The sequence below is a fragment of the Cetorhinus maximus genome, unplaced genomic scaffold (genome assembly GCF_964194155.1).
Source record: "Cetorhinus maximus unplaced genomic scaffold, sCetMax3.hap1.1 HAP1_SCAFFOLD_44, whole genome shotgun sequence".
Lineage (NCBI taxonomy): Eukaryota > Metazoa > Chordata > Chondrichthyes > Lamniformes > Cetorhinidae > Cetorhinus > Cetorhinus maximus.
Genome location: NW_027596099.1, coordinates 3,472,647 through 3,544,735, shown reverse-complemented (window position 1 = coordinate 3,544,735; position 72,089 = coordinate 3,472,647).

Sequence of the window (72,089 nt, the reverse complement as noted above, 5' to 3'; positions counted from 1 at the left end):
AAAATGAATGTGGAGTTAACAGGCCTAACCTTTTGAACAGAAATGCAATGGTCACAGAGCAATACCGCCGAATACTAAAAAGTGTGGAAATTCATAGCAGGGGAACTAACAGCTACAGAGCCATCCTGAAGTGGACAAAAAATGGATGTGGCACAGAGAGCCTTAAATGCTCAACGGCATTTAAAATAATTAAATCAGGAAATGAAAAAGAAATGGCCATGGATAGGAAATTGCATCAGAGCCCCATTTTTGCTTCTGCAAGGGCTGAAGGGATATTTTTGTTTATTTAAATTATTGGATGAATCAGGTCTAAGAACAATATCTGGAGACGTCCAGGCCAGCACCACCTTTACGCTCATTTGCTGAACTTCGACGCCGAGTAATCCCAATGTAGTTCATTGATAAGTTCTCCACCTCCTTGAAATGAAACATTAAATGCCGTTCACAAATTTTTGAAACATCAAGTTGAGTACTCTGTAGAGCTTTACAAGATGCTGTAAACACCCTTAGCAGATTAACAAACGGCGGAATGACGGCCTTGAACACGGTATATGAGGCACCAGAATAGTCGAAAACTTCCTGAAACTCCCAGGAATCTGTCTTTATGGGGAGCCTGAGGCATGAATCCTAATTTATTTCCCTTTCAAAGACACAAAGTTGCTTCCGGGATTGTAGAATCAGCTGGTAGTGAGCCACAGGGGAATCAATAAAAATATCGATGTGGCACTGTGGAGGAGAAAGAGCTGCAAAAATATAAGACATTGCTTGTCTCAAAGCTGATCTGAATGATTGGAAGTGTCGGATTCAGGCTGGGCATGTAGATTTAAAAAAGCACCACACAATGCAGGCTTTAATGAGCCAGACTTTTTGAGGCCTGAACAAACAGAAGTTTGAGGTAAAGCAAAGGGAGCAGGGGGGAATAAGCACCCTCAGTTCCACAGTTGGCAAATAAAACCATGAGTTAGAAAGTCTCATCCATATATACAGCTAGGCAAAACAGTAGGGAGTAAACATACTCAAAGATGCTGCGAAATTGAAAGGCTGTCTGCAGGATGAACCTATATTCCTCCAAAAATCATCAGAAAATAAGATTTTGAATATTATTTGAGAAAAAAAATCTGCATTGGAACTATCAGCAGCATCAAAGGAACGTACTGAAACTCAGGGTGAGTTGGCGTTACTTGGCCAAGAAAATAAATAATCGGAAAACAGCTGATTATCTGGCGTGTTTTAATAGCATTAATGAGTACATTACTCTTCAGCAGCATGAATGCAATAAAATCTCTCCTGAATAGCTGAAGCGAAGAAGAGCAGATGAAAATCGAGGAGCCCCTGCTGAATAAAAGGAAAGTAAAGATGATGCAATTCAAGCTTGACAGCGCGAAGGGAAACCTGGAGAAGCATCATGACACATTACAAATGCACCTAAGGCCAAATCATGTTCTTATGCAAAATGATGAAGAGAAGCAGAATGAATTTCATGTGACTCTGAACAAAATGAAAACCCAGTTTACAGGGAAGACACCACAATTTTCAATGTTATTGGAATAAGTCTAATCTGCCAGAAAAAAAGACAGAAGAGCTGAAGAAACAGCTGACATTGAAAGGAAACGTTAAAGCTCTTTCCAAAGCTGCGAGCAGGTAATGAAGTTATGAGCAGCACATTTGGAGAACTGAAATAATTTAAGCTTTCAACGGAGAAACGCCTGGCCAACAGTGAAACCCACATGGAGGACAAGGACAAAGCTCTGCTGCAGGCAGAGGAGGGAGGGGGACAGTGGCAAACTGGCAACTTCGCTGCACTGGCAACCTAGAGACACAGCCTACAGCTCTGGGGACATGGGGCCCACCTCCACCACGGCGGCTGGAGGAATTAGAATTCAGCTCTTAAAGCTGCAATTTAAAGCTAGCCCCAGTGATGGGCACCATGAAACTATCATCGATTATCATAAAATCCCATTAATTCACGAATGTAAGTTAAAGATGGAAACCTGCCACGCCGAATTGTTTTGACCGACAAGTGACTCCAGAAACACAGCAATGCAGCCGACTCTAAACTGCTCTCAGCAATCACCTAGTGAGTTCAGTTCAACAGCAATTCTGTACGGGCAAATAAATGCCAGTTGTCCAGCTATACACACACCCTGTGGAAGAATAAGGAAGAAGAAAGACTGAACAAAGATTGGAATTTGTGAATCTTATACTAAAACTTAAGATACAAGAAGGAGAAATCACGAAATTACTCAAAAGGACTGAGAGGCATTTAGTTGTTGAAAAATGACTTGCCTCCAATGGAAATCAAGAACCGGGTACATCAACGAAAAGGTGAGCAGTTGCAAGGAGAAGTCAAAGTTCTCACAGAATAGCGCAATGATTCCCATCTACAAATAGGCCAAGTAATCTTAAAGAATGTGGCCCTCATGAAAGTGACACTGCTTAGCGACAATTGATCTTTCGAGTACTAAGCTTTACGTACAGATGTTGAGTTTGCTGAGGTGTTGGATCTTCACCACGAAAGTACCCGAACAATTTTCCAACCGCCATCCAATGTGAAGGAGATGGACAATAACATGCATCATATGGGAGAGGGTAGCCAGAATTTGAAGCGAGAAATTCGAACAAGCAGTTTCAGGATTTAACGACTGAACTGGACGACTCAATGGAGCCGTCGGTGGGCATGTAAAAAACCTGAAAGGAACTGACTGCACAGGTCAATGTAACCCTGTATAAATATTTCACAGATAACTCGGAAGGAAAAGCAGCTCAACGGTCCAGAGCAGTTGCTGAGCTAAAGGAAAAGGTTCAGAAGTGTGCAAAAAGATTTGAAAATAAAAGAGCAATCACAACTTTGGCTGAAGTTGCAAAACAAATGAAAATTAACGTTCCGTTTGTCAAACATCAACATCCAGCTGGATCATGGAGGGCCCAGCGGAAATCGAAAATCCGAGTCCGCTCCAGAATTGCTCGGAGTGCATAGTCCCCTCAGAAGGAATCGTACAAACACACGGTGCCCGAGCAGATCAAATGAGATGTCGATAATCAAAAAGGCAACTTAAAGGAGCGCAAAAAGCGAATCAAGTGGAGAGAAAAAAGTGCGAGAAATAGGGAGCATCACAATCTCAAGCTTAAACTGAAAACGTCAGGCCCAAAAGCTGTTTAAACAATTCATCCACACGGCACAGACAGGCATGTGAAAGAATTGTCAAATATCAAGACCACCTGAATTTATGATGTAATAGCGTTGGCTGGAGGGTGGGGGGTGGGGAGAGATGGAGTGGGTGTGAGGTGGGGTTTGTTGCGGGGCGGCGGTGTTGGTGTCGGAGAAAGGTAGCAAACAAAAATTTATTCCAAATAATTATACTCAGAGGGAAGGGAGGATGGTCGGTTTTAAAGGACGGGGATACTGTATCGGGAGCAGCATGGCGATTGTAAGGTCAAAGTTTTCGGCAGAGTAAGGGTTAATCTGGGTTTGCGGAATAGTGCCGCGAATGGTATGATGCATATGGTTACATGAAAGTATGAAGCAAATAGTAAAGTGGCTGCAACAAAACCATGCATGCAGAACCTCGGATATGTAAATCTTTATGGGTTAACAATTAATAGTTCATGTTTAAACATTCCATTTCGGGAGACCTCTCAGCGGGAGTTCAAAGGAACATTTTCAACAATTCCCAGGGCAGGGCAGGAGGCTACACTGTCCAATCAAACACTGTCAGTGCAGGTACAGCCAATTTGTATATATAGATTAAGGCCCCCTCTTCACCCTCCTAAACACATAATACAAGAACTACTACTTTACGTGGTTTGATGCAGAAAAATTTATCTCTACAGTCATCAAACACTCCAAGGGAAGGTACAACAAGGAATAAGATATAGAACCAATCAGCCTATTCACTTTCCCCATCATACCCATGTCAGCACCGGTACAACAAAGAGACTGCAATGCCCCCATCGAGCATTGCAAAGGCTATTACAGCACTTGCGTACATAGATATCTGCGCTTTCCCCATTAAACCTTCCAATAGCTGGTTCAATAGGCGCTTGATGCATATGTCTGCGGGGAATAACCAGTCAATACTATTAATATGAGTTATAAAGTGAACTTTATTCATGACAGGCGTATCCCACTGTACTTATAGTATTTCATAGTTGGCCAAAGCACCTGCCAATGTTCTCCTAGATGTGCTTTCCTAGAGATGACGTCCCTATTGCTGATAAGCCCGAGCTGTTTTCGAGTAGAATTTGTTTTCATTACGCCTTGTATTTTCTCACTAACTTACAGCAAAAGCAGCCTGGCCTGCTGCCACTGTGCTGTGCATAATTGCATTGTTATTGTCGTTGCTATTTTAGATGAGTTTGTGAGAAGGAAGAAGAAACAAAAGCAGTATTCTTAGCTTCTCGGTTCTTACCTCAGGTGTGGCATGAATGGAGATAATAAAATGAGTAATAAAGAATCTGTGTACATAGTAGGTGTATCTTCGTTTGTCTGTGTGTGTGTGTTTTTGTGCATGTGTATGTTTGTTTCTGTGTTAGTATGTGTGTGTGTTTGTGTGTGTGTGTTTGTGTGTGTGTGTGTGTGTGTGCGCGCGCGTGAAGTTTTAATGTTTTCTCTTTCCTTAAATTCAATTTTGCATAGGAGCCTCAGCATTTTGAAAGCGGAATCGTTTAATCAGTCATTTTAAAGGAAAGCACAATGTAAAGGCGTTTTTTCAATTTATAAGTTTTGAACTAAGAATTCTGGGCAAAATTCGCAACCTGATGTTTTGTTCATGAGCATGTGAGACTTTTAACCGAGATAAAAATTCACCCACGTGGGAATGGGGGGGTGTTTTCATGTTCCACAGTGTGAATTGGAATGTTGACTGAGCTGATCCTCAGTTGGATTTATCTTGGGTCAGAAACCTCTTTAAAGGTTTAAAGATGTCAGGGTTGGTTCCTGACAAAATTGTCAAAGGAGGAAAAAAATCAGTTTTATAGACGTTTGTAAACACTTGCCATTAATTTAAAATGCTTCAAGTTTCTGTGTAGAAAGAACATTTTTAAATATATCTGTACAAGATGGAATGGGTCAGTTCGGCCTCAAAATATAAAAAAGATATCTTGAAGCCTGGAATAAGTTTGGCAAAATTCCAGTTTGAACTTTCAAAACATTTGTGTTAAAAAGAACAATGAAAATTCAAATCACAGACTCTTTCTATCAAATACGGTAAAAGCTGCGAACAGCGATACATTAATTCTGTCTTAAAGGAGAAAAGGGGTAAACACGAGAGATATCAGGTGAGAAATGCTTTAGAAAAAGCTGAAAGGTTTAAAAACAATTGAAATTAGAGATATAATGAGGGCAAAACTGAAGAAAACCTAATGGGACACTTTAATAAAACAAGTCTCACATAGAGTTTGACATTTGATTGGGGAAGTGTTTTTTTCTAAATTCGGTGAAGTGAAACAACTGTGCGCAAAGTTTTCTTTGCCCCATCACCAAACGGGCAGTGGAGTTAACCATGTTGTGCTCATATCTGCTTCAGTTTTAGTTCATCATATAACCTTCGTCTTACCAGAATTATAGTGCCCCTTGTTAGATTTCAAGCTTCCAAATTTACAGACGTGCGTGAACATATCAACCCATTGAACTGTGGGCCATAGGCACGATGGATTGTTTGCGTTTTTAGCAAAGATGATGATTCTTTAAAGCGTCGTTTGAATCCAAGTGTTTTGTGAATTAAAGACAGAGCATAAGGTCATTGTGCTCCAGAGGACTGGCCTTACCAGTTCAGGCTGCTTGTTACTATTAGTTATCTTTCGAGACAGAGAGCTGGAGAACGGGAGGTCTGAGCGAACACACCGACCAAGGAATATCGGATTTCTCAAAATCAGCTTTGAAAACCACCAAGCCTGAGCACAATTGTTTCTGAAATCGGAATTCATAAAAGAAACTCGACATGATCTTATATTTCCCGCTTTCATAGGGAAATGTACCTGACCTTTAAGTGGATAAAGAAATTCCAATTTTCAAAAGAAGAACGCTAAGCGGAAACAGTTCAGGCGGCTCCTTGGGAAAAAAATAAGTTTGTTTCATGGAAGGAATGAATTGAACACTAAATTCAACATGGGGCAACTTTAAAAATCGGACAGAAGGTAAGAATTTACTTCTGTGAAAAAAAAATTATATTTGAAGAAAGAACAAACAGAGCAAAACATGCTTGCCTGGAGTCAAGCGTCTGATTCCAATTTGCAAGCTATTATCAAGACATTTTCCTTTTCAGCGCATTCTATCATCACTCCTTGCAAATAGAGCAGTGACTTGAAATCACAAATTCAGTCAAACCTTCTCTGTCGGGTTTCAAGGCCATCCTGCCACCAGTGCATTACTCCGGGGTGCAAAATAAACAATGCATGACTCTGCCTGGAAGTTATAGCAGGTGAGAAGTGGCAACCGTCGCCCAGGTCACAGTTTGAAGAACATCACTTGCTATTATCAGGCCATTACAAGCCAAAAAGAAGTTATGTAATGAAATCGAGAGGTCTGTTAAATCCAGCCTTCCTGTTATTGTGCTGACAATACTGTCTTTTCCGGTGAACATTAAAAACGTAAGCATTAACCGAGCCCTCCAGTTTCTAACCCTTCGTAGTGTGAAAAACATCAAACTCCATCACTTTCAGCAGTTCAGCCTCTGATTCGGTCTTTCCCTCCATGCCTGCCTCCACAATCTCTTGTTGTTCTGAAACGTGATCTTTCTGTTTCGAAGGCGATATTGAAATCGACTTGTGAGATGTCCTCGAGCTACACCTCCCACGTTCCCGTGCTCGACCTCATGACCTTAAGCGGTCATGTCAACAGGCTCCCCTCACTTTGCCCGACAATATTTCCCCAGGTCTCATGAACGAGATGAGGTGTTCACTATTGCAACTGTATGGAGATCCAAGGAAATGATTGAGGGTAAGATCTGGAATTAGGGTAAAAAGGCACAACATCAAATGGGAAATGGAAGAACTCACCTCCGGTGTCGTTCATGTAATATATCTACGTCGTGACAATGTACGTTCTAATGAATGTAAAGAGTAGATGATGGGAATAAAGGTAGATTTTTCTCTTGGATATATGCTTCTCTTTGGCTACGAAATTTTTAATTGAAATAGAGACATTGGGACCTTAGAGGAGTAGAAAATCAAAGTGCATGAGATAACAAGTCCCTTTTATCCTTGTGGAAGTTAGTTGGGAAAACAGGATGAATTATCGATTGGTGAATCCTTTTAAAGATAATGAAATTCCAGATTGAAGTTGATTGGCAGAATCCAGTATCCCCTGATTCAGATCTCCAGCCTACAGTAAGATGGATATTTTGGAGATGAATTTAAATTCTGTATCCCTTGACCCAGATCTCTAGCCTACAGTAACAATTATATTTTGGAGATGAATTTAAACCCTGTATACACTGATACAGATCTCCAGTCTGCAGGAACAGGGATGCGTTGGAGGAGGATTTGAATTTTGTCTCTATTTATCCAGATCTCCATCCTGGGGTACCTGGGATGTTGTCGAGTTGAATATGAATACAGTAGCCACTGATCCAGATTTCCAGTCTGGAGTCACCTGCCACGGTTGGAGATGGACTTCAATCCTGAATCCATGGGTCCAGGAATGCAGTCAGTGGTACATGGGATGTTGCGGAGAAACTTTTGAATCCTGTATGCATTGGTCCAGATCCCCAGTCTGCAGCCATTGGCATGTTGCTGATGTGAATCTGAATCATGTGCCTACTGATCCAGATCTTTAGTCTGCAGCTACTGTGATGTTGTGTAGTTGTAGATGAATCCGATATCCACTGACTCACTTTTCAAGATTCTCCTTCAGGAACTTTTTGCCAATGCGTTGAAGGCTTTCTGATTTAATCAAAAATAATGGACAAATAATGAAATATGTTTTCCTATCCGGAACAATTTATTGATAGTCCCCGCATGACCTTTCGGCACGGTAGCCAGGTTATGAATTAACTGTATCATTTCATGGCCTGTATTAGATTGGTGTTGTGAATTCCCTGACCCCGTTTAAAGTTTCCTTAAGCACGGGGATCAAGTACCGGACATTCTGGTCAACAGTTTACAGGTCAGTCGAGTTAACCAAAATCCTTCTGCACTGAAGCATTCTGAACTTTCTCTCCATTTAAATAATACTTCGCCTTTTTATTCTTCTGAACAATATGTGTAACTTCACAATTATCCCTGTTAAACACCATCTGGCAAATTTTCTTCCAATCACCTAACTTGTCCATATCCATTTGTAAATATCTTATGTCTTAATTACAACTTACTTTTCCACTTATTTTGGTTTCAGCTGAAATTTTAGCTATAGTGCCTACTATCCCTGAATGCAAGTCATTCATAAAGATTGTAAATAGTTGTACCCCAATGACCGAATCCTGTCGAAAGAAATTATTTACAGCTTGACATCCAGAAAAAGACTCATTATTCAGACTCTTTGCTTTCTGTTAGTTAGCCTTTCCTCTTTCCAAACTAATATATTACCCATCGCTTCGTGTGATCTTACCTTGTGTATTAATCGTTTGTGCGGCTCCTTATCAAAGGCCTTCTGGAAGTCCAGAAATGCAACATCCACAGTATCTCCATTATTTACTTTGTTCGTCACATCTTCAAAAAACTCGAGCAAATTACCCGAACACCATTTACACTTCATAAAACAATGCTGACTCTGCTGGATTCTATTTCGACGTTCCAAATACCCCATTAGTAATTACCTAATAATGGATTCCAACAATTTTTCAACGACAGATATTAAACTGGTCTATAGTTTCCTGCTTTCTGCCTCCCCCAGCCTTTCTGAATAAGGACGGCATATTAGTATTGTTCTAATCCACTGTAACCGTTCCAGAATTCAAGGAATTTTGGAATATAACTATCAATGCATCCACTATCTATGCTGCCACATCCTTCAGGACCCTGGGATGTAGGTCAACAAGCCCTGGGGACTTGTCACCTTTTAAGCGAAATAGTTTGCTCAGTACTTTTTCCCTAGTTATGGTAATTGTACTATGTTCCTCCTTCTCTATACACTCTGCTCTACATGTTACGATTGGGGTTGTACTAGTTTCCTCCACCGTGAAAATTCAGGCAAAATTTTGAGACAAACCATATATTGCAATTTCTGCGTTGAACACAATAAACTCCCCTGTCCAACCCTCCAAGGGACCAGCATTCACTTTAGCTACTCTGTTTCCTTTTATACACTTGTAGAAGCTTTTGATATCTGTTTTTACATTTTGTGCTAATTTTCCTTTGGTCTTTTATGAATTTTAGGAACCCTTTGTTCATCTTTAAAATGTTCCCAATCTTCCAGCTTGTCACTGACCTTTGCCATTTGGTATGCCTTAGTTTTGGACTTTGTGTCACCTTTAAATTCCTTGTTTAGCCATGAATGATTTTTGCCCCTCTTACCATCTTTCTTCCTCATTGGAATGATTGTTCAGTTTATTTTTGCGTTTGTCACGAAGCATTTTTGATAAAGGCATTTAGACACAGTTATGTGACTGAATGTGTTGTCCAGGTCGATTATCAGTTTACATATTTAATGCAGAAAAGATCTGAGGGTTTTAGGCCAGGTAGAGGGGAAATGTGCCCTTGGCTCTCGGTCTGGTGAATCAGTTTTGATTTATTTTTTCCAGTTTTTTTTTTCACTTCTCGGTACATTAGTGATGCCTTTGTTCCTGTTGCGAGGAACGTGTTATCCTTCAAAGTGTATTATTTGCTACCCGAAGCGAATGGCAGCGACCGAGTTCCTGGACGTTATATCGGATCCCATGTTAAGGGGCATTTGTCAGGAGAAATTCCCAGTTTTATTCGTGTGCAATACGCGCATCTCGCATGTGTAATTCATTGTGTTTCTATGTTTCTTTTAATTCACAATCCCCTCTTTCTACTTCACAGTTGCCTTTATCAATGATCCGACAGTGGATATTTGTTGCAAGAAGCACGTGTATTTCAGCCCTTCATGTTCAAATCTTTCTACCTATCCATCCATCTATCTATGTGACTAAAACAAAAACATAAATACCTGGAAATACTCAGCAGGTCTGAGAGTATCTGTGGAGAGGAACACAGTTAATGTTTCGAGTCCGTATGACAGTGATCACTGGCCTTCTATCCAGCTCTGCCTGTCCAACCCCCCCTCCCTTAAACCATCTTATATTTCACTTCTTTTCTATTTTCCTTAGTTCTGTTGAAGAGCCATACGAACTCGAAACGTTAACCGTGTTTCTCTCTGCAGATGCTGTCAGACATGGCGAGTTTTTCGAGGTATTTTTGTTTTTGTTTTGGATTTACAGCATCCGCAATTTTTTGCTTTTATCTATCTATCTATCTATCTGTCTATCTATCTATCTTGCTATCTATCTATCTATCTATCTATCTATCTATCTATCTATCTATCTATCTATCTATCTATCTATCTATCTATCTATCTATCTATCTATCTATCTATCTATCTATCTATGTATCTATATATATATATATATATTCATCCATCTCGCTCTCTCACTCTCTTGCTCTTTCACTTGTTTGCTGCATTGGTCGAACGCTCTCTCTCGCGTACAACTCTCTCGTCAAATCAATCTATCCATTTGAATGTCTGCCTATCTGTGCATCTATGTATCTGTCTATCTGTCTGTCGGTCTGTCTGTCTAACTGTCTTGATGAGTGATTCTCCCGGCCCTTCGACATGTGAGTGCGCTGCCAAAAAAAGTCAGTGTGATATCACGTGTGAGATTAGATCAATCTATACTTGCACAATCGATTGCCAAATTCTGCATAAAATGTATGTTCAGAGGAATAAACTAACTTAACCCGCGCTTCCTTGTCCTTAAAGCCTTTGACTCTGTACTGAACAAATGCTGAAATCACTGGATGATTCCTCCATTTGTTAGTGCCGAAGGTTTGTTATTTTGTTCACAATCATGTTTTCAAACGTATCCTTTCATGTGGCGCGGATTTGGTTAGATGGGCCACAAGTTATAGCTCGATACAAATTGCCCTTGAAAAGGTGGAGGTGCCCTTCCTTAGTGAAATTGTGTATTTCATCTGATTGACGTCAGTGGCATTCCCTCAGTACCTAGAATAAAGTCCGTCAGGCTCAGTGTGATTTCAGATGACTGAGGAGTCCAATTCTGTACCTACATGTTCTTCCGACGTGGGACACGTTTTTGCACTAACGAGTGGAAATCAAAGGCCCAGGTTTGTTCACTTCTCCTTGCTGTGCCTCGGCCTTTCCACCACTCCTTTGATTCGCTGAGCCTCGAAGAGGTTTTCGATTTGATGGACCGCGTTGTGCCAGGCCGAGGGACCGGCAGTATTCTCCTCCCGCTCCCTGGTGTTAAGGCCTCCGTGCTTTACGGAGACCTGGAGAGTATCCTTGCACCATTCTCTTTGGCCGCCTTTTGGTCGAGATCTGCTAAGTGGCAGATGCAGGAATGGAAAGGCATCACTTTCCCGAAAAATGTGCCCGATGACCGCCAAGTATCTGCCGCATTTGTGAAGGATTTTGACTGAGGGCCAACACAGCCTTGCCCCGGTCCCCAGTCCTCCATCTCCATAGGGCTTTTGCGCCTGAAGCAGGCCTTCGCACCCCACATTATAGTACCAGGATTCCGGTGCGCCCGGTCTATGCTTCATATGGTGCAGGCACACCACGTTGCTTTTAGCAAGGTGTTGTCAGGACCCCATGTACTGGGATCCAGCTTGCAAACTCTGAGTTTGGCTTTGAGATTTCATACATCCCGTAGTGGAGCTTCCCGTGCTCACCGAGTGTGGCGTTTTGGTACGTAGGCATTTTTCAAATGAACCGCATGACCTACCCAGGGTTGGAAATGGTTCACCGACAGTGAAGTTGGAAAGTTTTCTTTAGCTTTCTATGAGGCCGAAAGGTTATGCAAGTCTCGCACTGATATGGAAGTGATATAAAAAACACTGTCTGGCAGGACTCGATATTCCATCTGAGGGAAACTCCATGTTTGATTTGCAGAAGTCAGTGAGAGCATCCTGACAAGTGCCGAACTTGTTTTTGTCAGGCGGTGGGTAATTTTCTCATCCAGTTAGTGCCCTTGGAGTGCATGCTGCCAAGTTAGCAAAACCTCCGTAATGAACAGAGGAGTGCGTTGTTCAAAGCGGCTGTGGTATCTTGGAGCACGTGACCAACAACGGTTTGATACAGCATCTCTATCCTCAGATATATTGTCAATCGAAAACATTCTGAGTTTGCAGCAAAGCGCTCAGCACGCAGCTGAATGTCTCCGGTTCCTGAGCTTTCAGTGCGCATTGATCCGCGAATAAGACTTCCCTCTGTAGCTTTCCAGTAACCTCTGTGCAAGGATTTAATTTTGGCTCTTTGAAAAGGCTGCCTGTGGTCCTGAAATGAATGTGTAATCCGGTGTCAAGCTCTTTGAGCGCATGCTTGGAGAATGACCGACTGACAAACATGACAGATATGACAAACAGTGCTGGAGTCATTAAACAGCCTTATTTGGCGCCGCAAGTGACATGTAATGGGTTCACACTGAACAACAACTTTGCATCCCTCTGATTTAGAGGCCATCACCAAAGAACGAATGATACTGATCATCTGTTCAGGGCTGTCGCATATTCATGGCTGAGTTGGATAGTTTATTGTCCAATAACGGAGACTTGGTTCATGAGGATGTAAGTGTGTTTTTTGTGTGGGAGGTGGCGGAGGGGGCCGGTGGACGACGCTGGTTTGGGGATAGCAGGCAGGTTAGCGGAGCTAAGGACAGGATCATATAAACCATGAGCTTTCCGAGTTGCAGAACAGGCTCAAGGGGCCGAATGAACTACTGACCTTAACTTTACTGTTTTTGGTACTTGTTTGAAATGCAGCCCGTACCAAAGACCGAGGCGCCGTCGATTCGCGTTCATTATAATCAGTGCGTCCATCTTTTATTGATTCTCTGCAGAAGACATTGGAGGGCCAAGAGTTAAATGTTAAGCGTGTAATACCCTCCCAGCGATGTACTCTAGATATCCTATCATTTTATTCAAAAAATTGTTTTTCATTCAGTTCAAGCATCACTCTGGATGGAGTATGTGAGTGGGTGAGCAGGAGGATTGGATGGCGTGGGGAATCGTTACTGAGGGTGTATGGGGTCGGATTGTCTTGAACGCATTATTTTGAAATATTTCGGTTGAGAAAACAAAAGCCTTCTCCAGACTCTTTCTACTGAACACAGGACACCACCAACACCAACCTTCCAGTTGTTATGGTTGCATTTATAATTTCCAGGCAGCATGTTGCAAAGTTATGTACAACGACCCATAATGTAGGTCAAGTCACTGACCGAAATTTCATTGCCAGATGAATACACGGAAAGATTTGGGCAGCACATATGTTCCCTCTAGAAGATTAAATGACAAAGACATACATCAGACATGTGCTCTGTTTAAACATAGAATGGGTCCCGAAAAACAAAACAGTGGTGAACATCTGAAATTTCCCCACTACTTCTCCTGGCGGTTCAGGCCAATTGAATTTCCTCGAATCATTTTGATCTAAATTAGTAACGATTTGATTCCCAACATCGCTCTGTGGGTCAATCATTTACCACCGTGACTATCCACTTTGGAATCTACCCGTCGCTCGTTTAAATAAAGCCCCTTCAATTGTATTCACCGCACACATCATTCCAATGTTGAAACGTTTCCTTTCACAATGACAGCGACTGACGTAACCTGTTTGTTCAACGACTGAAACTAATTGATTTCTTTCGGGGACATGAATGAGCTCATGGGGATTTATCTGCTACCTACATAACACTTTCTCTGAATTTCACATTTCATGTTTTCCAAAAGGCTCGGTGTATCTGTTTCAACAGGAGTTAGCGCTTCTCACCGAGGATATAATTTGCTGTACTTCATGAGATACGGGCCATTTACAAACCCATTCTGGAAGGTCTCGTTTGCCGATGTACGTTTATTAACAGGCTCTCGGGCTAACAGTATAAATTTCTCTCCTTATGTTCATTCATGGATGAGGTAAATGCTGGCAAGGCTAGCATTTATTTCCCATGTCTAATTCCCCTTGTGAAGTGGGTGGTGAGCTGCTGCGGTCTTTGTGGTGTAGATACATCCACTCTATTGTTAGCGGGTGGAGGTTCCATTAATTTGACACAGAGACAGTGAAGGAACGGCGATATTTTTCCGAACCAGGGCGATGAGTGGTTTGGAGAGGGACGTTCAGCGAGTGGTGTTCCTATGTTCATGTTGCCTTTGTCTTTCTAGATCGTAGCGGCCGTGGGTTTCGTTAGTTAACTAAAGGGCTTCATGTTAGCCAAAGGTAACAGCTTTTCTCTGTTCCCTGCTACGAATGTTTTCGTGCCAGATTTACCCTTTTGCTCCAGATTAATTAACGTGGCATCACCTTCCGAATCTCCTGTGATTTTTACGTGTTTCTCTTATTTTCCAAAAATGAATTTAAAGAAGAAGAGGATTTCTCCGTTTCAGCTCACACGTTCATTCCACATTGCGCGTCCATCTCTGCAGGAAAGACATCTCCTCATAACGATGGGAGCACTGATACTTCGCCAGATAGAAGCCATTTACTATCCTATTCTCGCGGCTATTGGTGTTCCTGGTAAGAGCCTAAATACAATCATTACCTGTTTAAATTGATGTTGACGTTCTTCTGAAACGCCGGTTCCGATAACATGGAATCGTTTCTTTACTGTTGGGGAGTTATCAAAGCAGGAATGTATGTTTAACCATAACGTGAACAGATTTCTTCCTGTTGCTGTATCTTTCACTCCTTGGTATCCACTGCTGACACTTTATTCTTTTTCTTTACGGAATGTGATGTAACAGGGTGGGCTCTGCAATAATTGTCACAATCAAGTGCAAACCGAGATTGAACTTGTAGAAAACACAATCTGTGAAAATCTGTGCAGAAGCAAATTCACATTCTGCAAAATTCTACTTGAAATACTTGAAACCTTTGCTAATGGTATTCATCCATTTTCCAATTTTTAAAGGATCTGAATCTCTGTCAAATCACATACTTATTACCACAGCGATGCTTTTACAAATCTGTATGCAGAGAGGACATCTGGAAGTCTAGGTGCAACAGATTAATGTGTGTGCTGAAGACATTCCGATGTCTTGGTCACTTGTCTATTGAAATGCTTGCCTTCTACAGCCTCAATTATCGACCACAGTAATGAATTTACATGAAGTGTAGTCACTGAAGAAACGCAAAAGGTGACAAGCAATTTTTGTTCGGGAGGTTTCCACAAGCAGCAAGTAGACAATGACCTGATGATCCTTTTTGTGGGCTTGAGCAGAAGTTTAAATACTTGTCAGGATGCAAGAGGCTACGAAAATGTTGTTGGGCGAAGAAGTGCCATGGATAATTTGATGTTTGCCCTGTGAATCGATTTGACATCTCTTCTGAAAGTTATTAAATCCGATATTGCAGAATTACTTCACTACGGCAATGGAGCATTAGCCGAGAATTGTGTTCTCAAGTACTGAGACCGGACGTAAGTAGTCGAACACGTATCTCAGCACGCAGATTGCTAACTGAGACATAAGTGGTCCGATTTCGGAACACGTATGCTACCGGAGTAGGTATCTGGTTCTCATTATTCTGCTCATTTCAATTTCTAGTCCTCCACTTCCTGCTGTTGTAAATACTGCTTCCAAATCTAACTGATGTACATTGAGATTTGGTGTGGATGGATAATAAGCATTGTCAGACTCCCCTTTGGCTTTGCGAAAAACATATTGTCACGTTACATAGAACCATAGAACCATAGAGCACTACAGCACAGAAAACAGGCCATTCGGCCCTTCTAGTCTGTGCCAAAATATTATTCCGCTAGTCCCATTGACCTGCACCTAGTCCATAACCCTGCAGACCTCTCCCATCCATGTATATAATTTATTCTGAAAACTTAAGAGTGAGCCCGCATTTACCACGTCAGATGGTAGCTCGTTCCACACTCTCACCACTCTCTGAGTGAAGAAGTTCCCCCTAATGTTCCCCCTAAACCTTTCCCCTTTCACCCTAAAGCCATGTCCTCTCGTGCTTATTTCTCCTAATCTAAGTGGAAAGAGCCTACTCGCATCTACTCTGTCTATACCCCTCACAATTTTGTAAACTTCTATGAAATCTCCCCTCATTCTTCTACGCTCCAAGGAATGAAGTCCTAAACTGTTTAATCTTTCCCTGTAACTCAACTCCTTAAGACCCGGCAACATCCTAGAAAATTTTCTCTGCACTCTCTCAATCTTACTGATATCCTTCCTGTAGTTAGGCGACCTGAACTGCACACAATACTCCAAAGTTGACCTCACCAATGTCTTATACAACCTCATCATAACATCCCAACTCCTATACTCAATACTTTGAGTTATAAAGGCCAGTTTGTCAAAAGCTTTCTTTACAACCTTGTCTACCTGTGACGGCACTTTCAGGGAATTATGTATCTGAACTCCAGATCCCTTTGTTCCTCGGCACTCCTCAGTGCCCTACCATTTACTGTGTATGTCCTACCTTGGTTTGACCTTCCAAAATATAACACCTCACACTTTTACGCATTAAATTCCATCTGCCATTTTCTGGCCCATTTTTCCAGTTGGTCCAGATCTCTCTGCAAGCTTTGAAAGCCTTCCTTGCTGTCCACAACGCCTCCAATCTTAGTGTAGGGCAATAACAGCATAGGAAATACGAGTAGAAGTTGACCATTTGGCCGCACGAGGGTGCTCCACTACTCAAGTATATCATGGCTGAAATTATGCCTCCACGACATTCCATACACTATCTCATATCGTTGGATGCATTTAATATTGAAAAATCGGTTCATCGGCACATTTCAACAAACTCAATGACTGCCCATCTGCCGAGGGTGCAGTACATAATTTCGAACATTTACCCCTCCCTGAGTGATGAAATTCTTCCTCATCTCAGTTCTAAATGCGGACCTCTTATTCTGATATTGCTTTTCCTGGTTTTAGACACACCCGCCAGGGGAAACATCCATCAAAGGTCTAGACCACCGAAATTTATAAGAACGGTGAATGCTTCAGTGAGATCATTTCTCATTTACCAATGTTCCAGAAAGCAGAGAATGAGTCTCGTCAATGTCTCCACATAGGACAATCCCAGTTAAATACCAGTAATCCAAGAAGTAATCTGTTGAACATTCCTTGTCGCAGAACTACAACAACACCTCATGAAATCTACACCAAAGGAGCAAAGCAGAATGCTTGACTGGCACCAGAAACATCACCATAAGCACTCCACATGAAAATTGCAGAGTTTGGGATACGCTGGGCTTGGGGTTACACATTATGGTTGTGCACAAATCAGCTGCAGCTGATGGCCCACATTGCGTCGTGAATGCTCTCTTTTGAGGTCTTGATCAAGGTGAAACCTACCCCATTTAGCACAATGGTTGTCTCTCACAAGACGATGGAGGGAAGACCCAATATGAAGGCGGAATTCGTCTGCACGAGGACCGTGCCTAGGTCAATACTATCAGTCATTGAATGGATAGATGCATATGCGGTGGGTAGGGTGCTGGAGCAAATTCAATTAGATTTTTGCACCTCGTTGTTTCCCTGATCACCTGCCAAAGACCCAGTCTAGCATTTATCTTTATGACTCTGCCTGATCGGCCATTAGTGGAGCTACCGATCCTCCCTTGCTCACAGACATCGAGGACCCCGACGTAAAGGACTTTTTTTACTTGTAACTCCCCAAAACCTCGGCCATTAATCATCATTGATTCATCCGCTGAGGGTAACGGGAGGTGGTCGCCAGGACGCGATATTCATTGCCCATGTATTCCGTGATGTCATGAGATTTCATTAAAGTACCACGTGCTCTCAAGGCTATGAAAAATGGTGCACACTGAAAGTTTTGCAAAATGGCATTTAGGAAAGCAGTAATGCAATTGAGCGATACCGATAAATTGGATGGATAATTCAACTTTTACATAAGATTACTTCAATCAGATGTTTGCTGATGATTCATATCAACTTTAAAAGCAGTAAGAGGAATTATTCAGATAAGGATAAACAGCTTGAATCATTAAGTTTACGGAATGATCGCAAATCAAGCAGTCTGATTTGTCCTGGATTAAGTCAATATCCTTCAATTCTATTGGAGTGTAAAACATCTAGACAGGTGTAGCGTATCCCATCATACTCCTGATTTGTGTATTTTAGATGGAGGAAAGGTTTTGGAGATTTAGTGTGTGCGTTTCTCACCACAGCATTCTCACATTCTGACCTGCCCTTCTAGTCACAGTTTCCTGTCAATGGTTTGGCCAAGGATGTTGAAAATGGGGGCTTAAGGGATGGTAATGCCATTAAATGTCAATGGTATTTTCTTGGATATTCCTTTTGGTGCAGGTGGACATTGCCTGTTAATTGTGTGGGGCGAATATTACTTGTCATTTTGTAGCACAAGTCTGGCTAATGCCCAGGTCTTGATGCACATGGTGACGGATTTCATCAACATCTGTTGAATCGCGAATGGTGCTGAACTTTGAACAATGATCCGCGGACACAAGAAGCTCCCACTACCCCACCCCCTACCCAGCACACCAAACCTACTTCTGTGTTTAAATTGGAGAGAAATTCAATGATGTAGCAGCTTAAGATGGTTGGGTTCAGAACACTGCCCTCAGGCTCTCGTCCAGTTATCTCATGGAGCTGAGATTATTCGCCTGCAAAGCAAAAAAAAAAGAAATAAAAAAATATATACTGTTTGCTTGGTATGACTCCAAGCAGTGGGGAAATTGCCCCTTATTCTTACTGACTACAATTTTCATAGCCCTCCTTGATACATTGTGTGACAAATGTTGTCTTTATATAAAACACAGCCGCTCGCTCCTCAACTCATGAGTACAGCACTTTTGACCAGGATTAGATCAAGGGGAACCGAGGGCTGCAGCTCGCAGGATGCAAAAAGTGAGCGTCACTGAGCAGTTTGCTGCCGAGTACTTGGCGATTGAAGGCATTGTCCATGATAATTTTCATCACTTTGAACATGATGAAGTTTAGGCAGATGGAGCTGTAATTAGATTCTTTGGATTTGTCGTGTTTTTTGTCAATCGGCATACCTGTGAAAATGCTCACATTTTCACGGAGATGCCATTATTTTAGATGCACCATACCAACTTCGGTAGGAAGGCTTATTCAGGAGCACTGATCTCCCGTACTTTTGGCATTATCTAAAAGGACCCAAAGCTTCTGCATCATCCAGTTCCTTCATTCCTTAAATTCAAGTGCTGAGAATCACATTGTATGAAGACTGGAAGCTGTGAAGCTTCTCATCCGCAGGAGGAGGCCGGAATGGGTCATCCACCCGTCACTTCAGGGTTAATGTGGCTGCAAATTGTTCAGCCATGACTATGCACTGGTGCGCTGTGCTCCACAATCATTGCCGATGGGGATATTGGTGGAAGCCGCCCACCAGTGAGGTGCAGAATTTTCCACCACCATTCAAGGAGAATGTGACTGGACTTCAGAGCTGAGCTATCGTTATTTGATAGGGGATCAATGAGCCCTGTCTTTCTCATGCTGAATACGCTGTTTTGCTGGCAAGTAGCCCTGGCATGGAATTCACCAGGTTAAGCCGCGTTGTGAGGTCTGATCGCTGCTGCTGTGGACATATTACCGTTGTCGGGAAAGTTCCTTCATTTGTGCATTTGAGGTCGAAAGCCTGGAAGTACAAGAGCAGAAGAGGCATGGGAACACGATTAATTCCAAAATCCTTTCCAAGTCACACACGACTCTGACGTGGAGATAGATCACCGTTCCCTGACCATCACTGGATCAAAAACCTGGAAATCCATCGCTTTTAGCATGATGTCTGCACCCACTTCACATGGACTGCAAGAGTAGAAAACCCTTATTTTCATGAAGAATTAGTGAAAACGGAAATAAAAGTGCTAATCTTGTCAATATATCCAAAGAAAAGGAAATGTTGCATAATGACGAATCTATGAATATTGATGTCCTTTTTGTATTGAAATGACGGTCATAGCTGTTTCTTTTGTTCCAACTCAGCACAGGTTAACTACAAAATGCGTGTTTAAATGTAAATTATTTCGGAGAACACTGGCCCCTAACTGAGAACGTGTATTTGGAATTCACTTCTGAATATCTAAATATTTAACCAAAAGGATTGGCTGGAAATTTCGTCCCCAAATCGCAGTCACACCAACGCCCCCGCCCCCCCCCCCACCACCAAAACCCCCCCAAAATCCCCACTCCCCACCACCCAACCCCTTTCAAAAATGCCGATTGCGCAAGAAGATCAATGACGTGATTCAGGTATAATGACGTCACGTACATGAATCTCCCAGTTGCAGATGGAGAACGGGCGGGCCCACCTTTTAAAAGTTTCTGATTAGCAAGTTATTGAGTTTGTGAACGACACAATCGTATGTTTTCTTGATTCGTGATTTGCACTTGCCGTGGCCCAGAGGATAGGAAAAAAAAATGTTTCTGGGCAGCTACCACCAGGCGATAATCGCGCGGAAGAGAGGATCTGCCTCCGGGACCATGATTAAATGTAGCAACAGATTGTGTTGGGGAAGGTGGCAGCGCCTTCATGTTTATTTTTCACTTTTTTTATTTCTTGCCTGAGCTTTCAAGGAAAAGTATTTTTGGAAAAACAGTTTCTGAGAGCGGATGGATTTGAGCTTGCAGCTATACCGACTTTCTGTTCACACCATTACACTCTGCCGCACGATGTTCAGGCTTTCACTGCCGATTGGACGCGGACCCCATTTTGCATCACTCAATGCCTCCTCTCCGTGGGAATTTAATGATTTCTGGAGTGGGAGGTGGTCTAAGCGAGGGTGAGTAGGAAAAGGGCTAATTTTACATTTCTCCAATCTCACGCTGCCGAAAAACGTAAAATCCTGTCCGCGGTCTACTTATTTTAATGTTTCTTTGTTATCTTAATTCAATACTAGTGTTTTGAACCTGCGCCGGAGGATTTCTGTCACTTCTCTAGTGTAAGTGCTGCTATCGAGCCTGCAGAAAGGCGTCATAACCACAGACACGATTCAGTGGATCACATTCGGTGGTGCGTCCGCCACAACATTCACAAGTTGACTGAAAAGAATTAGCCCTTACGTATCGGTTTTGAATGCAAAAGATCGGATAGAAAATTGTTACATTGTACTTGCATTGCGAATAGAACATTGTTATTAAAGTGATATGGATCTGGGACCGTGCAGGACACTCCATCGCTCTGTAGCTCTTCAGAGACGGGTGTTTGCACTGACGACACCAAGAGGCGCATAAACCAAAGTGCACTACACACCTGGTCCATGTTACTCTTCCCAAACAGCAAATTTATAACACGTCAGAAGCAGGTTGCATTTGCACAGAGCAATGGGTCATTCTGTAGTATATATACATGTTCATTTCCCTCGTTTATTTAGCATGGAATAATGTTGATAATATATTTGATGACTGTATCCTTAATTTGCTAGCTAAACAGTGAATAATGGTTTGGATAGGTCACTATTTCATTCGCTAGATAATTGGAAGGTTCATTCCTGGGGCGTTTCATTGTTTAATTCGGAGGAAAGTTCTGGAAATATACTGATAATTTATTGGATAATAGTTTTGATAATTAATTTATTCAAACATTGGCTGCTTCATTATATAATTGTTTGAATTACTGTATTTTTAAAACTGTTTCCTTATTTACAGTGCTAGCCAGTACAGTTTCAAGTGATGATAATTTGGCTAACAGTCTTTGTAGCAATAACAATAGCGCACGGGAAATTATATCGCTCAGTTTAAATGTATGTCATTGTGGGAATATAAATATTAGGTTTGCTCAAATATTAACAGGTATCAGGTAAATGAAGGTCGATTTTATTTTTTGATATATATTTTAAGCTGCAAATGTGTCAATATAGCTTCGAATTCTAATGTTTCCACCTTTTCCAGTGCAGCCCACAAAGTCAACAGAAACTCCAACTTTAATTTTTAACCATAGCCTGGCATTTTCATAGCTGTTTGTGATTATCTTTGACAGCTTAATTAAGTCAATCAATATTTGATGCTTGCATTCGAGTTAGAGAATTGTGAATTGGAGGCTGCCAACTGGGCTGTGTATGTAAGGAAAATACATATTTTTGTGTGTGTGGTTAAAGCTTGCCAACTTGCAATCTGACCCAAAAATGTAAAAAGCTTTTCATAGTTAACCGACTAATTCGACTTACTTCATTCAACGTTCATCTAAATCATTAACCAACAAGTTACTGAAATAATATGATTCAAAATTTTAATTCACCACCCCGTTTATAGACGTCCAATGCATTGTTGTTTCCCTGAGTTCAAGTTTGCTAAAACCCTACGTTCAATCTGCACCATGTTGCATAGCCTTGAAAACAGTTGGTACTTCAAATAGCTCTCTATCTGCTCATACCAGTATTTTGGGAATGTTTTCCATTCCCTAATCTGAGCCTCCCGAATCTAATCGGCGATTTCAATCGGAAAGCTATTCTACACCTTTGCCAGAGCCATGCCATCCTATCCTATACCATCGGGACACTACTACAAACAAAACTTCGGCAGCGAACCAATGACATTTTTAGCTGTAATCAGTATAAATGTTTTAAGTTAATCTTCTGTATTATAATGCAGCATTGAATAACTTGGTTAATTCATTAAAAGTGTTCCTGCATTTTGAAAAAAAAGAAATATGCATTTTACCAAATAATGCTAAAATTCATGGGTTTTAGGAGCCTGGCCAATCTGAAATGAAATAAGCTGTAGAGGATATTAATTTAAACATGGGTGTCTCAGGAGTTACGTCTTTATCGTCAGGTAATTGACAATTCGTAATTTCACTTTTCTGAACATATATTAGTCTAGAGACTCAAATAGATGTGCCCATCATGGTCAATCTTTCTCGTGATCTTCTGCACTTGGTGCCCAGCAAAAATTAATTTTCAGCTTCACATTTCAAATCACTTCACACGGATGCTGTGCTTTAGACGCAAGCGACTCCCTTCTGGCCTTTCGGCAACAAAGTGATTTGTTCTGCAGCCGATCAATTAATGGGAACTCTGTCCTCTCTACTCGGCAGCAAAACGCTCGTTCTGACCTCGCTGGAATCACATCTTCGAATTGCTCATTCACTTTGCTTTGCAAGAAATCTGCCCCTATGACCAATACATATTTCCCGCTCAATCTGATAGCAATGTCACCGTTCCCAGTCCACCATTAAACTGCCCTCTTGATAAACACTGACTGCACCGATTCTGCATAGAAATGTTGCTTCCGTCTTTCTGCAATGAATTAGCGATGCATTCAACTGAAATAATCCTGCGCATTGCCCAGCCAGCATATCAACCTCACCTTATTCAGTCTGACTTAAAACACATGACTGATCAGCACTCATCCCAGAATAAAACTTCTCTCTGGGAACCTGCATAAGAATGTCACCTTGTACTGATTGTCGTTGTACCGCCATTGTCATAACTCCTGTGTAAACTTGCATTCCGCCTTGTCTATGCTGGACTTAATGTAGCTCAGTGAGCATTCTTTGGCCCTGTATTTTTCCATTCCATTTTTACCCTCACAAGCGTTCAGATTATGTTCGTGCCCCTGGGAAATAATTGTACCTTCAAGCTGTAAGTCCTGTAGCACAGTAATCCTTCCCAGTAATTATCACATCCACGGACCACTGAGCACGCATTGCACCACTACCCCTGCCAGAGTATAACTCTACTTTGACCAGATTCTATTTTGAGCATTCATTTCCCACTTCACATTGTAACAACAGACATGAATTGACTCTTTACGCCTCTCATTTATCTTTTAATATTCACCAGGCACAGCCGTTTGTGTGCATTCAAATTGATCAGTTCACATTCGCCCTCAGCAATCTCAATCTTTATTGTAGAATAATTGTCCAGTTTACGTTGAAGGTGTTCCTTTCAAAAGACGAATTATCAACTGATGTTTCTCTTCCCTAAGCATTTTTACTAGGTCCAGTTTACATTTAGAACATGCATGCCTCGGAAAGCAGACTGTGCATATTTGGGTCAAATGCACGATCCTTTGCTGCAACAGGAAGAAAATTAATCATGTTCACCTGTGTCACCAACCTCCTGCTCTCTCTATCCCTCTCTTACAGTTAATGTTGTTGCTATTGTGATTCTTTCCCGAGGAAAGTGTGGCCTCTCCAAATGTATTACCCACTATATGATCGCCATGGCCGCGGCGGATCTCCTGGTTGTTTGTGCTGAAGTCATGCTGAAGGATATGCTGAATATTTATTTCCCTGTTTTATTCTTGACCATGAGCAAGGTGTGCCATGTAACTGTGACACTGAATAACGTAGTCATATCAGCCTCTGTCTGGTTAACAGTGATGTTCACCTTTGATCGTTTTGTGGTCATATGTTGTAAGAAGCTGCGAAGAAAATATTGCACGGAAACAACAGCGGTAGCTGTCATATCAGTGGTGTGTGTGTTGAGTTGTTTGATAAACATTCCCTGGTACTTTGCATATGAACCTGCGTATATAATGGACACTGTAATTCGTGGTTGTGTCCTAAAACAGACATTTTTCATTTCTGCTGAATGGGCCGCATTTGACTTGTTTCACCTTACCATGGCCCCATGTGTTCCATTCATTCTAATTTTGTTGTTAAATGTTTTGACGGCTAGACGTATTTTGGTGGCCAGTAAAGTTCGCAGGGGTCTCCGCGTTTGCAGCAATGGAGAACATCACAGGGATTCTGAAATAGAAAGCCGAAGGAAGTCCATTATTTTACTCTTCAGTATAACCGGCAGCTTTATATTGCTCTGGACAACTCCTGTTATATATATTATCTCTCCGCATGTAACAATCACATCGAATTCAGGTGCAAATGTGCTTGAGTCAGTTGCATTCATGCTTGGGATCCTCAGTTGCTGCACAAATACATTCATTTATGTGCTGACACAGGCTAAGTTTAGGGAGGAGCTGAAAAGCGGAATGCAGTACATTGTGAAACTGTGCGTAAAATTAGGCAAATTACAGCTGAAAACCCATTGACCTTTACAGGAGGACATGAAGTTTGTGCCCTCAAAGAACTCATGTTAGCAAAATGCTTGTAACAACGTTTAAGCACTCTGGATAAAATACTATCCTACTAAAAATGCTCTTTTATAACATATTGTCAAATTGAACTCCTTTTCACAGTATACTGTAATCAATGTTGAATTGTAAGTTGTGATAATAATCATAAGAAATAATAATAAAAATACTGAACAGCCCCTGTTAGCGTTGCAAACATTGAAAGGGTGAATTGTGATGCCAGGTTCTGACAGCATGGTGTTCATTGGAACAGTTCTGATCAACAAAGAGAACACCCCAAACATCAGCAGCTGGATCATGATAACTGGACAAATATAACATAGACAAACGTCACACAGTTCCTACAACGTCTCTTCTGGGCCCAATAGTACATAGGGGGAATTTTCAGAACAGGTTTCATGAAGTCTGGCACCCTCCAAATATCGGACAATTGCACAAAGGTCTGCTTATCAGAGTAACATATACCTCACATGAGGAAGGCCTGATCATCACGTGTTTTGTGTAAGGACGGGCATTGGTGCAATTGATCACACATTCCCACGATCCATCGGGCTGAGAGACGGCTCCATATCTTGGATTCAAATCTTTTAAATTATATTTCCCTACGATTGATTTGAAAGCGCAGATAGTTCATACTTATTTTTTCAGGATTAATGGGGGAATCTCCTCCCCACCTGCTCATGGACAACTCTCTCTGTTTCATGTTATCTGGTCCTTTCACACGCACAGCCACCAAATGGCTGTTATCATAATTCTCGAATGTTTTAATATGTTTACCGTGATATCCACTCATCAATATAGCGAGTGACGCTTCAACCAGGTATCTGCACGAATTCCCAGTCAAGAAACGTCTGATCACACATAACCCTATCATCAACTTCCTTCTTTGTATACCTATACATAGTGAATGTGAAAAAATGTAATGTAATTCCTCTCGTCGCATATTCTTATCATTTACTTAACTTAAATGCCGTTCGTAGAATGCAACCATAGGCGGGCTACAGCACAGAAACAGAACATTTGCCCCGTCCTTTCCTTCTTGTCTCTGTGAAGGAAGATGCAACCGGCAGCCACTCCTCCGTCATCTCCCTATGATCTGGTCAATCACTTTTCTCTGATATTAATCCAAAATCCTCTTCATCATTCTTAATTTACCACCTCAATCACCCGGTAAAATGTTTGGCCAAAATAACTGCCAATTAAAGTGGCATTAAATAGAAAACTACAACCGCTTTCCTTGAACAAATTAACATTAAACAAAAGACAGATTCGGTCATGGCATGAGGGGCATAACTGGCAAGAAAATCTACTATTGCCAATCTTTAATTGTTCATCAAGCAAAGCACACGTGATCCTTCTTTTCGAGCAGCTACAGTGTTTCTGACATCTTCGCACTGGCTGATTAGGGCCTGAATTATTAAATTCTCACACCACTCTTTTTAAATATTTGCTCTGGCTTTTCGGCACTTGCACTTTCTAAATATACACTCCGACTGTTCAGCTCCCTATCTTTTTAGTTCCTGAGGGAGCCTGAGTTCCTCAGGCTAGTGTCTGGGGCTCAACGATGTTTAGCTCCCTCATTAATGCCTTTCTCTGCATCTTAAGTTCGGAAAGGGGGATGTTCGCTGATGATTGTGCAATATTCAACAAAGTTCGTAGCTCTTGAGATAATGAGGTTGTCCATGGCCAAAAGCAGCAAGTTCAGTGTCAGGCTGACAAGTTGCAAAGGACATTCACACCATACAAGAACCAGACAATGAATATCTCCTAAAGAAAAAATCAAACCATCGCCCGTTAACATTCAATGGTATTGCCATCGCCGAAAGTCGCACTATCAGCATTGTAACGGTCATCGTTGACCGGACACAGAACTGGATTGGCCATATAAACACAACGCCTACAAATGCAGTTCAGAGGCAAGGAATCCTGCGGCGAGTAACACACCTCCTGACTCCTCAATTCCTTTCCACCATCTACAAGATAGGATTTTGATGGTATACTCTCCACTTGCTTGGCTGCGTGCAGCGCCAATAGCTGTCAAGAAGCATGATAACATCTGGGACAAATCAGCCGTTGATTAACAACACATCAATAAACGTTGACTGCCTCCACCGCCGACGAACTATAGCATCATATTGTACTATCTGCAAGGTCTGCTGCAGGAATTCTCGAATTAACCTTAGAAATTGCAGTCCAAAGCCACGACCGCAACCACCTAGAAGGATAATGGGCAGCAGGTGCATGGGAACACAGCGATTTGGAAGTTCCCCTCCAAGCTACTCACTAGCCTGATTTGAAATTATATCCCTGTCCCTTCATTGTCGTTGGGTCAAATTCCAGGAACTCCCTCTCTAACAGCACAATGGGTGTAAGGGACCAGAGGAACTGCTGCGATTCAAGAAGGCAGCTCAGCACCACCTTCTCAAGGGTACCTACGTCTGGGCAATAAATGGTGTGCGAACGATTGACGCCAACACCCTCTTAATGAATAAAATTAATTATCATTGTTTCTGTGGCTGCACAGCTACTGCGCTTCCCATTTCTCCTGTCTGACAGCTCTGTTCTACTATAGCTAAATCACTGTCCTAGCTAATACATCCTGCTTCTTATAAAACTATGCTCTCGCTATCTAACTCCCGCACTTTTATAAATCTCTGCTCCGGGGGAAGAGAACCTTTTACTTTTCAATCTGTGTTTTCATTACCTTGTTCTTATTTTTTTAAAATATCACCTGTTCGTGCACAGCTCCCTGCTCTCTCTAAATCTCTGCTCTCACCGTTCAGCTGCAGCTCTAAAGGAGTAATTAAACCTGCCCTGACTGCCAAGAGTCTCGGCGGGAATTGGAGACTGTTGAGTTTAATTAAGAATGATTACTGGTTTGTAACACCATGCCTTAAAATAAGAACATGCTTGAACAAACTAGTTGCATTTTGATGTCACAACAGAGAAGATTAATGAAGACAATACATGGCGAAGACGATTTTGAGATATCAATTGTCAACTTATCGCAGATAATGCTGCTTTAAGAACATTTGGGCTCATTACAGGGGACAGAGGCGCGGGTTGTGGGTGGGGAGGGGTCGCTTTCCAATTACATCCAATTCGGTAATGCAAAGAAAACAGAAACTGTTAGTTGTCGTTTTCCTTCAGTCTGGTTGATGGTAGCCAGTGGTATTCCCCACGAATCCAGGTTTGTTTTATTTTTGCTCGATATGAACCAATTGTATCTTGGATTACAGCACAACGTCTCAAAATGTGTTCGTGATGCACACATGGCAGGATGGGAATTAACCATGAGGTTGATACGAAACCGTTGCAATAGGACATGGAGAGACGAGCAGACTAGGCAGATGCAATTTAATGTGTTGCAATGTAAAATAATACAATTTGGTATAAGGGAAAGTGAGGGGAAATAGAGACAGAATGTCGCTGTCCTAAAGAATGAGATAGAATAGAGGGACCAAGGTGCATGTGCTTCGATGTTAGAGTGTGGCAGACAGAGCTGTGCCTCGGGTATGGAGAAATGTAGCGACCTCGCCTTGCACGGCGCTTTGAGGGCGGGATATGGAGTGCGCTGCGGTGACCTGTGAATGCGGGCGATCTTTCATTTGTGAGTAAGTTTGAAGGTGTCTGTTTAATTGACACAAATGAGCTGCCGTATTCGTATTTAGAATTCAATGGCTAGCATGAGCAGAGACAGAGAAAATTTGGGAAATATTGCTCGGGTGCGGAGAAAATGCAGAAAAAGACGGGAAATGATAGGACCCTGAAATGTTCTCCGGAAAACTAGAAGGCTTTGAAAAGTATTTCGACAAGTCTGTAAGATATTGAATTAATGCACTCCAGCGAATGTACCACCGAGGCTGAGGAAGAGGGCAAAATCTACAAAGGTTGATGAAATAGCGAATTATTCCGACGCACTTCCTACTGAAGAAGTAATATATGGTCCAGCACATTGGCCAGATTTATTCAACAAGAAGACGATGGACATTCCATTGAGGAGGGGGCCTGTGAAAATAATGGGCAGTGCTTAAGTCTTTTCAAACGATGATGAGAACGAAACTTTTCAGAAGACTTAATCTCAATGGAAATGCCAAACGGAAAAAGGTTTGAAACAAATTGCCTGGTGTCCACGAAAAATCGCTGATAAAGCTCTTTGATTCTGCTGCAAATTTACGTTGAAATAGAGACTTAGTCCACGATTAACTACGAAGTCGAAGCTTTCTAATTTCGCTTTGCAATGGTTGAGTGGCACGACAGCATATTCGCCACAGCCATTGTCACCCAGAATATTCAATCCTTTGAAATGCAGCTTCGTGCGGCTTTAACATTTCGGAGGGATAGGCGAAAATGAAAAGCAGGCTGCGTAGCACTCTTAATAATGGAAGATATTATTGGTCAGAGCGGACCTTTCAGCAAACGATGTTGGGCAAATTTGTGAGGAGCTGGGAAACGCCAAGGGGGTCATACATTGGTGGGAGTTGTTTATAGACCAGCAAATAACGGTGCTAAATCGGTGCACGGTATACATCAGGAAATTCGAGCTGAATGTAACATGGTTAAAGCAGGAAAATTAGAAACTTCAGTTTGCAAAAAGACTGTGGTTAAGTAAATCAGCACTAAAAGCGTGGAAGAGGAATTCATTGAATGTATACTAGATTGGTTTCAGAACCAACACATTCGGAGCCAACTAGGGATCGAGCTAGACAGGACTTAGTGCTATGCCACGCGAAAGACTCAATGGAATTCCATGCCCTCAACTAGTCTTTGGAAAATAGTCACAACAAAATGATAGAATTTCGCAATACGTATGACAGCGATATGCTGAACTCTAAAACTCGGTTCTAAAATCTGAAGAAAGGAAATTGCGAATGTAAGAGAGGAAAGTTGGCTATAATGGATTGCGAAAGTATAGGAAAAGATTTGTCAGTGGACAGGCAATGGCGAGTATTTAAGGAAATAATTGTCTACATCAGACATGCATTCATCGAAAGATCAACACAGAGACAGAAAGAAAACTCAACCGTTGATACCAAATGAATTTAGATATTGCATTACATGAAATGAAATGATTTATCGCGGCACAAGAAAAAAAAGTGGTAAAACAGAGGGTTGGGAGAATTTTAGAACCCAGCAAAGGAGGACTAAGAAACTGATTTAGAAATGGGAAGAGAATGGAATGCAATCCAGAGAGGAACATCAAGAGCAAATCTGGGCAATTTACATGTGGGTACGGGAATATTTAACATGGAGAATAGGGAAACAGCATAGGAACGAAAGAGTAACTGTTCGCCTGTCGTCACCGAAGAACATACAGAATGTTTCCAAGGTAAACTAGGCAACCAAAGGACTTGTGAAACGGGGGAGCGAAAAGAATTAAATAGTTTTAGTGGAAAAGGTAGTACTTGAAAGGTGAACTGGATTGATGGTTAAATAATTCGCTGGGCTAGAATTGCTTCATTTCAAGAGTGCTGAAGGAGGAGGCTAAAGAAACAATGGATGCATTGGTTGTTTGCTTTCAAAATTCTTTAGCTTCTGGAAAGGCTCCAGCGGATTGCAATGTATCAGATGTTGCATCACGATTTTAGAATGGAATAAGAGGGACGAGGGAGAACTGCAGACAGGTTAGTTTGACATGACTGGTATAGGAAATGTCACACTCTATTAGTACAGATGTGGTAACTGGGTATATAGCGAAGAATGGTAACATTGCGCAGTGTCAACAAGGATATATGAAAGGGGAATAATGTTAGAAAGACAATTAAACAACTCACTGCATAAGGATGCTCCACAATTATCCACATTTCCAATGCTTCGAGGGCCCAGCACATCAGTGCAAAATGTAAAGGTGAAGCATTCGCAAAAATCTTCCTCTAGTGGTACCGAGTGGATGGGCCATCTTGGCCTATTCCGTAGCTTCCCAAAATCACAGATGTTGGTCTTCATTCAAGCGTATTGACTCTCCGTGATATCAGGAAGCCGCAGAACCTCTGGATACTGCAAGACGATGGGCATCGAGAATATTCCGGCAATTGTACTGAAAGCTTCTGAACCCGATAGTGCCCTGTGCCATACCCCTGCTGCTCCAGTACAGGTTCAACACTGGCATCTACCCAAATATGTGAAAAATCGCCCAGGTACGAGATACAGAAAAACGCAGCACAAAACCAACCCGTTCATTAACATTCGCATCATCCTCCATTTGATGATCAGGAAAGTAATGGAAGGGTTCATCAAGCGACATCTGATCAGCAGTACTCTGCTCACTGAGGCTCAGTTTGGATTCCACAAGGTTCACTCTGTTCCCAATAGCATCACAGCCATGGTCTAAACATGGGGATAAGAGCTGAACTCCAGATGTGACGTGACAGTGACCACACTTAATTTCAAGGCAGCATTTGGTCAGGTGTGGCATCAAGGCGCCCTCAAATAAGTGGAGTCAATGCGAATCAACGGGAAAAACTCTCCTTCGGATGGAGACATATCTGGCACAAATGAATACGGTTGTGGTAGTTGCAGGTCATTCACCTCAGTTCAAGGATGTCACTGCTAGAGATGCTCAGGATTGTGCCTAGTCCTCAGCACCTTCAGCTGCTTCATCTATCACCTTTCTTCCACCATAAGCTCATAAGTGGGGATGTTCGATGACGATAGCTCAATTGACAGAACATTTGCAACTCCCCAAATACGGAGATAAAAACAAAAAAAAACTGTGGATGCTGGAAATCCAAAACAAAAAATAAAGAATACAAAATATATCTGGAAAAACTCAGCAGGCCTGGCAGCATCGGCGGAGAAGAGAACAGTTGACGTTTCGAGTCCTCATGACCCTTCAACAAAACTAAGTAAAAATAGGAGAGGGGCGAAATATAAGCTTGTTTAAGGTTGGTGAGTGGGTGGGGGGGAGGGGGTGGGGGGTGGGGGGAGAGAGAGAAGGGGGGTGCGGTAGGTGGTTGTTGGGACAAGCAAGCAGTGATAGGAGGAGCTAACCAAAATATATCACAGACAAAAGAAAATAGATGTGTTGAAGGTGCTGATGTTATCTAAAAAATGTGCTAATTAAGAATCGATAGCAGGACAAGCAAAGTAGCTCTAGTGGGGGTGGGGTGAAATAAGACTAAAAAGGCATAAAAGGTATAGACAAATTATCAGTGGAATATATTAAAAATAATGGAAATAGGTGGTAAAAGAAAAATCTATATAAATTATTGGAAAAAACAAGAAGGAGGGGGAAGGAACGGAAAGGGGGTGAGGATGGAGGAGGGAGTTTAAGAACTAAAATTGTTGAACTCGATATTCTGTCCGGAAGGCTGTAAAGTGACTAGTCGGTAGATGATCTGCTGTTCCTCCAGTTTGCGTTGAGCTTCACTGGAACAAGCATTGTTCCATTCAATTCAATTTCATTCCATGACATTCCATGGCATTCTATGAAATTCCATTCCATGACATGCAATTCAATGACATGACATTCCATTCCATGATCTGAAATTCCATTTAATTCCATCCCATTCCATTCCATGACATGACACTCCATGACATTCCATTCCATGATATTCCATTCCGTTCCATTCCATCCATGACACGACATTCCATTCCATTCAATGACATTCCATGACATGACATTCCATTCCCTGCAAATCCTCGATATGACATTCCATTCAATTCCATTCCATTCCATCCCATTCCATTAAATGATATGACACTCCTTTCCATTACATTCCATGACATGACATTCCATGACGTGACATTCCATTCCCTCTCATTCCATGACATGACATTAAATTCCATTCCATTTCATTCCATTCCATTCCATGACATGACATTCCATTCCCTGGCATTCCTCGATATGATATTCCATTCCATTCCATTCCATGACATGTCATTCCATTCCATGACATAACATTCCATTCCATTAAATTCCATGACATGACATTCATTGCCATGACATTCCATTCCCTGGCATTCCATGACATGACATTAAAATCCATTCCATTCCATGACATGTCATTCCATACCAAGACATTCCATTCCATTCCATGATATTCAATTCCATGACATTCCATTCCATGACATGACATTCCAAAACATAACATTACATGCCATTCCATGACATGACATGACATGACATTCCTTTCCATGGCATTCCATTCCATGCCATTCCATTCCATGATATGACATGACATTCCTTTCCAGGACATGACATTCCATGACATGACATGACATTCCAAACCATGACATGACATTCCATTCCCTGACATTCCATTCAATTCCATTCCATGACATGACCTTCTATTCCAAGTCATGACATTCCATTCCATGACATTCCTTGCCATGACATTGCATGACATGACATTCCATTCCATTAGATGACATTCCATGACATTCTATTCCAGGACATGACATTCCATTCCATGTCATGACATTCCATTACATCACATTCCATTCCATGACATTACATGAGATGACATTCCATTCCATAACTTCGTAATCCTAGATTATCAATTGCATTCCATAACATTCCATTCCATGACATTCCATTCCAGACATTCCGTGACAAAACATTACATGTCACTACATTCCATTCCATTCCATGATGTTCCATTCCATTCCATTCAATGACATTCGATTCTATGATATTCCATTCCAGCACATGACATTCCATTCCATAACACGACATTCCATTCCATGACGTTCCATTCAATTACATAACAAGACATAACATTCCATTCCATGACTTTCAATTCCATGACATTCCGTGACATAGCATGACATGTCATTAAATTCCATTCCACTCCATGAAATTCCATTCCACTCCAAGAAATTCCATAACAGGACATTCAATTCCATGACATGACATGACATTCCATTCCATGACATTCCATTCCATGACGTGCCATTGCATGACATGAGATACCATTCCATGACAACCCATTCCATTCCATTACATGACATTCCATTCCATGACATTCCATTCCATGACATTTCATTCCAATCCACGACATGACATTGTATTCTTTGAGAAGACATTCCATTCCATGTCATGACGCTCCATACATTCCATTCCATGACATTCCATTCGATGAAATTGCATCCCATTACATGAGATTCCATTCCATTCCATTCCATGACATTACATTCCATTGCATAACATTCCATTCCATTCCATTCCATGACATTACATGACATTCCTTTCCAGGTCATGGCATTCCATGTCATGACATGGCATTCCATTCCATGACATTCCATGACAAGACATTCCATTCGACGACATGACATTCCATGTCATTCCATCCCATGATATTCTAATCCATTCCATGACATGGAATTCCATTCCCTGACATTCCATGACATGACTTTCCATTCCATTACATTCAATTCCATGACATGACATTCAATTAAAAGAAATGACACGGCATTCCATGACATTGCATTCCATGACAATCCATTCCATGACATTCCATTCCATGACATTCCATTCCATGACGTGCCATTGCATTACATGAGATTCCATTCCATGACAATCCATTCCATTCCATTACATGACATTCCATTCCATGACATTCCATTCCATGACATTCCATTTCATTCCACGACATGACATTGTATTCCTTGAGAAGACATTCCATTCCATGTCATGACGCTCCACACATTCCATTCCATGACATTCTATTCGATGAAATTGCATCCCATTACATGACATTCCATTCCATTCCATGACATGCCATTCAATAAAATGACATTCGATTCCAAGATATAACATTCCATTTCATTCCATGATATTTCATTCCATTCCATTCCAATCTATTACATGACATTCTATTCCTTGGCATTCCATTCCATGATATTCCATTCAATGACATTCCATTCCAGGACATGACATGACATTTCATTCCATGACGTTCTATTCCATTCCATGATATTCCATTCCATGACATTCCATTCCATTCCATTCCGTAACATTCCATCCCATTCCATTCCGTGATATTACATGACATTCCTTTCCAGGTCATGACATTCCATGTCATGACATGACATTCCATTACATTACATTCCATGACAAGACATTCCACACGATGACAGGACATTCCATTCCATGAAATGACATTCCATTCCATGACGTTCCATTCCATGACATTCCAATCCATTCCATGACATGAATTTCCATTCCCTCACAGTCCATGCCATGACATTGTATTCCATTACATTCTATTCCATGACATGGCATTCCATTCCATGGCATTCCTAGACATGACATTCCATGACATTACATTCCAATTCATGACATGAAATTCCATTCCCTGACATTCCATGATATGACATTCCATTCCATTGCATTCCATGACAGGACCTTCCATTCCAAGACATGACATTCCATTCCACGACATTCCCGGACATGACATTCCATGAGAAGACATTCGATTCCATTACATGACATTCCGTTCCATAACATTCCATTCCATTCCATGACATTACATGACATTCCTTTCCAGGTCATGGCATTCCATGTCATGACATGGCATTCTATTCCATGACATTCCATGACAATACATTCCATTCGACGACATGACATTCCATGACATTCCATTCCATGATATTCCAATCCATTCCATGACATGAAATTCCATTCCCTGACATTCCATGACATGACATTCCATTCCATTACATTCAATTCCATGACATGACATTCAATTAAAAGACATGACATGACATTCCATTCCATGACATGACATTGCATTCCATGACATTCCATTCCATGACATTCCATTCCATGACATTCTAATCCATCCATGACATGAAATCCCTGACAGACCACGACACGACATTCCATTCCATTACATTCTATTCAACGGCATGACATTCAATTTCAAGTCATGACATTACATTCCATGACATGACCTTCCAATCCATGACATCACTAGACTTGATATTCCTTGACATGACATTCCATTCCACGACATTCCATGACATGACATTCAATGACAAGACATTCCATTCCATTTCATGATATTCCATGACATCACGTTCCATGATATTCCATTCAATGACGTTCCATTCCATTCCATGATATTCCATTCCATGACATTCCATTACAATCCATTCCATAACATTCCATTCCGTGTCATGACATGACATTGCATTCTACAACATTCCATGACAAGACATTCCATTCCATGACATTCCAAACAATTCCATGACATATGTGGGAGAATAAAATACATCTACAGGATAAGAATGGGTTAAGTGGGGAAACCATTTTGGAATACCACAACGAAGTCTCCTTGCACCAGAAGCAGACAACCCTGCGCTGTCAGCCATTGTGAAGGAAGAAAAACAAGTATCATAAACAAACTACCAAGAGACCTTGAAACAAAGTTAGGATGTCTGCTATCAGCGCATGAGACAGGGCCTAGTCATGGTATCTGTTTTCTGTCCAGATGACTAGTAGACAGATGGGCTACTCAAGGTTTTGTGCAACTACTCAAGTTTTTTGCATAAATATGAACGAAGACGGAACAATTGTATGCATGCCAAAGCTAAAATTTCAATGTTATTAATTACTAAGGGTCAAGCAGCTTTTGTAATTTGCATGACCTCTGTTACACACGCTTTTACTATAACTATGTGTGTACTCTGATGCTTCCTCAGAGTGCCAGCTAGCTCCCTTGTATGCTGCTGGGCTCTCCGTGATATCTCAATTCAATAAAGGCTTTCGAGACAAATCTCCTGGGTCTGAGTGTTCACTCCGTTTCCGCGACAAATTGGCGATGAGGATGGGATCCAAGTGATGTCCAGTAGCCTCTTAAGTTGGAGAGGTGATACATTGCGTCCCAGCTACCTCTTAAGTTGGAGAGGTGGCCGTTTAAGTCAGAGAGGTGAAAGGGGGACGAAAATAAATTCTGGGCCGTCGGATCTCTAAAAAAAGAATCCTCGCGGAAACAGGGAGGTACTACTCTCCCAAGTTGGGGAGAGTACGAACTGCATCCTAGCTGAAAGGGGGAGTGCATTTAAATAGCGTCCCAGCTACCTCTTAAGTTGGAGAGGTGAAAGGGGAACGAAAAGCATTCTAGCTGAATGGGGGAGGCTTGAAAACGTGTAGATACCGACCAGACTCAAAAGACCCAAGGAACTGGAGGACTTGTTAAGGAACTCCTAATCAACGGTAAGGGCATAGGGTAGGAAACACGCCGCGCTGTTAATTGCGTTTTCTTTGCAGATAAATGGGAGGTCAAACAGCAGAGCGGGCCCTTCCACTACCCCCGCTTCGCAAAGTACTAAAAACAAACTGCAACTGGCGAAACCGGAGCTTAAACCGGGAACTTTGACGATGGGCAAGAAAACGGAATGAAAAATGGATGGAGGTGAAAAAGTAGTAGTAGTATACCCAGGGGTTCGAGTCCCCTGAGGGTGAGAAGTAAGTAATTTCTGTCTTTCATTTATGTATATTATTAATAAGAATTGGAAATATGACATCAAAGAAACCCCAGGATCCCTCTTTGAAGGGAACCCCAAAAGCTTATATGTATGTCTCTTATGGTCCTGAAATTGTCCAGTATGTTTCTGATTGGGTTAAATGGACTCAAAGTAAAGGAGAGAGCTTCCCACCAGCTGGAACTTTTAATCAGGACAGATCTGAGCTCTTATGATATGTTTTAAGGGATCTAAATAGTCCACTACTGAATTTTCTGTATCCTAAAAAAATTAATTGATCTCAAGAGCAGTTTGTGCTGAAGAGAGAGAGAGAGAGAGAGAGATGGTACCCCTAGGGGTTTTATGAGCAATTGACAAGCAGCAGCAGAGAAAATGTGAGCTTTTATCAGTTTGAAGGTCCCTATAGTTGGAGCCTTCAAGATCATTTTATTCCCCCACTGCTACTCGAGGCTTCGTCTGGAGATAAGTTCAATATTATATAAGTATCGATATATACCTTTGTATATGTGTTTGTTTGTGTGCAATCAAGCATTTGTATGTGAGCTTTCATGTGTCTTCTTCTCTGAATTGTCTTGTGTGTGTGTAGTTGAGCACTTTAGAGTCAAAAGCAACATATTATATTAAAGGAAAAGTGCATTCAAGTATTCCAAAGTTTTAAGTATAAGTTTTGAGTTGAGATTTCTGGCAAAAAACTCATAATTTGAAGTAAACGTAAAGATAAAACAGGACTTGCCTTTGTTTGAGATGAAGCAACCCTTGTACCACCCCCTTGCAGACTAGTAACGAATAACCCTCATCATCAGCTTCCAAGCTGATTGGGATTAATACATACGAGTTACTATTCTAATATTCTGAGAAAAAGAAATTACTTGAAATTCTGAAGGATTCTAGGAATACAAAAAGACATAAACACAAGGTCTAGATGGTTCCAATGGATAAAAAGGGGTTTCTTAAGAAGAGATGAATTAAATATTAAAGGAAATCTGCTTTCCAAAAGCACTGGAATTTGATTTTGGGACATTCTTGAGATGTAAAGTGCCTTGTAATTTAATAGCTTACATTTGAATCACTAGGATGCTATCTAAGATAAAGAATGTGTCTTAAACATGCGGAAATTACAACTTGGATACAAATCATTACAGATAAAAAAGAGGTTATTTTAATTTTGATAGTGTAAATTACAGTTCTTACAACGTTTAAAAAAATTGAGGTTTTGTTCCTGATAATTTCTCAAAAGGGAATTTTAATTTTAAAAGGTTTGACAACAATTGGCACTAATTCAAATGCTGCAAGCTTTTGTATTTATTAGTGTGTTCCCAAAATATGAAGCTAAGCTCAAGACCTTGGCAAAGGTTGGCAGAAATCCAATTTTTGGCGGAGCTAATAATCTGGGATAATTCTAAAAGAAAAGGTTCAGACACAATTTAGTGGGTTACTTTTAAGACAATAAAATCTTTGAGAAGAAGAAAAGGAAGCAAAACATGTCAATACTTGATTTCTGTTTTAAAACTGTTATGAGAATACTTTATTGGATGGTAAAGTCTCTCCAGGCAATCTGAACATGATAAGATGGTAGCTGTTGCATGTGTAATACGGTATGAGGCAAGTAGGAAAATGAGTTAGGGAAAGGGGACATAATGTACAAACTGTTTTAAGGTAAATGAATTTGATAATCTGGCTATCAACTGTGGCATTGGAACTGCACAGGGGGAGATAAGCAAAGATCTAGAGACAGAGATCACCGTTGAAATGGAATAGTTAATATGACCTAAAGAGTAAGGAAACATTTTAAACAATCAAGACAATAGAGAAACTGAACTCAAGGGAATCTTAGGGTGATCATGGTCAGGAAAGAAAACTTAGAGGTAAAACTATGCGGAATCTGTAGTTCAGGAATTGAAATGTAAGGAAAAATAATACTTAACAACAATTTACCACCAGATAGATACAGGTAAAGGGAAAGCTGGAAAAAGGCTAAATAGATGTATTACTTATTATATTAATGTGCCTGTGATCTACAAAAAGTAAAACCATAGGATTAACACTTTGGTGACAGGCAGAGGCATGCGGTTCCCAGAGAGAACCATCACTGGAAGTGAAGATACTGAACCATTGAAAGATAGGATAAGAAGGTGCACTGTAGAGTTGTGTTGGCAGTTTAAGGAATTGAGGTCTGACATGAGACAGCAGCAGGAGAAAGTAAACTGGAAGGAGTGGGGGTGCCTCCCCAGATGAATTCAGATCAGGGAACTCATTTCCCAGGGAGAGTCATTAAAGAAGTTTGAAATCTTACGGACATTAAACAGAAATTCCATATTCCTTACCACCCCCAGAGTCCAGGGATGGTGGAAAGGATGAACTGAACTTCTTTTTAAAAAATCAATCAAGAGACAAGGAACAGCCCAATGTTCTAATGCACTGTGGACTACACCAAGCAGGACCGCCAGGTTCACCCCATTTGAAATAATAACAGGTAAGGACCATGCAATTACCTGAAGGTATTATAGTAGGAGGTGTAGGGCCACGGAAAGGAAAAATACAGGACAATGTAACGGAATTAAGTAGGCAATTACATGAGTTGAGAGAGGAAGTTAGGGACTGACAGATGATTAAGGATATGGAAACAGGACAATCCAAGGAGCAACAAAGGACCCCTCCCCCCAAGTGGGGAATAAGATGATGGCTAGGGTGAGCTCGGAGCGAACAGACACGGACCATACCAGGTAATTATGGAGGTGATACATGCACACTTGTAGATATGAGAACGGGAAGTAAATGGAAGCATTACACACAGTTAAAGATACATGGCAATTGACCAAGTGGTAACCCAGAGAACAGGAGCCAATGTTAATGTCTCCACAGATCTACAATCCTGGTCGTGGGCCTATCAATACTGACAACAAGGTCGGGGATCATCACCGCACATCCTGCACCGCAGGAGGGATTTTGGTACAGCATGGACAGTGCTGAATGCGACACGCAACGGGGAATGATAAATGTAACACTAGGAGAACAAGTGCTTTCAAATTGTAGTAAGGGTTTGCTTCAGATAGAGCGTGGGAGGTCCGCTACTACCCAGCCACCTCCCACCTCTACTTTCACAGTCTGAGTAGAGATAATTGAAGGCACTCAAACCACACCAACTGATCCATCTTGTCCGACTATGCATCCAGGACGGACGAATAGTTTGGTACTGGTTAATCAGAAGTTTTGTATGATAATGTACAACATGAGCTGGTACCCGTAGTCTTAAATGTATCCGGTGTCGTCCTGCCCCAATGGTGCTGAACCCACATCCAAGCACTCTGTACGTCTCTGACGCACAAATTGATGACTGAAGCAGTTGAGTTCAGCGGCGAGATGCGATCAGGCTTGGGAGGGAACCATGTTAAGCGCAGCCTGATAAATGATGCCATTATAATATTCAATATAGGGATATCATTGGTTAATCCAAAGTCTGGCTACCGTGCTCGAAAGTCATGCGGGGACTATCAATAAATTAATTGAAATAGGGAAAAAATGTTTTAGACGAAGTGAGCAGAAATGATGCATGCAACACCTATGGATCTTCGGCACTGGAACAAGCCCGAGAAAATTTAAGACAGATTAAAGAAGGAGTAGTCCTTTATGGGTAACTAATGAGCATTTATTGAATCTCTCACGACACAAGAATCATGACTTGACTGGTTGCCAGCCCAGGGGTTTAACAGGTGTATGTAGAATGAATATTGAATGTAGTGAATAGTAATCTGCTAATAGACATTGTAGTTGAAGGGTCATGTGGACTCGAAACATCGACTCTTTTCTTCTCCAGCGATGCTGCCAGACCTGCTGAGTTTTTCCAGGTAATGCTGTTTTTGTATTGTATTAGTAATACCTGTCATACATATGTCAATGACATAACCCAGGCAAGACGCCCAAAGTGACTGCTGGTACTGGCCCCCAGCCATGGGGCCCATTTGTACACCTACAAATGGACTTTATACAAATGCCTAAATGTATGGAATATAATTATGTTTTACTTCTAGTATGTTTGTTCTCGCGATGGGTGGAGGCGTATCCCACCCGACGAAATGATGCTGTTGTTGTTGTAAAATTGTTGTTCATTTTACTGCTAAAGTGATAAAGGAACTGTTGAAGGCCTTACAATGCAACCATCACCTTTCCTGCCCATACCACTCCCAGTCTACTGGAGCGGTGGAAAGACAAAATGGTATTCTGAAAAACAAACTAAATTATGTGAAGAAACTGGTTTGAAATGGCCTGAAGCTCTAACCTTGGCGCTCATGGCTATGCACTCTCACCCTAACCGTACCACCTCCCTCTCTCCTTATGAAGTTGTAATGGGATGTCCTATGCGCCTCCTAGTGACACCACCCTTGTCTGCTAGGGAAATGGACATCCACGCTATGGATGAGGGAATGATTACGTACTGTATAGTGCTCACTAATTCTCTCAAGAGCTTACATATACAGGTAGTAGAAGCTCAGAAAAAGCCCACCATTGAAGACTGCCATGAATATCAGCCCGGGAACCTAGTCCTAATGAAGACCTTCAGGCGAAAGAATTGTTTGGAACCTCGATAGGAAGGGCCTTTCCAAGTCCTGCTCACCACCCATATGGCCGTGAAGGCTGGAGGACGCCCTTGTTGATCCACACATCGCACGTCAAGTGGACGCTGACATTGGACGGAAGGGCTTGTGCAAGAAATTTAACTGAGCCGTCAGAATACTGACTCTGATTTGGATCCTGTCCTGCGTGGTCCTTGCGGGGGCATGGAATACCAATTCTGCGGTTCAACGAATGCAGGCCGTAGCCTCGCAAGTTTATCAGACTAAATGTTGGATTTTTACTCATTTTCCTCTATGCAAAACAGCGGCTGAATTGCATGAGAGGGTGGAAAGGACCCTACCTTGTGCTGCTAACAAGTCGAACGGCCTTGAAGGTTAAAGAGAAGGAAGACTGGGTCCACGTCACTCGCTGTAAAATACATTGTCCGGCAAAAATATAGCAGCTGTTACCAAGTGATCTAACTTGTACTATGTATTGAAACGGAAAGTTTCAGTAATCTTTATAAAAAAGATTCTTGGTGGTCTGTAATACTAGTTTGGTTCTCCGGTTGGGGAAGCTGGTTGCTATACGTTTTAATTGGGTTGGTCATACCATGTGTTATAGGGTGTTGTGCATGTGTTGCTCTCCGAATTTGCTGTTCCGAGGTTATTAACAGTGTCTCTACTGGATTAAGAGGAGCTCCAAGTTGTCCCTCAATTGACACGCACTGGCCCCAGCGAAATCCACTGCTGGGGAGAAAAAGTTTACCCTACCAGAGATCGGCCTTTTCCTTATGGTTATGAGACCCCTTATGATGATGATGAAGATACTATTCCTCATTGGTATTAATCTGAAAGATTAACAAGGAGGGGTAGTGGAAGAATAAAATATATCTACAGGACAATTAAGGGTTAAACGGTTAAAACCATAGTGGAATAATACAGCACAGTTCCCTCTTTTGTTCTAGCAGGCACACCTGCAGCTGCCAGCTAATTGAGCAGGAAAGGAGAAAAGGAGTATCAAAAACAAGCTTCCTAGAATCCCTGAGACAAGGCTAGAATGTCTGCCCCCAACACAAAGCGACAGGATCAAGCAATGGTCATCTGTTCTCTAGAGTGTACACCCCCAAGCACTAAAGATAAGGTCAAGCATGGTTATCTATTCTCTGTCTCACTTTTCTATTACCAGATGGGCTTCCCCCAATATCCTGTATAGTCATAAATTAGAATAGACTAATTGTGTGTTGCATGCCAAAGACAATGATTCAAAATGTAATTAATTATTGAAGGTTAGACAGTCTTATCACCTTCAAACTCTTTGATATGTACGACTTTTACTATAACTATGTGTGTACTCTGATGCTTCCTCAGAGTGTCAGCTAGCTCTATTGTATGCTACTGGGCTCTCCGTGATATCACGATTAATAAAGGCTTCCGAGATAAAGCTCCTGGGTCTGAGTGTTCACTCCGTTTTCCGCGACAATACCTGAGAGTGGTTTCTGTTGAGGAGTTCCTGAGAGTAGTTCCTGAGAGGAGTTCCTGAGAGTAGATCCTGATAGGGGATCCTGAGACGGGTTCCTGAGAGTAGGTGGAGAATGGTGTTCTTGAGATGGGTTCCTGAGATGAGATCCTGGGAGGTGTTCCTGACAGGGATTCCTCAGAGATGCTCCTGATAGGGGCTCCTGAGATGTTTTCCTGAGAGAAGTTACTGAGAGGAGTTCCTGAGAGTCTTTACTGAGCGGAGTTAATGAGAGGAGTTGCTGAGAGAAGTTGCTGAAGAAGTTGCAGAGGGAGTTACAGAGTTGAGTTACTGAGAATCATTCCTGAGTGGGGTTCCTGTGAGAGGTTCCTGGCAGGGGTTCCTGAGAGGAGATACTAAGAGGTGTTCCCGAGAAGAGTTCCTGATTGTCGTCCCTGACAGGAGATCGTGAGAGGGTTTCATGTGAGGGGTTCCTGAGAGGAGTTGCTGAGTGGTGTTTCTGAGAGGGGTTCCTGATAGAAGATCCAGAGAACTGTTACGGAGAGGAGTTCCTCAGAGTGTTCGCTTAGAGGGAATAAACATAGTTGTTCCTGAGAGCTGTTCCTCAGAGGGTTTAGTGAGTGAAGTTAGTGGGAGGAGCTCAAGAGTGATGTTCCTGGATGGAATTCCTGAGAGTGGTTTCTGAGAGGAGTTACTGAGATGGGATGCTAAGCGGAGTTCCTGACAGAAGTTATGAGATGAAGTAGGGAGGGTAGTAACAGAGGGGTTCCTGAGAGTGGTTACTGAGAGGCGTCGCTGAGGGAGTTGTCCCTAAGAGAAGCCCAAGAGTGAAGTTGCTGAGCGGAATTCCTGAGAGTGGTTTCTTAGAGGAGCTCCTGAGAGGGGTTCCTGAGAGGAGTTCCTGAGTGGAGTTCTTAAAGGCGACCTTGAGAGGCGTTTTGAGAGGGGTTCCTGAGAGAAGTTCAATAGAGAGGTTGCTGAGAGGAATTCCTGAATGGTGTACGTGAGAGGAGTTCCTGAGATTTGTTCCCGAGTGGAGTCAGTGAGAGCAGTTCCTCTGAGGGGTTCCTGAGAGGAAATCCTGAGAGAGGTTCATGAGAGGGGTCCCTGAGAGTAGCTACTGAGAGGACATCCTGAGAGGGGTCCCCAAGAGGGGTTGCTGAGAGGAGATGCTGAGAGGAGTTACAGAGTGAGTTTCAGCAGCGAGTTACTGAGAGGCGCTCCTGAGTGGGGCTCCTAAGAGGAGATCATGAGGGTGTGTCCTGAGAGGAGTTCCTGAGTGGAGTTCCTAAAGGAGATTATGAGAGACGTTCTGAAAGGGGTTTCTGAGAAAAGTTCAAGAGTGAACTTCCTGAGAGGAATTCCTGAGTGGGGTTCCTGAGAGGAGTTCTTGAGAGTTGTTCCCGAGAGGCGTTACTGAGAGCAGTTCCTGTGAGGGGTTCCTGAGAGGAGATTCTGAGAGAGGTTACTGAGTGGTGTCCCTGAGAGGAGCTACTGAGAGGCCTTCCTGAGAGGAGTCCCCAAGAGGGGTTGCTGAAAGGAGATCCTGAGAGTAGATACAGAGTGACTTACAGTGGTGAGTTACTGAAAGGCAGTCCTGAGTGGGGTTACTAAGAGGAGTTCCTGAGGGGGGTTCCTGGGAGGTGTTCCTGACAGGAGCTCCTGAGAGTGGTTTCTAAGTGGAGTTACGGAGAGGTATTCCGGAGAGGAATTCCTGAGAGTTGATCCTGATAGGAGTTAGTAAGAGTTGTTTCTGACAGGGGTGCCGTATAGCAGTTCTTGAGCGGAGTTTTTGAGCGCGTTTCCTGAGGGGCGTTCGGTGGAGGGGTTCTTGAGATGGGTTACTGAGAGAAGTCCTTGAGAGGAGCTCCTGAGAGGAGTTTCTGAATCCGGTTCCTGGGCGGAGTTTTTGAGAGGAGTTCCAGAAACGAGTACCTGAGATGGGATCCTGAGAGGAGTTTATGAATGCGGTTCCCTAGAGGAGATCCCTAGAGGGATTACTGAGATGGATACCTGAGAGGAGTTACTGAGCTCAGTTCCTGAGAGGAGCTCCTGAGGAGAGCTACTGAGAGGAGTTCCTGAGTTGAGTTCTTGAGAGGGGTTGCTGAGATCATAAGACAATAATACATAGGAGCAGAAGTTTGGCCCTTTGGCGCATAGAATCTGCTCCGCCACTCAATCATGGCTGATAAGTTCCTCAACCCCATTCTCGCGCCTTCTCCCTGTAACCTTTGATCCTCGTACCTGTCAAGAACGTATCTATCTAGGTTTTGAACACACTCAATGACCTGGCCTGCTCAAACTTCTGTGGCAACGAATTTCATAGTTTCACCACTCACTGGCTAAAGACGTTTCTCCTCATCTCTGTAAGGTGTTCCTGACAGGAGTTCCTGAGAAGGGTTCCTGAGAGGGGATTCTGAGCGCGTTTCCTGAGAGGAGTTCCTGAGAGGGGTTCGGTGAGGAGTCCTTGAAAGGAGTTCCTGAAAGGAGTTTCAGGGTGCAGTCCCTAAGATGAGTTCCTGAGAGGGGTTCCTGAATGGAGTTCCTCAAAGGAGTTCCTGAGAGAAGTTACCACGAGGGGTTCCTGAGGGGGTTTCCTGAGAGGAGCTACTGTGAGGAATTCCTGAGAGGGGTTCCTGAGATGAGTTACTGAGACGAGTTGCTGAGAGGAGCTCCTGAGAACAGTTACAGATTTAGATGCAGAGGTGAGTTACTGAGAGTCGTTCCTGAGTGGGGTTTCCTGAGAGGAAATCGTGAGAGGGATCATCTGAGGGGTAACTGAGAGGAGTTCCTAAGAGGTGTTCCAGAAATGAGTTACTGAGGGTCATTTCTGACAGGGGTTCCTGTTAGGAGTTCCAGAGAACAGTTACTGAGAGGAGTTCCTGCGAGTGGTTCCTTATAGGTGGTACTGAGAGGAGTTCCTGAGACGTGTTCCTTAGAGGGTTTACTGAGAGAAGATATTGGGAGGAGTTCGTTAGAGTAGACGCTGAGAGGCGTTATGAGCAGAGTTATAGAGGATATTAACTGAGAAGGTTTCCTGAGAGGTGGTCCTGAGAGGCGCCCCTGAGATGATTTCCTGATTGTGGTTACTGAGAGGGATTCCTGTGTGGAGTTACTCAGCAATGATCCGGCGATTGGACCCTAGGATGATTCCCTTACAGGACTTCCTGAGAGTTCTTGAGAGGAGTTCCTGACAGAGGTTCCAGAAAGTGATTTGCTGAGGGTAGTACGGGAGAGGGGTTCCATAGAGGAGTTAATGTGAGGAGTAGTTGAGAGGGATTACTGAGATGAATTCCTGAGAGAAGATCCTGAGAGGGGTTACTGAAAGGGTTTCCAAAGAGAAGTTACTGAGTGGTGTTCCAGAGAGGAGATCCTGAGAGGGGTTCCTGACAGGGTTTCCTAAGAGAAGTTACTGAGTGGTGTTCCAGAGAAGGGTTCCTGAGAGGGGTTCCTGAGAGGAGTTCCGAAGTGGAGTTCGTGAGAGGGGCTCCTGAAAAGAGTTGCTGAGATGGGATCCTGAGAGGGTTTCTTGAGAGGGGTTTCTGAGTGGAGTTCCTCCGAGGAAATCCTGAGTATGGTTCCTGAGAGGCTTCCCTGAGGTGTGTTCCTAAGGGGGCTTCCTGAGTGGGGTCACTGAATGGAATTCCTGAGAGGATTCCTGAGAGGAGCCACTGAGAGCGCTTCATGAGACGCGTTTAACAGAGGAGTTCCTATGTGCGGATCCTAAGAGAAATTACTGAATGAGTTCCTGATAGGGCATCCTTCGAAAGGATCCCGGGGAGGATTCCTGAGAGGGGTTCCTGAGAATGGTTCCTGAGAGGGGCTCCTGAGAGCATATCCTGAGAGGAGTTCTTGAGAGGAGTTACTGAGACTGGTTCCAGAGATGGGTTCCTGAGAGGAGTTCCTGAGAGGATTTCCTGAGAGGCGTTCCGGAGAGTTGTTACCGTGAGGAATTCCTGAGCGTAGTTCTTGAGAGAAGTTCCTGAGAGGAGTTCCTGAGAAGATAGATGGCTGCATAGATGACTATGTGGTGGGTAGGATTAGTAAGTTTGCGGATGATACAAAGATTGGCCTGGTGGACAACAGTGGGGTCAAGAGCCTGGGTTTACTGAAAGATATAGACATGATGGTCTTAGGGTCAGAGAATTGGCAGATGGAATTTAATCCTGAATAATGTGAGGTGATACACTTTGGAAGGAGTAATTTGACAAGGAAGTAATCTATGAACAGCATGATACGAGGAAGTTCCTGAGAGGAGTTCCGGAGAGGAGTTTCTGAGACGATTTCACCAGAGGAAGTGAGTGGGTCTGCTTGCACTCTTGCATCCATCAGCATACAATTATGTCCAGCCTCTGTCTGGATGATTCTGTTAAAAATCAACTGTAAACATGATATTCGCACCCTATGACCTCTGATGCACCAGAGCCATGGAATCATAAATTTGAAGAAGACGCCATGTGGCCCATCTTGTCCGTATCGACTCTTTTCCAGACCTATCTAATCAACCCTTCGCTCCTCCCCTCCATTAGCTGTTCAAATGTACACTGCCAGTGCTCATCCAATTCTATTTTCACAGTTAATTGATTAATTACATTCGCCAGCCTTTCAGGAAGAACATTCCAGATTTATTTGTACGAAGAACTCCTCAAATGCTCTTTGCCTCTTTGTCAATCACTTTAAAACTCACTGTTCTGGTTACTGACTGATTTTACAGAATCGCCAGTTTCTCGTTATTTACTCTGTCAAAAACATTCGTGATTTTAAATGTCTCGATTAAACCTCCCCTTTGCCTGGTCTGCTCGAAGGATAACAATCTCGGCTTCTCCAGTCTCCCCACGTAATTCACGCCCCTCATCCCTGTTCGAATTCCAGTGAAATTCCTCTGCACCCTCTCCAAGGCCCTCACATCCTTCATGAAAAACGCTGGCCAGGATTAGACACAAGTACTCCAGCTGAGGCTTCACCAATATTTACATATGTGTTGTCTGATTTTCTTAGTTTCATAAACTCTGATTCTGTTTAACAATAAAAATATATTGCTATTTTAATACTCTAAAAGGCTTGCCCTGCCACCTTCAACGACATGCTTATGTCCACCCGATAGTTTTACGAAACAACTCCGACATTTGCCCGATTTGCTGCTTCACACTATTCTCCTTACAGTATTCCGTCCTCAGAAACCCTCTTACATTCCAGATGGACCAGCTAACTGTTCCAATTTAGTGTGGTGCATGTACAATTGGACTGAAAGGGTTAAATGAGCCTGTTTGTTCAGTGGCTGTAATTAATGTCAGTCTCCATGGATCCTAAATAACTCACTGGGGGGCTTCCCACTGTTGTTAATAAGGGAGTCGCTACATTGTGTTACCTCATATTGTTAGCGGGGGCATCAGCTCCGTGAGGAACAAGGACCCGCGGTTATAAAACTGGGAGAGAGGATATCAGAGTCTGAGAACAATAGATTGGAATTTTCCAACAATGGATCAGATTCTGAGAACAATAGATTGGAATGTTACAACAATGAGTAGGAGTTTATTGGAGGCGCTTTATCTACTTTCTACATTATTTGATTGGCTGCCAGTGGAAAGCCGGATCTATCAGGCACTCCATGTGATTCAGGCCGGTTACTATCCCATCCTCGCTATTATTGGCATCCCTGGTAAGTCTCATTGTATATGGTATTAATTCTATAAAGCGTGTAGAAATTATTTATTTCTTCTTCATCAAAATTACAAGTGTTTTGGAGATTGCAACATTTTTATACCAGTTAAAGAATCCAGGGGGACAGGATTATGATAACATCCGAGTTCAGCAATTTCAGTAACATATTTATTGCCATCTAATCTCTATTGCCTCCCACCATATCAGTGACAATCATATTATTGCATGTACAATAGTGTCAATTCGGCACTGGATGCAGCAACATAGTGGAAAATTTCAGCGTCTTCAAGCAAACTGATACTTGTTATTTACAAGCATTCTGATTGTTTATTAGGAATGGTTTCATTTCCTGTGGGCCATGCGTCTGTGTCATACCGATGCCGTCCTGCTTTATGCAGCCACTGGCCGTTGTGTGTTGTTCAGTGACATTCACATTTGATCGGTTTGTGGCCATGTTTTTCCAGAAACAGAGAGGTAAATATTGAACCGTGAAAATGGTTGTGAGAAAAATGACTGTGCGGAGTTTTTAAAAGAAATTTTCTGGTCTTTCATGTTACCAGATTCTTATTTGCTGATGAACAACCCGTGATTTTGTTTTGGAATAATAGAATTTCAGACATAGAGTAATCGAGTCAAAGAGGTCTGCAGCACAGAAATGTCGGCCCATCGAGTCTGCGCCGAAATAAGTACCTAACTATTCTAATCCGATTTTGCAGCAATAGGTCCATAGCCTTGTAAGCCAGGTCATTACAAGTGCACATCCAAATACTTCTTAATTGTGATGAAGTTTTCTGCCCCCAACACACTTTCAGGCAGTGAGTTCCAGTTGCCCACTACCATCCGGGTGAAATAATTCTTCCTCACATTCCCTCTAAACCTCCTGCCCCTTACATTAAATCTATGCCCCCTGTTTATTGGTCCCTCCACCAACGGGGAAATTTCCATCCCGTCTACCCTATCTATGCGACTCACATTTTAATACTCGTCAGTAATGTCACCATTCAATCTCTTCTGCTCCAGCAAAACTAACCCCAGTTTGTTCAATCTCTCCTCATTACTAAAAATATCCAGGCCAGGCAACATCCTGGTAAATATCGGGAGAGGTGTCAGCTGTGGCTCTGTTCATAGCACCCTCGCCTTTGAATCAGAGGGTTGTGGGTTCATGTTCCACTCCCAGAAACCAAGAACTGTGATTGTACTCAAAAGAGTCGCAATCTGTGACTGTTGATAACTCGAAAGAGTATCTTGGTAAATCTCCTCTACACTCTGATGCAAACACATGCTTCCTATAATGCGGATTCCAGACTGCACGCAATACATTAGATGTGGCCTAACCAGCATTTCATACAGTTCGGCATAACATCCCTGCTCTTATATTCTATGCCTCGTCTAATAAATGCACGTATCCCATATGTTTTCTTCATCACCTTATCTACCTGCCCCACTACATTATGGGACCGCTGGACATGCACACCATGATCTCTCCGATCCGCGGTACTTCCCAGGATCATAACATTCATCATATTCCCGTGTGTTGTTTGTCCTGCCCAACTGCATCACCTCACCCTTATCTGGATTAAATTACATTTGAAAATGATCAGCCCATCTGACCAGCCTGTCTGTATACACCTGTAATCTATGGCTATCCTTCTACTATTTACCACCCCATCAATTTTCGTGCCATCTGCGAACCTACTGAGCAACCCCCCTACATTCAAATCTAAATAGTTTATATATATACCACAAACAGCACTGGACCCAACAACGACCCATGTGGAACCGCACTGCACACAGGCATCCAGACACAAACCGCCCCTGCCCCCCTAGACCATCACCATCTGCTTCCTGCCACTCAGCCAATTCTGGGCCTAATTCGCCAAATTGCTTTGGCAACTATGGGCTCTTCCCTTCGTTATCAGTCTCCTGACCATATCAAAAGCCTTGCTGAAGTCCAAGTAGACTACATCAAATGCATTGCCATAATCTACACACCTGGTCACGTCTTCGTAAAATTCAATCATATTAGTCAGGCATTACATCTCCTTAAACAAACCAAGCTGACTGTCCTTGATTTTCCCTGCCTCTCCAAGTGTAGATCAACTATCGCCCTCAGAATTACTTCCAATAATTTACCCACTGATGATAGGCTGACTGGCCTCTAGTTCCCTAGTAAGTCCCTTCCTCCCTTCTTGAATAACGGTGCCACATTGGCTCCTAGGGACCTCTCCTGTGGTCAGAGAGGTGTTGAAAATTATTTGCAGCACCCCTGTTATCTCCCCGCTTGCCTCATTCAACAGCCTGGGATCAATTTCATCTGGTCCTGGAGATTAATATCATTTTAAGCCTGTCAGACCGCTTACAACTTCTTCCCTTTCTGTGCTAAGTTATTTAATTATCTCACAGCCCTTCTGCATGATTTCTATCGTCCCTCTCACTTGTGAAGACCAAGACAAGTCATTCATTTAGAAACTGATCTACGTCTTCTGGCTCCACACACAAATTTCTACTATGGTCCTTAATGGGCTCTATTCTTTCCCTAGTTATCCTCTTACTCTTAATTAACTTGTAAAATAACTTTGTATTTTTCTTTATTTTTCCTGCCAATGATTTTTCATACCCTCTTTTTGCTCTCCTAATTTCCTTATGAAATTGCCCCTTATACACTCTATTCTCCTATAGGCCATCCGCAGTTTTGAGCTCTCGTTAACTGCCATAAACCTCTCTTTTTCTATTTATCCAATCCTGTATATCCCTCGAGATCCAGGTTTCCCTGGATTTATTGGTCCGGGCCTTTATTTTTTATTCGAATATGTTGTTCCTGCACTCTCCCTATTTCTATCTTGAATGAGTCACACTTCTCTGCAGCAGATTTACCTAAAATATGCTGCTCCCAGGCAACACTGGTAAAATCATACCTGATCGTATTAAAATTGGCCTTTCTTCAATTTAGAACTCTGATTTATGGCACTCTCTTGTCCTTTTCCATAACGACGTTAATCTAATGGAGTATGATCAGTATGCGCAAAACGCTCCCCCACTGACACCTCTGCCACATGCCCGGCTTCATTCCCTAAACTTAAGTCCAAGACCGCCCCTACATCGATTTAATGGCTAAAAAAGCTCTCCTGGGTGCAGTGTAAGAATTGATCTCCCTCCAAAACTACCACACTATGACTAACCCAGTTAATGTTGGGGAAATTGAAATGTCCCACTATTACTACCCTTTTATTTTTACACTGCTCTGAAATTTGCCAAGATCCATTTTTCTATGGATGTTTGGCGGCCTGTACTACTTCCCACATGGGACTGAGCTGCCCTGCCGTGCCTCTAGTTTGAAAAAAACACCCGTTCTTTACTTTAATTTAAATAAAGTAAAGAAGACACTTTATGTTATTTATGTATTTTAAATTAAAAAAATATATAACTTTTACCTTTCCTTAGCTGACCCAGGGGAATACACTTTCCCGTGACTCACCAATCAGCTCTCACCTTTGTGCTGACGTCACTTTTTCAAGCATCCCCGCACTCGCGCTGGTTCTGATCTCTCCATCGCTCTCGCGCTGTTTTTTGATGTCACTATTTTTATTCACAAAAATAGCTGCAGGATAGTCTTTGCAGACTGTTTCACCGCGATGCTGACTGCAGGATAGTCTTTCCAAAACCATCTCCCGTCTGGACAGCTGTCGAGTTCCTCCATCACATTCTTATTTCATTCATTCATGGAACTTGGCGTCGCTGGCTAGGCTGGCATTTATTCCCCATCCCGAATTGCCCTAGTTCAGAGGGTAGTTAAGAGTCAACCACATTGCGGTGGATCCGGAAGCACATGTTTCCCAGCAGATTTCTTTCTCTAAAGAGCATTAGTGAACCAGGTGGTATTTTGCAAATGTCGGCAATGGTTTCCTGGTCATCATTGTGCGTTTCATTCCAAATTTTTTATTAAATTCAAATTCTACGATCTGCCAGGGCGGGATTCGAACACCTGTTCCCAGAGCATGATGCCGGGTTTCACGTCCAGTGACAATCCCTCTACACCATCGCCCCACTTTATTTGTACCCCCTGTCTCCCATTTGTCCTGATTGTGCTGCTCAATGTTCTCACCGTCAGACACATTTTAGTGAACAGCAGAGCCCGCAGGAGACTCCAGCCTCACAGCAGTGGGGAGAGTCCCAGAGACCCAGAGATGGAGCGTCGGAAGAAATCCATGATTTTACTGCTCGTTATCTCAGCCAATTTCATCCTGTTGTGGGCAATGTTACTATTGTTTTCTATGTGGAGCAAGATATCGTTCTTGGGGAATGTGTAAATTGATCTAGAATATATTGTGATGGAATCGGGCTTCATACTGCAGCTCCTGAGTTGCTGAAAAACACTGGGATTAACACCGTGACCGAGGTTAAATTCAGGGAGCAGTTGTGCTGAAATATCCCTTTACTCTAATTCTTTAATCCACCCGAGAATTTGAACATTCACTGACTGAGAATATCCATTACTTTTCCGTTTTATTTTTTCTTTCCATCAGCAAAGGACAGGTTTGCTGGGCTGATATCAGGCAGAGGGCGGAGTGGGAGGGTGTGCGGCCATTATGGTGACAGAGCAAACGGACAGAGTCTGTTCCATAAGCTGTTATTTGCCAGCGCTGCACAGAGACCCATACAGACTGGAGAACAGAGGGAAGGGGAGCGTCATCAGTGGTCCCGCAAATCCCTGGTTGTGAGAGCAATCAGGCCATCAACAAAAGCAGCAGCAGCAAGGGGGGATGATGTCTATCGCTGGCAGGGGGACGGATAATAAAGATACATGAGGTTGGACGTATTCCAGGCACACCAGGGCATGAAGGTATATAGCAGCTACAGTTGGGGGAGGAACCTGTTCCAGGTGCACCGGGGAAGTGGGAACATATAAAAAGTAAAAGTTCCGAGTGTGAGTGAGATTCCAGGATCACGATTGCGGAAGGCTGTTATACCAAGTACACCAGCAGCGGGGCTGCGCCATGTGATATACCAGGTAGAGAGAGGGAGGGTGGATGATATACCGGGCTTTGAACTCAGCACTGGCCCTCCGACAGCGCAGCACACCGTCAGTACTGATTGTCCGACAATGCGGCATTCCCTCTATGCTGAATCCCTGACAGCTCCGTGCTAACTCAGTGCTGATAGTTCGATAGTGCAACAATTCCTCAGTACTGACCCTCAGACAGTGCAGCGCTCCCTCTGTACTGCCCCTCTGACAGTGTAGTGTTCCCTATGTGCTGCCCCTCTGACAGTGCAGTGTTCCCTATGTGCTGACCCTCTGACAATGCGGTCCTCCCTCAAAAATGAACATCTGATTGTCGTTATCCCACCTCCCGCATTTACCAACCCAACTCCGTCTCACCCACCCTGCATTTAACGCAAAACTTTGAGGTGCGTAGAATAAAATGCTCTCACTTTCAAAAGTTTGGACGCGTGAAGGTAAATTCAGGATCACAGAATGACGGAGCTGTGATGGTGCAGAAGGAGGCCATTCTGCCCATCGGGACCACGCTGGCTGTCCGAATGAGCATTACTGTTCAATGCCATTTCCCTGCCGTTTCCCCATAACCCTACTCATTGTTTCTATTCAAATTCTCATCTAATGCACTTTTGAATGCCTCGATTGAACTGCATCCACCACAATTCCAGACAGTGCACTCCAGACCAGAACAAGCTGCTATATGAAAGAGGCTTCCTTTCCCCTCAGGCCAAATCTAACAGACCGGATTAGAAGGGTAAGAGTCATATAGCAGCAGGTACTAAACAATGGGTGACTACTCCTTGGCTTTTCTTGTGTAGAAATAGCGGCTATTATCATTTCACTCAGGGCCGACGGTCGAGAAGTTTTGTTAAAGCATTAGATCTAAATTAGTTCAAGCATAATCCATGAAGGTCAGTAAGATCTATGTATGGCTTCAAATCAGTGAAATATGTTCCATTTAAGGATACGTAAACTAAAGGTCTAGTTGAGAAGACTCCTGAAGATGCCCCTCGGAGATGTGTGCAGTTTTGTGAGAATCTCTGGTTTCTATTGATCTGCCTGTTTTATGAGATTGTTTATCTGCAAATGGGACAGGTGCCGTCGAAAGTTCACTGTGAGAAATTAACCAGTTGATGACACTTACTTAGGCTTGTGCAGTGAGCAGCGAAATCTCTAAACCCAAGATTCATCACGTGGAATGCAAGTAAATTTAATCTCAGTCTGGATTACATGAGGAAAAATAATCTGGAACGTTGTCTGGTTTAAAACTGAAAAAAATCTACAGCGGTCCTCACCTTTGCCTTGTGACAAAATATAGCCAATCGTGGATTAACATGGAAATATTGAGGAGAAAAGAGAACAAGGGAATGAGTCTCCTAAATACATGTTAATTGAAAGTCCTAAGGCTGAGGATGGCTGGAACTGAGAAAGTATAAAACAAGCGACATAGCACTGGCATTCTGGGTGATCTCTAAAGAAGTAAATAGCTTCAAAAGTTTTTATGTTCTAAGATAATTCTCTGGAGGAAGGAGCAAATTTGAGCGTGTAGCATCTCTGATTATAATCTGTAGCATTCAGGCAATTGTGCTTGTGTTGCTGAACCATCTGTTACTGTTTCCCAACAAATACCGTAATTGGCACGTGGTCACTCTTAGTCCGTATAGTTAACAAAAAACATACTTCCATCAACAACACTACCTGCTACTTCATCAACGATGCCAATCGAGTTTGTCAGAGGCATTATTTCATTAATGTGTCTCTTCTGGCAGTTTTTTATAAACCCATGTTTTCTAATCAACAAACTCATTTTGCCCCAAATTATTGAATCTCTGATATAACACAACGTTTCACTAACAATTCTTTGATTTATTGGCAGATACAAGGTTTATCCATCTGCCCTTCGAAAAACAGGAAACAACATTGACAACAGTTTGGGAATAGTCCGATATCCAAGGAGGATTGAAGGATAATGTTTAGTGTGTCCACGATTTCCACCTTTCCTTCCCTCGTAAAATCTCAGACATCCCCACAAAAGCTGCAAAAAAGCTGTTTCATTATGGTGCAATAGAAAGGGGTTAAGTTAAACCTTTCTTCGTGGCATAATAATATCAGTCTCCATGGACCTTAATTGTGCCAATAAAGCTAATATCTCTTCAATTAAAATGCGAATCCTTCCAATCAGCCATCTCATCGTATAACACGGATACTCAATGCGGCACTGTCAGGGAGCAGCTGATCCAAAGCGAGGGAGAAGATATGTTAGAAACAGAGGACAATTCTTTGGACTATTATAATGATCTGTCCGAATCAAGAGCAGCAAATTGGATTTTTTCCACAATGGATCAGGATCTGAGAACTATAGATTGGAATGTAACAACAATGGATCAGAATCGGAGAACAATTGTTCAGAATGTAACAACAATGGATCAGAATCTGAGAACAATAGATTGGAATATTACAAAAATGGATCAGAATCTGAGAACAATAGATTGGAATATTACAAAAATGGATCAGAATCTGAGAACAATAGATTGGAATATTACAAAAATGGATCAGAACCTGAGGAATTTTACAAAAATTGATCAGAATCTGAGAACAATACTTTGGAATTTTACAACAATTGATCAGAATCTGATAACGATAGATTTGGTTTTTACAACAATGGATCAGAATCTGAGAACTCTAGGTTGGAATGTTTGAACAATGGAATAGGACGTGAGAACAGTCGATTGTTATCATACAAGAGGCAGGGGTTTACCCTTGTATGTTCACTATCTGTTGACGATTTATTGTGGAATCGCATTGAAATATCGGTTCCCAATGTTTCTTCAGGTTATTCAATGTTCTTATTATCCAATGCTTGCTATTGTTGGTGTGCATGGTAAGTCTTTCTCTCTCCAGTTTTTAAGTACGTACAGAATATTGAGTTGCAATGATGAGCTTGAAATTCACATTCGTATCTTCGGTTCAGTTGATATCCCTGGATGTCTCTCTATCTACCTATTATATTTGGAAGCCACATTTCACTGATTAGCTGCTCCTGTTACTTATTTTTCAGTTGAGCCTTGTAAGGATCGAAGCCAGTGTCACCTGACGGCATCCGAAAATTTGTCCATCCACACATCCTCCACCAGCCACACACCCCGCCCCCTCCCCATATCGCGACCAAGCCCAATTCCTCCTGTTCAACCAGAGGGTTTGCTGATGGCCTTAGCTCAGTTCCTACCCAATATACATCTTTCTGAAATACGGCCCACGACAACCCTCCTAATATCAGATATATCCAATCCTACCTCGACACATCTGCTTCATAAACACAAAATCTGGGCATTTTTTTTTTCAAATTGAGACCCATCTATTACAATGTCAACCGAGCCAGAATCGTCCTCTCACTCACCACCCACCACCACCAGCTTGCTCAAACTTCGCCTCCTGATTACAAATCTTTATAAAACTCAACAGATACCACGTTCTGCTGCCTGTTATCTAACAGGAATCAATCCCGCTTAACCACCGTTCCTGTGCTCAGAGAGTTACATGGGCTGATAGACCGAAAGCGAATATTTTCATTCTTATATTGTTGCTCCTCACCATTTTAGAGAGGTTTTCGCCTTCGAATGTTTAACAAATGCACGTTTGAAAAGCAATATAAGAACAGGCAGCACCGCATTAGTGGCCTGTGTATTTCAAATGAGAGGTCTGCTCCTTCTGCCAATCAGTTTATATCTGAGCCATCCGTTTATCACCCATTCAGCAAAAGGAAAATCAACTGCATCTTTCTACAATTTCTCTCAACTGGTCAAAATGTTGAACACGTTAATGTTAATTTCTCAGCACACAATTCTGACATTGGTGCAGGAGCAGAGTGATCTGTAAGTACATGCGCCTGAATCAGTGAATGTGGGAGGATGGGTTGAGACAGTGGTTCATTAACCTACCCGCATCCTGGGCATTATGAGGAGGCACATAGAGTATGAAAGGAAGATGGAGATGATGAACCTCCATAAAATGCAGTTTCGTCCTCAGCTGGAGCATTGTGCCCACCTCTGGAAATCTCATTTTAACAAGAATGTTAAGGCACCAAAGATGGTACAGAAAATACAGACGACAATTTGCTCTGACATGATTAAACCAAGTTGTGTAGATGAATTGGAAAAGGTGTGGCTGTTCTCCTTGGAAAACACACGATTGAGGGCGACTTGAACAGATATTTATAATTATAAACGGTCTGGAAAAAGTAGGCATGCAGAAACCCTTTCATTGTTGGAAGGATCGAGAATCAGAGGGCAGGATGTAAGGTAATTGGAAAAAGATGCGATGTCCCCCTGAGGAAAACCTTTATTAGAAAACTGGATGCGGTGGCGGAGAATGTGCTGGAGCCAGGCCCAACCGAGGAAAAAGGGTATTGGTTTAGTACCTGAAAAGGGGATAAGTGTAGAACAAGGGAGATGGCTGTGGAAGTGACACCAGCGAATTGCTCCGTTAGTGGCCCAGCATGGATAAGATGTATTGAGTACCAACCGACCATGCTGCACCCATTCTGTGATTGCACTCTTCATGATAATAAAGAAGGTTCTCCAATATATCCATCTCATTGCAATCACTCACCTGCGGTGCCATTCAGCCTGTTTCCTCTCTACCCTCTAGACATTATTCACCTTATTTCTAAAGTGACCTGCACATTATTCGGCACAATACATTACGTTTGGCCAAACTAGTGCTTTGAATAGTTGTAGAGTAGCTTTCTGGAGTTTGCATCCATTCATCAAGCTGAAGGTCCTTGCTGCTTTATTAACTGCTTTTGTTAACCTCGCCTGACGTGTTCAAATATTGGGAACAGGCACCCAATGCCACTGTGCTCCTGCATCTCCAATAAAATTGAGTTCTACAATATCAGTGTTGTACTTTGAATATTTAATCTATCCAGACATACAATATTTTAAACCTCCACCATTTGTTATTTCAGGTAAAATCATGTAAATGTATTAATGGTTAAAGTGGCACAATCAAAAATGACAATAAGTTATCAACTAAACTTTTCTGCTAACCTAATGTATTCTTTTCCTGTTTATTTCCCTTGCTCGCAGTTATATCGGTGACAATTCTGATCATTTCCCGCGGAAAGTGTAGTCTCTCCAAATGTGTAACTTACTACCTGTTGGCTATGGCATCGGCGGATTTAATGGTGATTATACTCGACATGGTATTGAGGCATATTCCAATTGTTTTTCGGGAGCAGTTTCGTTTCCTGTGGTTCCTTCGTATCTGTAATATCCATGCCGTGCTGCTTTATGCAGCCACTGATTGCTCAGTCTGGTTCACCGTCACTTTCACTTTTGACCGATTTGTAGCCATATCTTGCCGAACTTTGAAATGTAGATACTGTACCGAAAAGACAGCAGCTGTGGTACTTGGAACAGTGACTGTGCTGAGCTTTTAAAAGAACCTTTTCTGGTATTTCATGTTCACCGGACGGTATCAAATGAGGAACCTGCCCTGGTTTTGTTCTGTAACGCTAGATGTTTACGACTCTACGGTTTGGGTAACAATCGAGTTTGTCCATTACATTCTTACTCCCTGTGTCCCATTTGTCCTGGTTCTTCTGCTCAATGTTTTCACCATCAGACACATTTTAGTGAGCAGCAGAGCCCGCAGGAGACTCTGGGCTCAGAGCAGTGGAGAGGGGCTCAGAGTTCCGGAGATGGAGAGTCGAAGGAAATCCATGATTTTACTGTTTACTATCTCGGCAAATTTCCTGCTGTTGTGGGCAACAATTATGTTGTATTCTGTATGGATCCGGATGCAAAGTTTGGGTTATGATTCCATATTACTGCATCCTTATGTTCAGGAACTGGGCTTCATGTTGCAGCTCCTGAGCTGCTCCACAAATTTTTGTATTTATGCCCTGACCTTGAGAAAACTCAGGGAGCAAATGAAGCAGGTGCTGAACTGTCCCTTTGCACCAATCGTGGAATTCATTCAAAAAGGAGAGAAGAAATGAATCAGAGAAAGTCCAGCATTTTCTCATTTTAATTCACATTCCCAGTGGGTGGGGCTGCTGTGCCGTTCGACAGAGTGACTGGAGGAGTTGGATAGCTCCGCCACCGGCATGGGGTGTGGGGAAGGTGCCTGATCCCCATGGTGAGAGTATTAAGGTGAGGCACCAAATCCGCACAGTTCCCGGGGAGCAAGTGGGCAGTGGGGTGGGGGGTGGTGCTGTTTCCCATGACGACGGCATAACGGGAGTTGCGGCACCTGTGACTGCACAATGCCTAGGGGGTGAGATCGGTTCCCTATGACAACGGAATAATATGGCAGGTGGGTCATGTGACGTCACAATGGACAGGGGGCGGGACCTAGTCCCATGATGACGTCATAACAAAGAGTGGAGGGCCCTGAGATTGTACAATGAACGGGGGAGTGATCTTGGCCCATTGATGACGTCACAATGGAAAGGGCCTGGTCCTGCTTCCTTTGTCGGGCACAATGGACGGTGTTGGAGCGAAACTTCCCGCCCGCTCCGCCCATTGGCGCAGGGAGAAAAGGTGAGAGTGCAAAGGTTCACCGCCAAGTCCTTCCACATGTGCTCTCCTGAACATCCAAGGGAACAGCAACAAGATGAATAAAAATGGCGTTTGAAACTTCGCGCTCAATATTTCTCCTGCGCCGCCTTCCACTGGGCTCTTTAATTGTACCCTTTAGTACTTTAATAATGCTGAGGAGAATCAATAAAGATAAATGTAATTAAATCAAATCTAAATGTTCACCAGTAAAAGCACAAAAATGTCCCTGATGTCCCTTCGTCAGTTACACCGAGAGACACTCACCAACATCAGACAGCAGCGAGTTAGAAACCACTGATCAGAAATGATGAACATTAGCAGAGGGAGGAATTGTGAGCCCCTCGACACACACACGCAGACACACACACAGGCACAGACACATACACACAGGCACACACACACACACACACACACATAGACAGACACAATGATGCAGACACACACAGACACTGACACACATAAATATAGACCGACACACACACAGGCGCAGAGACACAAATGCGCATAGATACACACACCCGCACACACAGATACACACAGGCACATACCCACACACACACAGACAAATACTAGGCAGATATACATACACACAACCACACACACACACAGACACGCAGACACACACACACACTGAGACACACAGAAATACACGCAGACACACGCGCACACACACACAGATGCAAATAGACACGCATAAGCACACACAGACACATTGGATGGAACTAGAATGCAATTTGAAATAACGTGATCCGGTTTTCAGGATTCACACAGTGACTGGGAAATGAAATGGACCCACTGACAGAGCTCACTTCCATCCACAGCTCACACCTCATCTGAATTCCTTTCAGCTCAATCTGTCTCTATATCTCTCTCTCCGCTTCTCCCTGTGACCTGACTATTCCCGCGAGCTTCCGAACCATGAATTCGGGACCCAATCAGAGTCCCGAGTACTGATGTTGGGATTGTGATTTGAGGGAACAATCTTTCCTGGAGGCCGTCTCCTAATTGTCCATTGAGAAGCTCACTGTGAGATGCTGAATAGTGGGAACTCCACATGTAGCCTCATTACTAAGAGAGCCGGTAGTTGTGGCGCTGGGGCAGCCCCACCGGGAAAGTTGCACAGCCCTGGTAATCGGTGGCTACGAAGCTGCCACAACATGGAGGCTCCCTCATTGTTCTTTACATCAATCACCAAATAACCATTTCTATACTGAAGAAGAGGTAACCAGCCGCTCTATTTGTCTGCACACTCTCACAAGAGTAGCCCACTCCTTTGGGCACTAATGGGACCAGGAACATTCAGCCCCCACACTCACTCTGTTTGTGACTCTCTCAAGTCATCTTTTTTCGCAGTCCTTCAATTTTAACCTCACTCCCTGTTGTCACTCCCTATCACACCATCTTTCTTTCTCTCACATTTTTTCACTCTGACTCCCTGTTTGTCACTCTCCCTGAAACCATCCCTCTTTCTCGCACATTGCTTCACTCTCACTCCGACCCACTGATTGTTACTGTCTCTCACAATATCTCTGTTCCTCTCACATTCTTTCACTCTCACTCCATGTTTGTCAATCTCTCACACACCTTCTCTCTTTCACTCATATTCCTTCACTCTCACTCTCTGTTGTCACTCTCTCTCAAACCATTTTTACTCCCATTCCTTCACCCTCACTGTCAATCCCTGTTTGTTTCTCTCTGTCACATTCCATCACTCGATTTATATCTGTCCCTCTCCCTCTCTATTTTCACGTACTTGTCACTCTCTTTCCCATTAAATGCCGGAATCTCCTACATTTTGTTTGTCACTCTCTCACTTTCTATTTCCCTGTGTCTGCCCCAGATTATGGTTCCAAGACACTTGCTGGGTTATTGTCCCTCTCTGTCTCCATCAGCAAGTGCCCTCCAATACTCTCTTTCCGACTCTGTATTAGTTTCACGATTTGTTTTAGTTTCAGGATGTGTACTAGTTTCAAGATATGTATTAGTTTCAGGGTCTGCATTAGTTTCAGGGTCTGTATTAGTTTCAGGATCTGTATTAGTTGCAAGGTGTGCATTAGTTTCAGGTCGGTTTTAGATTCATTGTATTCATTCAGGGTCTGTATTCGTTTCAGGATCTGTATACGTTTAAGGATCTGTATTATTCCACTGAGGCGAGTGTGATTCAGTGACTGAGGGGAGAGGGGAGTAATGACTGAGGGGAGAGGGGAGTAGTGACTGAGGGGAGAGGGGAGTAGTGACTGAGGGGAGAGGGGAGTAGTGACTGAGGGGAGAGGGGAGTAGTGACTGAGGGGAGAGGGGAGTAGTGACTGAGGTGAGTGGGGTACAGTGACTGACAGGGGTGTGATGTTGTGACTGACGGGAGTGGGATGCAGAGTCTGAGGGTAGTGGGATGTAGTGACTGAGGGGAGTGGGATGCACTGGCTGAGGGGTTTGTGGTGCAGTGACTGATGCGATTGGGATGTAGTGACTGACGGGAGTGGAACGTAGCGACTGATGGGATAGGGATGTAGTGACTGACCGGAGTGGGATGTAGGGACTGATGGGAGTGCGATGCAGTGAGTGAAGGGTTTGGGGTGCAGTGAGTGAGTTAGTGACTGTTGGACATTCGGTGGGGGGAGTGGGGGGGGGGGGGGGTGGGGGGAGGGGTGGTGGTGCGGTGGAGAGCACAGTGATATTGGTGTGTTTCAGACTGTATAAATGGAGAAGTGAATCATTTTCTAAACTTTGCTACCAATTAAATGCTATCTTGAAGTTCTGCACACTCATCAATCTCTCATGTCTACTTACTTCATTTCGGACCCAGGGATATCAACAACTCCGAAATCTGAGGAACATACAACGTAAATTGCAGTACCCGTGTATTATCCAGCCCAACAGCATCTGAAATAAGAGGTATCATTCTGGAGGGGATATTCTACAAAATACAATGAAGTGACTGATGGGAGTGGGGTCCACTAACTGAGGGCAGTGGGGTCTCGTGGGTCAGCAGAATAGGATGAAGTGACTGAGGGGTGTGAATGTGAGTTACTGAGGGGGGAGGGATGAAGTGACTGACGGGAGTGGGATGAAGTGACTAAGGGGGGTGGGATGAAGTGATTTAGGGGGGTGGGATGAAGTGACTGGGGGGTGTGATGAAGTGACTGAGGGGGTGGCATGCAGTGCCTGAGGGAAGTGGTATGAAGTGACTGAGGGGTTTGGGATGAAGTGACTGAGGGGAGTGGGATGCAATGACTGAGGGGAGTGAGATGCAGTGACTGAGGGGAGTGGGATGAAGTGACTGAGGGGGGTGGGATGAAGTGACTGAGGGGGGTGGGATGAAGTGACTGAGGGGGATGGGATGAAGTGACTGAGGGGGGTGGGATGAAGTGACTGAGGGGGGTGGGATGAAGTGACTGAGGGGGATGGGATGAAGTGACTGAGGGGGGTGGGATGAAGTGACTGAAGGGAGTGGGGTGAAGTGACGGAGGGGAGTGGGATGCAATGACTGAGGGGAGTGGGATGAAGTGACTGAGGGGGTGGGATGAAGTGAATGAGGGGAATGGGATGAAGTGACTGAGTGGAGTGGGATAAAGTTCTGAGGGGAGTGGGATGAAGTGACAGAGGTGGTTGGTATGAAGTGACTGAGGGGAGTGGGATGCAGTGACTGAGGGGAGTGGGTTACCCTGAGTGAGGGGAGTGCAGTGGGGTTGCAGTGGCCGAGCGGACAGGGAGTTAGTGACTGTTGGACATTCAGGGGTGGGTCAGAAGCATTTCGAGGGGATTTTGAATTAGAGACTGAGGGGAGTGGGACACAGGGCCTGAGGAGGGCGGGATGTCGGGTCTGAAATGGGTGGGATCTAGGGACTGAGAGGGGTGGGATGTAGGGACTGAGGGGAAAGGGACCTCTGGACTGAGGGGGGAGGGAGGTCGGGACTGAGGGGGGAGGGACGCCGGGACTGAGGGGGGTGGGACGCCGGGACTGAGCGGGGTGGGACGCCGGGACTGAGGGGGGAGGGACGCCGGGACTGAGGGGGGAGGGACGCCGGGACGGAGGGGGGAGGGACGCCGGGACTGAAGGGGGAGGGACGCCGGGACTGAGGGGGGAGGGACGCCGGGACTGAGGGGGGAGGGACGCCGGGACTGAGGGGGGAGGGACGTCGGGACTGAGGGGGGAGGGACGTCGGTACTGAGGGGGGAGCGACGTCGGGACTGAGGGGGGAGCGACGTCGGGACTGAGGGGGGAGCGACGTCGGGACTGAGGGGGGAGGGACGTCGGGACTGAGGGGGGAGGGACGTCGGGACTGAGGGGGGTGGGATGTCGGGACTGTGGGTGGGGGACGTCTGGACTGAGGGGGGAGGACGTCTGGACTGAGGGGGGAGGACGTCTGGACTGAGGGGGGAGGGACGCCTGGACTGAGGGGGGAGGGACGCCTGGACTGAGGGGGGAGGGACGCCTGGACTGAGGGGGGAGGGACCTCTGGACTGAGGGGGGTGGGACCTCTGGACAAGGGGGGTGGGACCTATGGACTGAGGGGGGTGGGACCTCTGGACTGAGGGGGGTGGGACCTCTGGACTGAGGGGGGTGGGACCTCTGGACTGAGGGGGGTGGGACCTCTGGACTGAGGGGGGTGGGACCTCTGGACTGAGGGGGGTGTGACCTCTGGACTGAGGGGAGTGGCACCTCTGGACTGAGGGGGGTGGGACCTCTGGACTGAGGGGGTTGGGACCTCTGGACTGAGGGGGGTGGGACCTCTGGACTGAGGGCGGTGGGACCTCTGGACTGAGGGGGGTGGGACCTCTGGACTGAGGGGCGTGGGACCTCTGGACTGAGGGGGGTGGGACCTCTGGACTGAGGCGGGTGGGACCTCTGGACTGAGGGGGGTGCGACCTCTGGACTGAGGGGGGTGCGACCTCTGGACTGAGGGGGGTGCGACCTCTGGACTGAGGGGGGTGCGACCTCTGGATTGAGGGGGGTGCGACCTCTGGACTGAGGGGGGTGCGACCTCTGGACTGAGGGGGGTGTGACCTCTATCTGAGGGGGGTGCGACCTCTGGACTGAGGGGGGTGCGACCTCTGGACTGAGGGGGGTGCGACCTCTGGACTGAGGGGGGTGGGTCACCTGGACTGAGGGGGGTGGGTCACCTGGTCTGAGGGGGGTGGGACATCTGGACTGAGGGGTGTGGGATGTAGGGAATAAGGGGTGTGGGATGTAGGGAATAAGGGGTGAGGGATGTAGGGAATAAGGGGTGTGGAATGTAGGGAATAAGGGGTGTGGGATGTAGGGAATAAGGGGTGTGGGATGTAGGGAATAAGGGGTGAGGGATGTAGGGAATAAGGGGTGTGGGATGTAGGGAATACGGGGTGAGGGATGTAGGGAATAAGGGGTGTGGGATGTAGGGAATAAGAGGTGTGGGATGTAGGGACTAAGGAGAGTGGGATGCAGGGACTGAGGGAAGTTGAATGTAGGGACTGAGGAGAGCGGAATAAATGAGGGAGGAGACTGGGAGGTAGTGACAGTTGTTCAGTGAGGGGTGACAGAACAGACTGGCATTGGTGGGTTTCAGATTGTATGAAAGATGAAGTGAATCATTTTCTGAGCATTTCAACCAAGTAAATACTCCCTTGAGGTGAAACACACTCTGATATCTTCCATGTCTCCTTACCTCATTGTAGATCTAGAAACAACTCCAACTGCGGAATCTGAGGAACACTTGACTCGAGAATCCACTGTCCCTGCATCATCGACCCAAACAGGTTATGAAATAACAGGTATCAGTCTGGAGGGGATATTCTACAAAATAATCTTCACACAACATAATCGCTGCAATCTCATAGTGAAGGGAGTGGGATGTAGTAACTAAATGGGGCGGAACTGGGACTAATGGGAGTGTAAGCGAGGGTAGTGGGAAGACTGTAGGTAGACTGATACCTGTTATTTCAGATCCTGTTGGGGTCGATGATGCAGGGACAGTAGATTCTTGAGTCAAGTGTTCCTCAGATTCCGCAGTTGGAGTTGTTTCTAGAGTGAGTGAGGGGAGTGGGATAGAGTGATTGATGAGACTGGGAGTTAGTGACTGTGGTACATTCAGGAGTGACATTGTTTCAGTTAAGACTTTGGTGGGGTTCAGACTTTGGTGGGGTTCAGACTGTATAAATGATGAAGTGAATCATTTTCTGAACTTTCCTACCAAGTTAAAGCTCTCTTGATGTGATCCACCCTCTGCAATCTCCCATGTCTTGCAATCTCCCATGTCTCCTTACTTCATTTCAGATCCAGGGACAACACCAACTCAGGAATCTGAGGAACACTCAACTCGCGAATCCACAGTCGCTCTATCATCTGTCCCAACAGGATCAAAAATAACAGATATCAGCCTGGAGTGAATATTCTACCAAAAATCTTCACACAATCCGGTCGCTGTAAACTCACACTTAAGGGAATGGGATGGAGAGGCTGAGGGGAGAGGGGTGCAGTAGCTGACGGGTGTGTGATGTAGTGACTGAGGGGAGTGGGATGTAGTAGCTGAGGGTATTGGGATGTAGTGAGTGAGGGGAGTGGGAAGTAAAAACTGGTGTACAGTCAGGAGTGACAGAGCAGGGTGACATTGGTGGGTTTCAGACTGCATAAATGATTAATTGAATAATTTTCTAAACTTTCCTCCCAATTAAATGTTCTCTTGCGGTGATTAAAACCAGAGACATTTGCTGTAACTATTTAACTTATTTAAACATCTGTTAGTTCCAGGCCGGAATCTGACTAACTCCACAACTGAACCTGAAACACATTTACCATTTTAATTCTCACTTAAAACCAAATTCATAAATATACTCACTCATCTGTGTATCACTCAGACCAATGTCTCCTCTCACTGACTGTGTGTTATTACTGACTGCACACTGTAAAAGCTCCTGTCTTATATTAAGCTGTGATGAGACCCTCTCTACCTGTGGTCCCGGCTACATTCATCAAAAACTATTCAGGCAAAGGTGCTTTAAACCAGAGACAATTGTTTGTCCAGTTAACTTACTTAAAAACCTGCGAGTCCGTGGCCAGATTTTGACCCTTACTCTAAAAATGAACTTGAAACATATTTACCATGCAAATTCTCAAAATGAATCAAATTTCCAAACATACTCACTTTTGGATCTGTCTCTGAAATCTCCACCCTTCCTAAGGCACCTGCTTGCTAAACAGAATATTTCTAGGTCAGAATCAGACTCTTACTCAAAAACTGAACTTGAAACAGATTTACCATTCAACTCTCACTTTAAAGCAAATTCCAAATTCACTAATATACTCACTCAGTCTTTGTATCACTCAGGCCAATGGCTCCTCTCACTGACTGTGTGTCTATTACAGACTGCACACTTTAATGTTCCCTGTCTTATTATGAGCTATGATGAGTCACTCTCCATCTCAGCTTCTTGCTACAGTAATCAAAAACTAATCAGACAAAGGAGGTTGACAGTTAGCTGCCCCTAATGCTGCTCTTCTCAGAATCTGACTATCTCTCTATATGTAAACTTGAAACAATGTTCAGTGTTTTGGAGTTTGGGTTTCAGTGTTTTGCAGTTCAGTCTTAGTTGGTGTTTGGGGGATTCAATGTCAGTGGAGTTTGGGGATTCAGTGTTTGTGGGTTTTGCAGTTCAGTGATTTTTGGGTTCAGTGTTTCTGATTTGCATGGCTCAGAATTTTTGGGGTTTGAGGGGTTCTAAGTTTTTGGGGTTTTGGGGTACAGCACTTTGGGGATTTGGGGGTTCAGCAAGCACTTGACTAACATTCCCTTTTGCTATCACAGACCGGGAGACATCGCACAACGAGGGATCTGAGGAACAAAGTAGTTGAGATTCCACTCGGCGTCCATCCTTTGTCAGAGTTGGAACATCAGACTCAGGTACCTGACTTGTCAACTCAATTTGAGGATAACCTTCTCCCAATACAACTTCATCATGGAGATTCATTCAGTCTGTCAGCGAGGGGAGTGGACAGAGTCTGACCCTCGAGCCTTGCCCCTCCCCTCTCTCCCACCCCTACACAACCCCTCCCCTCCAATCCACCTCCGTATCCAGTTCTCACTCCCACCTCTAACCCTGCCCAGGGGCTTTGTGTGGGTCTGTCTGAAGCATTGTGCTCTCGATGTTACAGCGGTGCTGGACCTCAGCAACGTGGACTGTGACCAGACCAATGCCGAAGTCCAAGCGATGTACATCGGGAAGAACAAACTGGACACTCGCGAGGAAAAGGAAGCCCATCTCCAGCAGGTGAGGGGGTTCATCCTGCAGTCATTCTCGGGCTGTGGGCATCACCCATTCAATAACCCGAGTCAGCATTATTTAACCATTTCATTGATTGAACATCTCCAGTTGGCATTGAGTCGAGGGCAGGGATAAGATTTCCCTTCCTCACTCTCAGGTAGATGTTTGATTGAAGTGATAGGTGGGAGTGGGGAGTGAATTTCCCAAACGCTGAATAAGGAGAGAGTGAGCTGGTGTGGAGGGGGCAGGGATTGTTCGGGTGTAGAGGGGGGGGGGGGCACGTTACCCCCTCGTGCTCAGGGAAGGAATTTCCCTCGAGCTAAGGGGCCCATCGATGTCTCCTGAGATCCCCTTGTCAGTTACTCAGTAACAGCGTTCCCATTCTCTCCGACCTGACTCCTCAAATGTCCATTCCCAGGTACATGAAATGCTGAAAAAATATCTTCCCTGCAAGAAGCTGGTGCCAAAATTACAAGAGAATCCCGGCGAGGAGAAGAAGAAATGACCCGGAAGATCCGGGTTGGTCAGCGAGTGGGTTGCAACCAGATTTCTGAACTGAGGGACAGTCTCCGGGAGCATGAGGGTGTGGGCTCATTGGTGGTGGTGTGTGGGGTGGGATGTTGTGTTTCAGGTTTATTATTTAATTTTTGGTTTGGGGTGGGCTTGAGGCTGAAACATCATCTGTGATAGCTTTTGATATAACTCGAGAAGAATTGTTTTGTGATTTAAGACAATAAGAGATAGGAGCAAAAATAGATCATTCAGCCCATCAAGTCTGCTCCGCCATTCAATGAGATCACGCCTGAGCTGATAATCCTCAACTCCACTTTCCTGCCTTTGCCCCATATCCCTTGATTCCCTTACTGACTCAGCTTTGAATGTATTCAATCACCGAGCCTCTACAGCCCTCTATGGTAAACAATTCCACAGATTGACTACCCTCTGAGAGAAGAAATTCCTCCTCATCTGTGTTATAAACGTGTCCCTCTTACTCTGAGATTATGCCCTCTGGTCCTAGACTCTCCCACAAGGGGAAACAGCCTCTCAGCGTCTACTGTATCAAGCCCCCTAAGAATCTCATGTTTCTGTGAGGTCGCATGACATTCGTCTAAACTCGTGAGTACAGGTACAACCTACTCGACCTCTCATCATAAGGAAATCCCTCCATCCCCGGGATCAACCTAGTGAACCTTCTCTGGGCTGCCACCAAATCCAGTACATCTTTCCTTCAATACGCGGATCAAAACTGTTCACAGTATTCTAGGTGTGGTCTAACAAGTGCCTTGTACAGTTGAGAGAATAAGACGCCTGAAAGGTTGGGTATTGCAACTGGTAGTTAGCAATTCAGTTACTATACGTTTTATCCTGTTCACTTTAGAAAAGGGCGGATCACATGAGAAGCTGTTGAGAGAGGATTCAATGGGCTAATTTATGGGATGAAGGGAGCTGCCTTATGGAGGAAAGGTTGGCCAGGTTGCGCCTGTGCCCGTTGGAGTATAGAAGAATGAGAGGTGACCTTATTGAAACAAAGAAACCGAGAGGATGTTTCCCCGTCGCGTGGGGTGGCGGGGGTCCTAGAACAAGGGTGGGGGGGGCAAAGCTTCAGAACAAGGGGTCTCCCATTGAAGACGGAGATGAGAAGGAATTTCTTCTCTCAGAGAGTTGTTAGTCTGTGGAATGGATTTCTCTCCCCCACAGAGCAGTGGAGGCCGGGACATTGAATATATTGAAGGCTGAGTTAGACAGATTTCTGATCGACAAGTGGGTCAAATCGTTATTTGGTTGGCGGGGGGCACAGGCAGGAAAGTGGAGATGAGGCCACAAGCAGTTCAGCCACGATCTTGTTGAAAGGCGGAGCAGGCTCGAGGGGCTGAATGGCCTAATCCTGCTCCTCACTTCCATGTCCGTACGGTCCGATTGATCTGTATTCTGAACTGCAGACTAACCCGTTTGAATTCTCATCCAAAAATTGGCAGCTTTTTGTCTGAAGCTTTGTCTCTTGCGTTTTATTCATTGATTAATGTTTGCCGAATAAATCTGTGACATCTGGCACCCAGCGTTGTGAATCCATTTGATTTGAGAGGTGTGTTATCAGTGAAAGAAAGATTCAGCCCTCCTATTAGTTGGGAGTCGGCCAGACTCCAAAACCACGATGTATGATATGGAACTACACCCTGAACTCCTAATCCACGCATGGAGGTTTCATGCTCTGAATCACCCTCTGACCACCAGCTCTGGAGGTCCCCCACCATTGCCTCATTGACCCTGTCACCCTCACCCAGGAGCAGCAGCAGCCAATGGCAGTCTCAACTTCAAACATCGCAGCACACATTGGTCAGCAGCCTAGTTCAACAGGCAACTGATTTTTTGGCAGTTCACTGTCAATCACCCTTGGCTGAATATTTTTTGATGACAGCAGTAGGAAGCTCAGCTAGAGAGTGACTCTTCACAGCTCAATATAAGACAGGGACTTTTAAAGTGCCCAATCAGTAATGGGCACACAGTCAGTGAGGGGAGACATTAGCCTGAGTTAGACAGATACTGAAATGAGTATTTTTGTGAATCTGGTTTAAAGTGAGAAACCGAACGGTAAATCTGATCCAAGTATAATTTTAGAATGAGAGTAATTTTAGAGTAAGAGTCTGATTCTGACCTAGAGATAAACAGTTGTACAGACACCTGTCATAAGAAGTAAGAGTGAAGATTTCTGAGACAGAGCCAAGGGTGAGTATTGTTGCCATTTTGGTTCAATGTGAGAATTTGAATGGTAAAGCTGATTCCAGTTTAGCTTTGGAGTGAGAGTCAGTTTCAGACCTAGAGCTAGCAGAATTCCAAATGAGTTAAATAGTTAAACCAGCAACTCCTAAAGAGAGTGACTCGTCACAGCTCGATATAAGACAGGGACCTTTAAAGTGTACAGTTAAAGCGCACAAAGATTACATATGATTGTTAAATATTGAACCAAATCCTTAACTATGTACATAAGATGTTAAATATTAGGCTTGTTGACTGACTGACAATTGATAATTACACACAGA